This window comes from Simochromis diagramma, unplaced genomic scaffold, assembly GCF_900408965.1.
Source record: "Simochromis diagramma unplaced genomic scaffold, fSimDia1.1 OVJJ01000751.1, whole genome shotgun sequence".
Taxonomy (NCBI): domain Eukaryota; kingdom Metazoa; phylum Chordata; class Actinopteri; order Cichliformes; family Cichlidae; genus Simochromis; species Simochromis diagramma.
The window spans coordinates 1-64,913 of NW_024387521.1; the positions used below are offsets into that span (position 1 = coordinate 1).

Sequence of the window (64,913 nt, forward strand, 5' to 3'; positions counted from 1 at the left end):
AAAGAAAATAATTTTTTCCACAAAAAAAAAAACCAAGGCTCTGAGCCTGGCCTTTTAACGGCTTCACCTGCTTTGGAGTTTTTTAAAAACTTCAATACTAGCGTTTTATCTTTCCTGACTTTGTTTAACTTTACTTTTAAATAACCCTTTAATCTCTGGGAAATAATAAAATCATCTTCAGTTTTAGTTTTTTCTTGAGCAAAATAATAGAAGACAGCAGATGCATCCAATAAATTCTCCCGAGTAGGCTGACTCAGTCAAAAGGCTCACTGTCTGGTGATACATCTTAATCTCGTGTGGTTTTACATTGCTGTAAAAACTTTATTACTACAGATATCTAATAAAAAAAACAAAACTGCTGTCACAGCCACTACAAACACAGACCTCCACCATGTCGGCCTTCCATCGCTGGCCACCCCACCTGGGCAGGGCTGGCCCCACCTACTGGTCAATTTTAGGAAAGAGTCAGAGGTGGAAGATCATTGGAGCTGGAAGCGAGGCTGGTGCTGGTGATGTGGAGTCACTGTGTGGAGGTTAAAAGCATCACTGCATCTGTAGAAAAGAAGATGAAGAAGGTAAAGAAATGGCAATCTCCTCTCAGGGAGTAAACCTCAGCGATTTTCTAAAGCATCTAAGTCTTTGTAGACATAATAAAAATTCTGACAATCGTCTGCGTCTTTTTTTGAACAACATAGTAAAGCAGAATAAGCTCCATCAGGCTGTGGATTTAGATTGTTGAGTTAGATTTTATAACGATTTGTTCATAATACAAAGCTTTTAGAGATCTTTGGGCTTTGCAGTGCTAAGAGTGTTTATGTTTCTGGTTTCTGAGAGCAGAGCTAAAAACAAAACAAAACACAAAACAAACAAAAAAACAAGCACAACACAAAACCCCCAAAATCTAATTCAAACCACTAGTCATGCACAAAACCAACCATATATGTGCAAAGTTGTTGATGCTCTCTGTATGGTTGCCACTCAAACTCCTCACCGTATCTCAAAGACTGAACCCTTCAGGAGAAACTCATTTCTGCTGCTTGCATCTGTGATTTCTTCACTACTCAATGTTTCTGAGATGCAGATCGACTAGTAAATCAAAACGTTCACCTTCTGGCTCAGTTCTCCCGTCACCACCACAGTCTAGTGCAACACCTGAGGTGTTGGATGTCATCCCAGCCTGTTCACATCCAGCAGTAAACTCTCTACTACATGGTGATTGTTCGGATGAAGCCAACAGAAACACAATGTCTGAAAAAAACGTTGTATTACATCTTTTTCTTCATGTAAACGAACGAAACTTCTCTCAAATCCATCAGTCTTTTCACTTACTCGTGAGTTAATTAATCAATGTTTGCATTTCTTACCATTTCCTGCATGAAGAGATTACAACAGCTGCAACTCATTATTTTACAGTACTGAAGTGAGCAGCTTCAAATTGCTCTTTCTCTTATAACTGAGCTTAAATTGGACTTTTCTACTAAAAAAAACCCTGTAAAAATCACTGTCACATGACCCAGAAAAAGATTTCCGTTATCATCTAGCTTCAATGACTTTTGGACCTCATACCATTAAACACTGTTTACACTGTCTTTGTTTTAAGGAACTGAAACCAGTTGTGCTTTTGCTTTAACTGTCAGCTGCTCTGATACACAGAAAGAAAAATGCAGGATGGAAACGTGATTTGTACAGTCTGGTCCCAGGAGGTTTTCTCTGGTGATGTGGTTTCACAGTCTTGTGACTTTCATGTTTTACATGAATTAGTCTTTTTGGTTCACAAAATGCATCTATTTTAGGGCTTTAGTCAGGTTTAAATGACTGTTAATTACCTGAAAAATAAATCTGTTAAAAGAACCATTCAGTCACTTTGTAATGGGACGTATCTTCAGCACAATCGTATGTACTGTGCACCTGAAACTAATATCGTTCACCATTTGGCGCTTCCTTCTCACATGCCAGAGAGCTATTACAGTTACACCGCAGATTGTGTCTAAAACGATTTAACCCTCAACTTCCTCGCAGTTGCATCATTACATTATTTCAGCATTTGCAGTTATTCCAACTGTTTTATTAATCCTTAACATACTTTTCATTTACTTGTTCAACTTTACAAACTTTACCCAGTATTTTCCACATAAATCAGCTAGCACCAACATTAAAACCAATTACATTTGCCACGCTGCAATGGATCCTGGTTTTTATGTGGGTGTTGTTTTCACACAGACTGCCCCACTTAAACATTATTACAGCCAAATTACACCTCCCATATGGCAATGGCACTCCCTGACGGCTGCAGCTTCCCTTGGAAGTCTAATGCGTCAGACCGGAGCTTAATTACTCAGGAACAACAACAACAAAAAAAGATAAATCCACATATATATTAGCGTCTGAGTTGCAAGGGCCAGCAGTCAAAGCAATCACTTTATAAGCACACTGTACCCATCTTTTGATGGCTACTTCCAGCTCAAATCATCTCAAACTGGTTTCTTGAACATGAAGATGAGTTCACTGTACTCCACTAGAGCATCTTTGGGATGAGGTGGAACGGCAGATTCAAGTCAACAATTAATGAACATGACTTCATGACGCAGTTCTGTCAGCAACAGGGGTCATACCTGCTGTAAACAAGGTGTTCCTAACAAAGTGACCAGTAATTGCATATATGCTGTTATGATGGATGTTTATAATAAATATTAACTGAGAGAGAAAAGATACACCAACGCTACTCTAGGGTAATAACAAAACGAGGGAAATTAACAAACTACATCTAACTGTTTTGGATTCAGAACAATTATTTTCAGCCTTTTATAAGGATTAAAATTTAATTCTGGATTTATTTTGGCAGCTTGAACTAGTTAAAGAAGATGCTGCCTATCCTGACATTTTCATGAAAAGTCAAAACTACTATTTAAGCACAATGACGACAGACTCCAGGCAGACAATCCTGTAAAACATGGAAATATGAAGCATCTCTGATGGCTCAACACAGTAAGAAGAAGGGATGGAAATGATGTATAACTAGTTGAATACTGGAATCAGTGTTTTAAGCTGTGATGTAATAAACTAGTGCTGGGAAAATGAAAAAGGAAGAAGACAAATGTTTCCCTTTTGTGTTTTCCCGATTATGTGTCCGATATTTAAAAAAACAACAACTATCTATCATGTACAAACTCTTAACAGGAATAAACCTGAAACCAATTGTTCTGCTGGGGAAGTTTTGTAAGCGGTACAAAGTTTAAAAAACAACATTCACCTGAGGGAGGCCCCCAGGAGCTCAGGTCTGACTGGTTTCAGCGACCAGAAACTGGAATGTACGGTGAGCAAACTGTGTTAAAATGCAGTGACTGATAAAAGACGGATGAGCACCATCACCATCACAATTAGTTGATCAATATTCTCAATAATATAACAAAAGGCTTTCTTACAGACTGTATTATAATACAAATACAAACCACACATGGATTATTGCATGGTCCTGAAGCCAGCAGCGCCCTTGGTCATGAGATTTGTTTTAAATGTTTGCTGTATTATTGTTTTTAAATCATTGGAGTATACAGACTTTAAAAGTGTTTTATGATTACAATAGTTCGTAAAGTAGCAGAAGTATTCACACATCACAGTGACGCAGGTTAAAGGTTAATTATCAACCTTCTGTGGAGGAAATAAGGTGCTTGTTGTGCATTACGTTCAACATTTTCCTAATGTACCTTCAAACAGCTAATACCGCTTGAGCGTTCCTGTCTGTGCCTAATGTCGAGTCATAGTCATGTAGTTTCTCTTTTCAAGTTCTTCTTGATGAAAATCACACTTTAACCTTTGACTTTCATAAACGATGTGACAGACTTAACACCATGTTAAGTCTATTTGGCAAATTCTGATCATTATGAAGGATTATCCAGAATATTCTGACCGGCTACCTTTGATAACGCAGAAACAGAAATCTTGAGTTGTGGTATCAGGGTGCTCAGCCCACAGATATTGAACTTCACATACCCCATCTGCCTCCATTTGGGACTGCAATGGCCTTAAAAACCCTACACATATCTTCCCTACTTAAGTGCAGCCTTTTTTCTAATGGAATTACAATATCAGCATCTGGTCTCTGACTTCTCATCAACTGTGTGGGCGTCCTTTAGAGGACATTTCATCGGAATAAAGGCAAATACGGTGGTGCCTTTATCTGCAGAAATATGTGGCCTGTAGCCAGTGGGTGGGGCACCACATGCTCGCTCTCACTGTTAGATTGGATAGAAAAGTCTGCAGCAGGACGAGCGAATATTAATGACGTTTCTGAGTGTTTCGATTCCATCAAGAACAAAAACAAATCTTAGCTAACCAACACTCACTGGGTTTTAGTGGATTACTATATTTCACAGAAATATTACAGAAACAGTTTCTTTGGTACAATAATCCAGCTGTGCAGAAATCAGGGAGTCGGGAAGAAGCAGCTCATTAAATTCTGTGCTTGTTTAAGACTGAAGCACATATTATATTATCATAATACCAGAGCTGAACTGGATGACTCATTCCTCGCTAAATTACTTCAGATGTTATTTAAAAAATATATATATTTTATGCAAGTGAAGCTGCTTGTGCTGCCACCTAAACCAATCATAACGTGGCCTCAAATGTTAAAGTAACCTTATGAGCAGAATCTGATATAAGAGACTATCAGTTATGGAGACAAAGACAAAGGCAAAAAAAACTGTATTAAATTAAATAAGCAAACTGATATGAATGAACCTTACATTTAGATAATACAAATCATCAGCAAGAATAATAAAAAACAAGCAAAAACAAATAATAAAACAAACCTCAGCTAACGTGGAAGCTACACTGCAAGGTGGTCTGTTTGATAAATAAAATGTGACAGGTCACATACAGGACCATTAACATCTCTGTAAACAGAACTCAGCTCCCACAAAGCTCCAAATGAAGAAAAACTGCATCTGCATGCAGAGAACTGTTTGTGGAGACATCCAGCATATCGACGCACAGTGAGTGAATGATGAAGAACAAACCATAACGAGGGGCAGGGCTACTACACTGCATTGTGTCCATCAGGTAAAAAAAGAAAAGAAATCTGTTGGCTAATCTACACCATATCAATAACAGCTTCCTTAAGGTTTTAAAATGCACTGCAGCTGCATTTTAAAACATATCTACAAGCAATGCCAAAGAAACACACAGGTATGAGTACAGAGGTACTATGAAGGTAGCTCACTTCTTACTGGAGTATATCACCATAGTGACTTAAACTGTAGAGCAAACCTGCTTCAGAGCAGGTTGTGTTTGAGATTACGGATCAACAAGTATGAAATCAGCACTTAGCTACCAATCAGTTCTCTGGAAAACTGCTTTACAACAAGTACCTGAAAGATCCCTTTGGACTGCTGTGCCATGGATAGTGGGAGGATCTTTCCATTGATGAGCATCAGTAGTCTAATCAGTTCAGATTCTTAAATTCAACTTCATTCTTTGACTTTTCCCATTTGTCTGCAGAACAATTTCACAACATTTTGAATTCCTCTATAAACATTAATCTCGTTTTTTCTTTTGTCCGCAACGCTTGTCCCTAGCATGTCCTCGTCCATGAAAGCATTTAATCTTATCTGAGCAATTCCTCTTGGTCTCCTGTATCACTGCTCATCATTCGACATGCTTTTCCCAGTATATCCACGCCCATTTTTGTATTTATGCTTGTATTTTCTCCCAGACTGGTAAACATCAACAGAGCTCAGCAAAAGAACTTTTAGTTCCTATTTCAACTTTATTAATACGAGTGTTTAACCTGTTCATGTTTATAGTTGTATCTTTCTTTGTAAAGTCAGCTGTTCTGCTGCTCTGTATGTGATTGGTCAGATGCCCCCAACGCCACCCCTTTCATGTAAACAGGCTAGTAGCTAAAATGGGAAACCCTGGTTTACCTTATAGAGTTGATAACTAGCGTCATGTGATCACTTAGTCTGATTGACAGTGTTGGGATAAGTTAATCAAGATAACAGAAAGATTTCTTGAGTATGATGAACAATGAATTTAACTCCTAAATGTGACTTCCTAACACAGAATGTAATGACGTCATACGCTTTGTACTTTGATGTGTGGTGATTGGAAGTGTCTGTGTGGTGCAGCCTGGACAGACCAGACCAGCTGCACCACACAGACACTTCAAGAGAATGATTGTTATGAAACTTCCACACAAATTGAGGGAAAAATGGAGAGTTGTTGCCTATGAACTGCAGGAACAAAATGGTCACAGAGCAGTGTTCACTGATCTGGTTGCCTTCATAATAAAACAGGTGAAAGTAGCATAAGATCCAGTGTTTGGCAACATCCAAGACTCACAATCTGGAAGCAGTTTTAAAGTTTCAAGTTCCACCAAGCAAAGAAAAAAGGGAAGTAGTTTTGCCACTAATGTCAGTACGGTTCCAGGAGTCAAAACTCAATCAACTGGAAGCAGAACAAATTCCACTGTTCTGCATAGTTGTTTGTTTTGTTCACACAGCAATCATTTACTAGAGAATTGTAAGCAGTTTAAAGCTAAAATGCATCGAGATAAGTTGACTTTTATCAAGGAAAGGGGAATTTGTTTTGGTTGTTTAAAAGTTGGTCACATAAGCAAAGACTGTAGGAGTCGTTTGAGACACAGCAGCTGAGCAAATGATCATTTCATGCTGAAGACATCCTCAGACAGAATTAAACACATACATAAACACAGCCTGGTGCCAATAACACAGCTAATGACACTGCTGTATCACTGGCTTTACTGATTAAAGACCATATCTGAAGGAAATCTTTCAACACAACAGAAAGTGACCTTTTAAACCTGCGACACTGATGCTGCATTCAAGGACCATTACAAACATTTGAAAGGACTTAAGAACATGAAGAAAATGTGACTTGTTTCTCTGTAATGAAGCTGTTTTAGTGAAGAAAGTTGAAAGGTCACAGAGCGACTGCTGAATCTTCTGCTCTAAACATGAACTCTGAACTTTGTGATGCTTCAGGAGGAAAACTGCTTCAGTTATTCTCTCAGATTAGTTTCATATTTTCTGCATCAGATTTGAGTGAGATCCTGGAATGAAGACAGAAGAAAAGACTTTGTTCAAAGTTTGATTTATAGTCAAACCTTCCAGTTTATTCACACAATAAAACATCAACACAATATATGAATTCATTCATTAAAATCACAGTTTTTCCTCATTTGTTTGATGATTTTGACAAAAACAAACACAAACACACACACATGGTCTGCCATACTCATGAAGAGAAATGTCGACATTGTTCAATACAAATATTCCAGAAACATTTAGAGGATAGAGAAGTTTACATTTTCATGTGGAGAAATATTTTAGTAAATCAAAATGATGATGAGCAGTGATAGCCTCCATAAACAGTCACAGGAAAGATCTCCTTTAAAAACTCAGAAACATCAAGAGAACAACTAGAAGATGTGGAGGTACCACCCATAATGTTTGACTGACAGCTGATCTCTGTGCAGAAATGATGGAGAGGAAATAAAATGAAACTAAAACACAGATTTAAACCCACAATATGAAAGACTTCAATCTATTTGAGCTTAATCAACTCAGCTGTGTCTCCATAATAGTGAACCCAAAGTCCAGCATAGAGCGGCTGAGTGAATGTGGTCTGGACTCTGTGGAGGAGAGTCATGGTTTCAGAGACGCTGTAGAAGGACAAAATACCTGCTGTTGTTGTTACAATTTAATACCCAAGATTTGTCATTATGTCCAAATTTACATTTAATCCCTTTTCTGCTGATATTCTTGTATGCGACTGCTACAAAAACTTCTTTCCCTTTCCTCTCCACTTCAAAGTAACACCGTGCAGTCAGACTCTCTCTACTCAGAACCTGAAACCACCAATTGAATCTGTCTGGATGATCAGAATAAGACTGTTGTTCTTCCATTACTGTTGCTTTTCTGTTCCCCTCTGATAATAACAGCTCTTTGTTTGCTGTGTTTGGATCCAGTGTGATTTCACATGAATATTTTAAGAATCCAGCTCTGGTCTTTGGCTCTGGTGGATCTGACAGTAAAACATCCACTTCAGTTTCCTGCTGGGATCTGATCTGCTGCTTCACATCAGAGCTTCTTTTCTGGATGAGATGGATCAGCTCAGTGAAGATCTTCTCACTGTGCTCCACTGTTTGATCAGCAGACTGATTGATGGCCTCCACCTCCTGTTGAAGCAGCTTCACATCTTTCTCTCTGTCCTGGATTCTCTGCTGGATGTTTTGTCGACTCACCTCCAGCTCTCTCTGCCTCTCAGTCCTTTCTGCTGCAGCTGAGACTGTGTCGTGGCCTTTATGTTCATCCACAGAGCAGAGATAACAGATACTCTGCTGATCAGTACGGCAGAACATCTTCATCACCTCATCATGACGAGAGCAGATCTTCTCCTGGAGCTTCTTGGAGGGCTCCACCAGCTTGTGTTTCTTTAACTGAGCTGCTACATAATGAGGCTGAAGGTGTTTCTCACAGTAAGATGTCAAACAGAATAAACAGGACTTGAAGGCTTTCATTTTTCTTCCAGTGCAGACATCACAGGCCACATCTTCAGGTCCAGCATAGCAGTGATCAGCAGGAGCAGCTTGGAGTCCAGTCTTCTTCAGCTCCTCCACTAAATCTGCTAACATGGTGTTTTTCATCAGGACAGGCCTCGCTGTGAAAGTCTGTCTGCACTGAGGGCAGCTGTAGATTTTCTTCTTTTCCTCTTCATCCCAGAAGCTTTTAATACAGTTCATGCAGTAGCTGTGTCCACAGGGAATAGTCACCGGATCCTTCAGTAGATCCAAACAGACTGAACAGCAGATTTTTGTTTGATCCATTTGATTCATGTGCTGTGCCATTTCACCGTCTCTCAGTGACTGTCAGACAGTTTGACTTCCTCTGAACAGAAACTACCTCTGTGCTCTGAAGGGAAACAGATCTCTGCTCTTGTTCACCTTTAGACCCATCCTGATACAGACACATCTGTGAAGGGAGATATATTCTTACAGAGCGACCAAGAGCCAATCACATGATGCAGGGTGTGGTATGTGTGATTACATCATGCAGTAACAAGTCTGACCCAGTTAAAGTTTAATAGTTTATCTTTACTTGGTGCTTTGAAATGTGACAGTCAACACTCAGTGATTTCATTCTATTTTTCAAAAAGTTCAGCAAAGTTTAGGATGCTGTGATGAATAAAAATAAATCAAACTTTATATTTTGACATTTTCTAATCTTAGTTCATTCTCACACTTACAGAATGATGCATGGGAACAACTGACTCCACTAAATCAAACCTATGTTCAAATGAGATTATGATCATTAAATAGTAACAAATATTTAAATTTAGCAACAACAAATGCAGATCGGTCCACAGTGTTTACAAAAACAAACAAACAAACAAACAAACAAACATTATTTTGTAGTTTTTCCTGTGTACACAGTCACAGTGGAGTTTAAATGCAAACTTTCCAGTTTAATTCAAGGTTTTAGTAAAATTTTGCCTGAACTGTTTAGTAATTTTTCACAAAGTGTCCATGTCAGTAATTCATTCAAATGTATTTTGGTCTTAAACTGATCCAGTAAATGTAACTTTTTCTCACCTACTTAATCGAGTATTTTAGTTGTTTAACTGTCATTATAACTAAACTGAACATCCAAAGCTTTTCTCACTGCAGTTTTGTTGTGCAGTTATAGCAGCACTTTGAATCATCCACAGTTTTATAGAACTGTCTGTTGAATTGTTGTTTTGTTTGGTGCGATGGTTCATTTATTTAAATATTGATGATAATTTGATATATTTGATTATTTATTACTGGTGCAAACAATTCATTTCTTCATGGTGCAAATATATAGTAGACTCAGGAGTTTAACTCAGTTTTCTTGGCCTTTGTTTATCGTTTCATTTAAAATCTTAATGGGTAAATCAGAATCAGAATACTTCATTAATCCCAAAGGAAATTAGGGTTACAGCAGGCAGCACGCTAATGGCGCATGCGCACTTACAAAGAAACCTTCTGACCAACTTTACACAAACATCACATTGGGGAGACATGTCAGAAAGGTAGGCTGATAGGAAAAAAACAACAAAAATACATAACATGAGGTGAGAGGAGGAGAAAAAAAAACTCCACTCAGACTGAGCTCCTAGTGGGAGAACAGTTTGATAACAGAAAAAACACCTCAGCACAAAAAGCACATGACTATCAATACACCATAGAAACACAAGATAAGCAACAGGGGCGGGTAAAGGGTAAGAGAGAGCCGGTGTAGACAGCGCATCCGATCCTGCAGCATGTCTGCGCTGGTCCAGTCGACTGCCATCTGCCCCGGTAGGGCACAAGCATCGAAGGCGTTTGGAAACGGAGGGGGGATCAGTGTGTGCATATCAGTGTAAGTGTGTGTGTGTGTGTGTGTGTGTGTGTGTGTGTGTGTGTGTGTGTGTGTGTGTGTGTGTGTCCAGAGTTCAGCTGAGACAGTGTCCTTCGCCCTGCTAGGCTAAGTAAACAGTCTTCCAGCCAACCCAAGTGGCCTTGCATGGAATGGGGGGAAAAGTCTTTTTTTGTTTCACACAGCAGTAATGCATTCCCACACACAACCTTCCTTTCAATTAAAGTAACACTGTTTCCATGCATGAAAAGGAGCAGGAAGAAGAATAAATTCTTATTGATACCTGCCCCCTATCTGTGGTAATACAAGTAGGCAACCAAAATTACACTATGACAATTTTCTGCACATAACAAAACAAAGCAAACAGAACAATATACTCAACAATGAGCAATACCACTAAATATCAAACTAAAAGATCATTTTTCTACAATTAAATTCTATTCTTTCAACTTCTTCATATTGGTTTATCATTTTATTCTTATAGCAGATTTTAAATTGAGAAACATTTATACAACACTTAAGATGATCACTGAGAGAATTCCAGTTTCTTATGCCTATGACTGTTGGACACATTTGCCTTTGTGTGGTTCGAGCAAACCGGTGCTTAAAATAAAACTTCCTTCTGCCGTCCCCATTTTCTGAACACAATACAAATAAACTTTGTAACTTAAGAGGTAGTGTTTTATTTTTCGCCCTAAACATAATAGTTAAAGTCTGTAATTTCACTATGTCTTCTAGTTTTAACAATTTCGATTTTATAAACAAATTATTAGTGTGTTCTCTATATTTAACATTATGCATAATTCGAAGTGCTCTCTTCTGTAATAAATATAATGGTTTCATATTAGTCACGTATGTATTCCCCCATACTTCAACACAATAGCTCAGATAGGGTAGAAACAATGAAAAATATAATATTGTCATTGTCTTGTAATCTAATATATATCTAACATTACCCAGGATATAAATACTTTTAGCCAACTTTTTTTTAACATGTTCAATATGTGATTTCCATGTTAACTTGTCATCCACTATTACACCCAGAAAACAGAATTATGTCACTCTTTCAATTAATACTCCGTCTATAGATAATACTATCTCTTCCTCCTTTACACGGTTTCCGAATATCATAAACTTTGTTTTTTCCAAATTCAGTGATAACTCATTTACATCAAACCATTTTTTCATTTTTTTCATTTCAATAACCATAATTTTAGCCAATTCTTTCAAGTTCTCTCCGGAACAATAAAAATTTGTATAGTCTGCAAACAAAACAAAATTCAACATTTTTGACACATCACAAATGTCATTTATATATAAATTAAAAAGTTTTGGTCCTAAAACAGAACCTTGAGGGACCCCACATTCTATTTTCATTCTATCAGATGAATTGCCTAAACACTGCACATACTGAAACCTATTATGTAAATAGCTGCTTAACCAGTTCAATACTATTCCTCTCACACCATAAGTTCTTAACTTAGAAATCAAGATGGAGTGTTGCAGAGTGTCAAAAGCTTTTCTTAAATCAATGAATAGTATATTTATTATGATGTGTTGCTGATGAAATGTCTTCAATAGTATTCATTAATGCTATTGCTGTTGATCTGTTCCGTCGAAATCCGTACTGACTTTCGCTTAACAGTTGATGTTTTTCAATGAAACTATCAAATCTTTGTGCAAAGAGTTTTTCAAGCACTTTAGAAAACTGTGATAGCAATGATATTGGTCTATAATTATTAAAACTATGTCTGTCTCCCGATTTATAAAGTGGGATAACTTTTACCACTTTCATTCGGTCAGGAAATACAGCCGAATAAAATGAGAGATTAAAAATATAACATAGAGGTTTGATTATACAATCCAAGGTCTTTTTTACGATGACCATGTCTAACCCATCATGGATGTCTTGTTTTTAGATTCTGCTACAATGATTTCTTTTTCAGTGATTTCCCCTAAAAACATAGACTTTACCACTCCATCTCAAAATCATCTCAAATCATCTCAAACTGGTTTCTTGAACATGAAGATGAGTTCACTGTACTCCAATAGAGCATCTTTGGGATGAGGTGGAACGGCAGATTCAAGTCAACAATTAATGAACATGACTTCATGACGCAGTTCTGTCAGCAACAGGGGTCATACCTGCTATAAACAAGGTGTACCTAACAAAGTGACCAGTAATTGCATATATGCTGTTATGATGGATGTTTATAATAAATATTAACTGAGAGAGAAAAGATACACCAAAGCTACTCTAGGGTAATAACAAAACGAGGGAAATTAACAAACTACATCTAACTGTTTTGGATTCAGAACAATTATTTTCAACCTTTTATAAGGATTAAAATTTAATTCTGGATTTATTTTGGCAGCTTGAACTAGTTAAAGAAGATGCTGCCTATCCTGACATTTACATGAAAAGTCAAAACTACTATTTAAAGACAATGACGACAGACTCCAGGCAGACAATCCTGTAAAATATGGAAATATGAAGCATCTCTGACGGCTCAACACAGTAAGAAGAAGGGATGGAAATGATGTATAACTAGTTGAATACTGGAATCAGTGTTTTAAGCTGTGATGTAATAAACTAGTGCTGGGAAAATGAAAAAGAAAGAAGACAAATGTTTCCCTTTTGTGTTTTCCCGATTATGTGTCCGATATTTAAAAAAACAACAACTATCTATCATGTACAAACTCTTAACAGGAATAAACCTGAAACCAACTGTTCTGCTGGGGAAGTTTTGTAAGCGGTACGAAGTTTAAAAACCACCATTCACCTGAGGGAGGCCCCCAGGAGCTCAGGTCTGACTGGTTTCAGCGACCAGAAACTGGAATGTACGGTGAGCAAACTGTGTTAAAATGCAGTGACTGATAAAAGACGGATGAGCACCATCACAATTAGTTGATCAATATTCTCAATAATATAACAAAAGGCTTTCTTACAGACTGCATTATAATACAAATACAAACCACACATGGATTATTGCATGGTCCTGAAGCCAGCAGCGCCCTTGGTCATGAGATTGTTTTAAATGTTTGCTGTATTATTGTTTTTAAATCATTGGAGTATACAGACTTTAAAAGTGTTTTAATGATTACAATAGTTCGTAAAGTAGCAGAAGTATTCACACATCACAGTGACGGAGGTTTAAAGGTTAATTATCAACCTTCTGTGGAGGAAATAAGGTGCTTGTTGTGCATTACGTTCAACATTTTCCTAATGTACCTTCAAACAGCTAATACCGCTTGAGCGTTCCTGTCTGTGCCTAATGTCGAGTCATAGTCATGTAGTTTCTCTTTTCAAGTTCTTCTTGATGAAAATCACACTTTAACCTTTGACTTTCATAAATGATGTGACAGACTTAACACCATGTTAAGTCTATTTGGCAAATTCTGATCAATTATGAAGGATTATCCAGAATATTCTGACCGGCTACCTTTGATAACGCAGAAACAGAAATCTTGAGTTGTGGTATCAGGGTGCTCAGCCCACAGATATTGAACTTCACATACCCCATCTGCCTCCATTTGGGACTGCAATGGCCTTAAAAACCCTACACATATCTTCCCTACTTAAGTGCAGCCTTTTTTCTAATGGAATTACAATATCGGCATCTGGTCTCTGACTTCTCATCAATTGTGTGGGCGTCCTTTAGAGGACATTTCATCGGAATAAAGGCAAATACGGTGGTGCCTTTATCTGCAGAAATATGTGGCCTGTAGCCAGTGGGTGGGGCACCACATGCTCGCTCTCACTGTTAGATTGGATAGAAAAGTCTGCAGCAGGACGAGCGAATATTGATGACGTTTCTGAGTGTTTCGATTCCATCAAGAACAAAAACAAATCTTAGCTAACCAACACTCACTGGGTTTTAGTGGATTACTTTATTTCACAGAAATATTACAGAAACAGTTTCTTTGGTACAATAATCCAGCTGTGCAGAAATCAGGGAGTCGGGAAGAAGCAGCTCATTAAATTCTGTGCTTGTTTAAGACTGAAGCACATATTATATTATCATAATACCAGAGCTGAACTGGATGACTCATTCCTCATTAAATTACTGCAGATGTTATTTAAAAAAAAAAAATATTTTATGCAAGTGAAGCTGCTTGTGCTGCCACCTAAACCAATCATAACGTGGCCTCAAATGTTAAAGTAACCTTATGAGCAGAATCTGATATAAGAGACTATCAGTTATGGAGACAAAGACAAAGGCAAAAAAAAAACTGTATTTAAATTAAATAAGCAAACTGATATGAATGAACCTTACATTTAGATAATACAAATCCTCAGCAAGAATAATAAAAAACAAGCAAAAACAAATAATAAAACAAACCTCAGCTAACGTGGAAGCTACACTGCAAGGTGGTCTGTTTAATAAATAAAATGTGACAGGTCACATACAGGACCATTAACATCTCTGTAAACAGAACTCAGCTCCCACAAAGCTCCAAATGAAGAAAAACTGCATCTGCATGCAGAGAACTGTTTGTGGAGACATCCAGCATATCGACGCACAGTGAGTGAATGATGAAGAACAAACCATAACGAGGGGCAGGGCTACTACACTGCATTGTGTCCATCAGGTAAAAAAAAAAGAAATCTGTTGGCTAATCTACACCATATCAATAACAGCTTCCTTAAGGTTTAAAATGCACTGCAGCTGCATTTTAAAACACATCTACAAGCAATGCCAAAGAAACACACAGGTATGAGTACAGAGGTACTATGAAGGTAGCTCACTTCTTACTGGAGTATATCACCATAGTGACTTAAACTGTAGAGCAAAGCTGCTTCAGAGCAGGTTGTGTTTGAGATTACGGATCAACAAGTATGAAATCACCACTTAGCTACCAATCAGTTCTCTGGAAAACTGCTTTACAACAAGTACCTGAAAGATCCCTTTGGACTGCTGTGCCATGGATAGTGGGAGGATCTTTCCATTGATGAGCATCAGTAGTCTAATCAGTTTAGATTCTTAAATTCAACTTCATTCTTTGACTTTTTCCCATTTGTCTGCAGAACAATTTCACAACATTTTGAATTCCTCTATAAACATTAATCTTGTTTTTTTCCTTTGTCTGCAACGCTTGTCCCTAGCATGTCCTCGTCCATGAAAGCATTTAATCTTATCTGAGCAATTCCTCTTGGTCTCCTGTATCACTGCTCATCATTCGACATGCTTTTCCCAGTATATCCACGCCCATTTTTGTATTTATGCTTGTATTTTCTCCCAGACTGGTAAACATCAACAGAGCTCAGCAAAAGAACTTTTAGTTCCTATTTCAACTTTATTAATACAAGTGTTTAACCTTTTCATGTTTATAGTTTTATCTTTCTTTGTAAAGTCAGCTGTTCTGCTGCTCTGTATGTGATTGGTCAGATGCCCCCAACGCCACCCCTTTCATGTAAACAGGCTAGTAGCTAAAATGGGAAACCCTGGTTTACCTTATAGATTGATAACTAGCGTCATGTGATCACTTAGTCTGATTGACAATGTTGGGATAAGTTAATCAAGATAACAGAAAGATTTCTTGAGTATGATGAACAATGAATTTAACTCCTAAATGTGACTTCCTAACACAGACTGTGATGACGTCATACGCTTTGTACTTTGATGTGTGGTGATTGGAAGTGTCTGTGTGGTGCAGCCTGGACAGACCAGACCAGCTGCACCACACAGACACTTCAAACCTCACCTGAGGACAAAAAGCACAAGAACAACAAGAAAAAAAAGAAAGAAAACAAACCTTAGAAACATGCAGGGTTACAGGAGAAGCCAGTGGTGCAGAGGTCAGCCTGAATTTAACTCCTATTTATGACTTCCTACCAAAGAATGATGATGGAAGAAGTTTGATTTATTTATTACGCATTAGTTTTATGGGTCTGTTCCACTTAAGGTCAGATTGGCGTCTATGAACCAAAATGAGTTTCACACCAAGACTAAACTCGTGTCATGGTTTGCATTATGCAGTGGTTACAGTGGTGACACTTATTAGACTCTGAAGTCTGTGCACCAGTTTTTCAGGGTCCTATAGGTGCAAATGTTGCGACCACTGTAAATGTGACACCATCACAGAAAAATTGTATCAAATCAGAAGAAGAAAGAGAACTCTAATATGATGGCTGCACACCAGCTGGATCATTATAACAACATCACATCACATGAGTAACTTCAACATGACGAGACTTCAAGGACTCCAACAATGTTCATACAGTGAGGATAAATAATGTTTTTTATTATAAAAAGGACACAATATAGATATATAAAATGCAGCCAGAACTCCAATAACTAACATGTCCATTAATTTGACACGTTGGTTTATATATAATTTCTTTTTCTCTCTTAGCTTTTCAGCGCCACATTTTTGCCATTTCTTCCACACTCAACTCTTTTCTACAAGCTGAGCACACAGTGAAGGTAGGGGAGGGCTGGTGGCATTAAGAGATTTGATTGGGCAATCTAGGGGCCAGTTAGTTATTTCCTTTGGTGAAAGTTGGGCTCTTCAATTCAGCATGGTACAACTCCAAAGATTCTGCAACATCAAACCCTCTGTCTGCTAATATTACATCCAGTTACAAGATGAGCTTCCCGACCCCCTGAACTACGGATGCCCTACATGACTGTTAGGACAACTTATGTATTGCAAGTATGCAGTACTAAGAATAACTTGATGTTTCTGACTTTGCATTATGAATTGTTTACCCACTGACAAACATTTCAAGTTCTACTAAATTAAAAAACAATTTGTGGTAACCTGATTAGGATTCAAAAAGAATAATTAACAACACTTCTTGTAATGGTGTTAAAATCAGCCCAGCTTTTATTTTCATATGCAAAAAGTAAAAGAAAATCAGCTAACATACTGGACACATAATTGTCAATTATACTGTCACCATTGTTACTGGTATTGAAAGCTTATTGATAATTTGTCCAAGTAAGGAATGCCCTCTCACAAATGTCATGTGACAACCTCATTGGCTTACGGAACTGTGATGTCACACACATTTAGAATCTTACCACCACTGTGATCCTTCGATCCTTTGATCCTAAAACCTATAAATAGGGGTGAGACGCAAGAACTTTTAGTCCGTTATTCGCAGCATTTATGTTTGCAGCATTCAAACGAACGTTCGCCAGAGAAGCCCTTTTTGGATCCTTTTCAGAGTCACTGTTAACAGATTCCAACATGTCTCCAAGAAAGCAGAAAAAAAGAGAAAACGTAAAGCCCAGCGCTCCTCTTTGCAATCGAGAAGACGATACTCAACTGCAGAAGATGTGCTCGGAAGAAATGCATGAGGAAAATCTCATGAACAATCACAATACGCGACACCCGCCCCAGCCAGAGTACACCAATTACATCTGGGAAAGCTTTTTTAAACAACGATCGGAGATTATCTCACTGAGAGAGCACTGTGAGAGAAGGACCGCTGAAGCAGATAAACTGTTCAGACAGCTTCTCGATAAGGAAGATATTATAAAGGAGAAAGAAATGGAACTCCTAGACATGCGGGGAAGGATCTTTGAGCTCCAAGCAAAGCTCAATAAAGTACAAGAAAAACCAACAGAAGAAATCCTCCAACAGAAGAAAAACGAGAAAGAGAGGGAAAAAAAGATCAGGAGCTGCAAGTAAAGCTGGATGAAGCTCTGCAAAAAAATCAAGAACTCCTCCAAGAGAAGAAACAACTGGTCATAAAACTCCAAGGCACTGAGATAAATGAAAAAGTGCTGAAAGGAAGGGTTGAGTTTCTTCGAAAGAAAGCGCAACAGACCATGAAAAAGGAAGATATGGATTGCAAGCTTCAGGACAGCGAGAAACACAAGGAAGCCTTGCAAATAAAGCTTGATGAAGCTCTGCAAAAAAATCAAGAACTCCTCCAAGAAAAAGAACAAATGGACATAAAGCAGCGCAAACTGCAAGGCATGGAGGGAAAGTACAAAGCACTGCAGGCGAAGCTTGATAAAACACTGAACAAAAATAAAGAGTTGCTTCAAGAAAACAAGCAACTAGAAATTAAACAGAAAGAAACGGACTCCAAGCTTGAAGGCGTGGAGGAAAAATACACCGCGCTGAAAATAAAGCTTGATAAAACAGTGCAAAGAAATAAGGATTTCCTACAAGACAAAGAACAATGGGAAATAAAGCAGAAAGAAGATAAACAAATTCTCCAGGACTTTGAGAGGAAAAACCAACAACTGCAAGACCGTTATAACAAACTGAACTCCAAAACAACTGAGCTGGAGGGGGAAAAGAAAAAAGTGCAAAAACAATGCTCAGAGATGCAGAGTAAGCTCAGTGACATGCTGAGAAAAAACACAGAACTGGAGAAACTTTCCAACAACTTGAAGTGCAAAAACACTGAGGTGCAGATGTTAAAGCAGCAAGTAGAGAAAACAAACAAAGACCTGCAGTGTACACTTCAAGAACTGGAGAGAAGTCAGCAGCTACAAGACGCACACAACAAATTACAACACAGTTATACAGAGATGCACGAGGCAAAGCTTATGCAGGAGGCCAAATGTAAAGAACTGAAAGAAAGGCTGGAAGAAAAACAAGCCAAATTAGAAGAAGTGGAGACAACATGCAGGAAACTTGAGAAGGAAAACACACAAACAATTGATGAGTTACGAACCCTCATCCTAGAGAAAAGAGTGCTCGTGGAAAAGATCACGGAGAAGAAGAAAAAACGCTTCCGCTTCTTCTGGAGAAAGAGCACTCCTGCTTTTTCTACGTTTTCTACTTTTCCTTCTGCTGATGTCACCCTGTCTTTCTCCTCCACCGTTGCATCGTAATTTTCACCTTAACTCCTAACACCTGCCCCATCCCCCCCTCTCTCTCTTTCACCCTCACCCCCCAACCAGTCCCGACAGTTGACTGGCCCCTCTAGAGCCTGGTTCTGTCATAGGTTTCTTCCTTTAAAGGGAGTTGTTCCTATCCACTGTCGCACCCAGTGCTTGCTCAGAGGGCATAGTTGGGGTTCTCTCTCCTCTCTTTCCTCCTTTCTATCCCTTTCCTTTACCCTCTTCTTTACCCCCCACCCCTCCCCCCTTTTCTATTCCCCCGCTTTTCTATTTCCTTAATAATTTAATAATAAACACAATTGGCTACATTTTAAATGTGTCTGATCAACGTCTTGATTCAAGAATGAATTGTCTTTCTCACGGAGTCATGTGTATTTTGTGTTTTCCTCGGGCTGGTGATCCCCGCGGTCGTTCAGCCCCGGAGTCCAGAGTTTTAGTGTTTTAATCACATTTAGTGTTACATTTTAGATCACCACAATAGGATATCCATAATTTAGGATTCAGGCATTTGTTTTAGTTCAATATCGTAATCATTCTATGACTGAGTAGTTTACAGAACCTTCAGTCTGCAGCAATAACTTCTGTTGGAGCTATTTGTTCTTATTTTTTATTATTTTGAAATTAGTTAAAGTTTGTTGTTAGTTTACTTATATTTTGGGGTTTATTTACAAGTTTATTTGTAGGTTAATATTTGTTTCAATGTTTTGTTTGTTTGATGTTACCTTGTTAAATTAGTCAGTAAAAGCTGTAGGGCCATTTTGTTTCTATAAATAAAGAGACTGGTATAGGACCAGCATGCACTGGGGTGAGCCTATGGTTTTTTACTAGAGCAGGAGAAGCAGCAGGACGTAGCTAAAAATGGATCTTGTTATTGCTTGCCAAACTGGATAAAATAAACCATAAAAACGCAACTTTAAAGTTTGGACAGTGGACTTCTGTTGCCTGCGTACGAAATATTATCTCAGTGTAGCAGTGGCTTGTGGACTTTTAATTGTGGGATGTTTGGTTTGTCAAACAAAATGAATTGCCACTACAAAAAGTAAAAAACCTGCCCGTGGACAAAGGAATAATCCTTCATTAATGGATATGTTGGATATATGGATTTCAAGGATCACCGTCAAACTCAAATAAAAGTTACTGGATCGTCTGTAAGTACTCCAGACGGATTTGATGTTGAAGCCTGGATCAACATGTCACTCGTTCATCAAAGCTGGTGAGTGACAATATTGTTTAAGCCGTAAAGGAAAACGGTGAAGCTATTGGAGTTTAAAGACATTATTTCACTACAAAGACTGATGAACTGAGTTTTGATGTACTAAATTTGTGCATAATAGCATCACTAATTGAAACATGCCAACGCCCTCTGTGGAAATGTTTGTTCAGTGCAATCATGTTTGCGCTTTATGCTATGGATTCTCAGTGTGCTGTGCATCTTTATAATGTTTGAAATAATCCAAGAGGACAATAAAAATGTCGGATATTAAGAGTAAACAAGAGAGTAAACAAGAGGATGACACTCAGATGCAAGCAGAGAAAAGAAGCATCAAATTTACGCCAAAAGGTTTGGATTTGTATATAAAGACATGCCAAGAAAAGCGGACTTCAATGTGTAAGCAAGCATCTAAGTACATGGGGAAAACTTCAGCTTTAATGACCTCACATGAGAACGTTAAGGAAGTGTCTTCGGAATTTGGGAAGTTTATTAAATGCTATCAAGATGCAAACGCTTTGCAAGAATCCTTTTTAAGTTTGCCACTGCCAGAAGATGAAGTGAAAGGCAAAGCGCACATTTTCAGTCTAAGGTGACAGCATTCTCTCTTTTTATGGACAAAGTAAAGGTTTGGTTGCAGGAAGCAGGCGAGCCGTATACTGAACAAAGCAATACTGCTCTTAATGATCAAGCTGTTGAAAGTTTGGATGAAATAAATCCTGAGTGTCTCTAATATCTCAAGTGTAAAGCCACCTTCGAAAACATTGTCACAGCAAAGTCGAATTTCATCAACATCTTCCGCACGCATTAAAGCTGCGGCTGACAAGGCAGCGCTCATGGAGCGACTCGCTGCATTAAAGAAAAACATTCTATTGAAGCGCAAGAGGAAAAACTGAGAAAAGAAAAGGAGAAATTATCCTTGGAAACAGAGTTGGCAGCAACTAAGGCAAAGCTTCGTGTCTTAAAAATAAACTCAGCTTGTAGCTCTGAGCGTTCTGATGGAATGAACTCTTATTTTGAAAGAGGGCACGTACAAGAAGCGCCTTGTGCTGATACATTTGTTCCGGCAGAAAGAGATTACTCTGGTACAAATTCTGCATCTGAATCACAAGTAATCATACCTCAAAACTCAATCAACTGGAAGCAGAACAAATTCCACTGTTCTGCATAGTTGTTTGTTTTGTTCACACAGCAATCATTTACTAGAGAATTGTAAGAAGTTTAAAGCTAAAATGCATCGAGATAAGTTGACTTTTATCAAGGAAAGGGGAATTTCTTTTGGTTGTTTAAAAGTTGGTCACATAAGCAAAGACTGTAGGAGTCGTTTGAGACACAGCAGCTGAGCAAATGATCATTTCATGCTGAAGACATCCTCAGACAGAATTAAACACATACATAAACACAGCCTGGTGCCAATAACACAGCTAATGACACTGCTGTATCACTGGCTTTACTGATTAAAGACCATATCTGAAGGAAATCTTTGAACACAACAGAAAGTGACCTGTTAAACCTGCGACACTGATGCTGCATTCAAGGACCATTAAAAACATCTGAAAGGACTTAAGAACATCAAGAAAATGTGACTTGTTTCTCTGTAATGAAGCTGTTTTAGTGAAGAAAGTTGAAAGGTCACAGAGCGACTGCTGAATCTTCTGCTCTAAACATGAACTCTGAACTTTGTGATGCTTCAGGAGGAAAACTGCTTCAGTTATTCTCTCAGATTAGTTTCATATTTTCTGCATCAGATTTGAGTGAGATCCTGGAATGAAGACAGAAGAAAAGACTTTGTTCAAAGTTTGATTTATAGTCAAACCTTCCAGTTTATTCACACAATAAAACATCAACACAATATATGAATTCATTCATTCAAATCACAGTTTTTCCTCATTTCTTTGATGATTTTGACAAAAACAAACACACACACATGGTCTGCCATACTCATAAAGAGAAATGTCGACATTTTTCAATACAAATATTCCAGAAACATTTAGAGGATAGAGAAGTTGACATTTTCATGTGGAGAAATATTTTAGTAAATCAAAATGATGATGAGCAGTGATAGCCTCCATAAACAGTCACAGGAAAGATCTCCTTTAAAAACTCAGAAACATCAAGAGAACAACTAGAAGATGTGGAGGTACCACCCATAATGTTTGACTGACAGCTGATCTCTGTGCAGAAATGATGGAGAGAAAATAAAATGAAACTAAAATACAGATTTAAACCCACAATATGAAAGACTTCAGTCTATTTGAGCTTAATCAACTCAGCGGTGTCTCCATAATTATAGTAAACCAACAGTCCAGCATAGAGCGGCTGAGTGAATGTGGTCTGGACTCTGTGGAGGAGAGTCATGGTTTCAGAGACGCTGTAGAAGGACAAAATACCTGCTCTGTGATCCAGGTACACTCCTACTCTGGAGGAACGAGGACCTGAGACACGAGTTTGGATGTTGTTGCAACGAAATGTATAAATGTTGTTGTCACAATATAATGCCCAGGATTTGTCATTACATCCAAATCCACATTCATGTCCTTTTCTGCTGATATTCTTGTATGCGACTGCTACAGAAACTCCACCTCCCAACTCCACCTCCCAGTAACAACGTCCAGTCAGACTCTCTCTACTCAGGACCTGTTCATATTCAGTGAATCTGTCTGGATGATCAGAATAAGACTGTTGTTGATTCATTAATGTTGCTTTTCTGTTCCCCTCTGATAATAACAGCTGTTTGTGTGCTGTGTTTGGATCCAGTGTGATTTCACATGAATATTTTAAGAATCCAGCTCTGGTCTTTGGCTCTGGTGGATCTGACAGTAAAACATCCACTTCAGTGACTGTCAGTGAGATGTTTGTCCATTCCTCTCTCAGAATGTCCTGTAGTTTATCTCTGACCTCTGACACAGCTGCTGTCACATCCTCAAAGTAGCTCAGAGGACGGATATTGATGCTGGATGAGTCTGTAGACTCACTGAGTGCTGACAGTGAGGGGTAGTTGTGTAGAAACTGGATGTGATCCTCTGTGTGTGAGAGCTGCTTCAGCTCAGCATCTTTCCTCTTCAGCTCAGTGATCTCCTGCTCCAGCTTCTCCTGAAGCTCTTTGACTCGACTCACTTCAGTTTCCTGCTGGGATCTGATCTGCTGCTTCACATCAGAGCTTCTTTTCTGGATGAGATGGATCAGCTCAGTGAAGATCTTCTCACTGTGCTCCACTGTTTGATCAGCAGACTGATTGATGGCCTCCACCTCCTGTTGAAGCAGCTTCACATCTTTCTCTCTGTCCTGGATTCTCTGCTGGATGTTTTGTCGACTCACCTCCAGCTCTCTCTGCCTCTCAGTCCTTTCTGCTGCAGCTGAGACTGTGTCGTGGCCTTTATGTTCATCCACAGAGCAGAGATAACAGATACTCTGCTGATCAGTACGGCAGAACATCTTCATCACCTCATCATGACGAGAGCAGATCTTCTCCTGGAGCTTCTTGGAGGGCTCCACCAGCTTGTGTTTCTTGAATGAAGCTGCAACAATATTATGAGTCTGAAGGTGTTTCTCACAGTAAGATGCCAGACAGAATAAACAGGACTTGAAGGCTTTGATTTTTCTTCCAGTGCAGACATCACAGGCCACATCTTCAGGTCCAGCATAGCAGTGATCAGCAGGAGCAGCTTGGAGTCCAGTCTTCTTCAGCTCCTCCACTAAATCTGCTAACATGGTGTTTTTCACCAGGACAGGCCTCGCTGTGAAAGTCTGTCTGCACTGAGGGCAGCTGTAGATTTTCTTCTTTTCCTCTTCATCCCAGAAGCTTTTAATACAGTTCATGCAGTAGCTGTGTCCACAGGGAATAGTCACCGGATCCTTCAGTAGATCCAAACAGACTGAACAGCAGAATTTTATTTGATCCATTTGATTCATGTGCTGTGCCGTTTCACCGTCTCTCAGTGACTGTCAGACAGTTTCACTTCCTCTGAACAGAAACAACCTCTGTGCTCTGAAGGGAAACAGATCTCTGCTCTTGTTCACCTCCTACAGGAAATGAGGCTCACCAGCAACTGCATTTACACCATGTTGTTTAGACCCATCCTGATACAGACACATCTGTGAAGGGAGGCACTAAAGAAATATCCTGGCAGTGACAAGAGACAGGGTGTGGTCTGTTTATTACAAATTATTAGAGCCTCCTTAAGATAAAACTACTTATTTTGAGGTTAAAGTTCACATTTTTTTCTTCCAGGAAATAGTTGAAATATATGGAGATTACAGTTGTTGTTTCAAGATAAACTACCACAGCTTCTGTACCCTCAACAACATGCTTTATATAGATGAGTCAATGAAAGCGTACTTCTCAATCTATTTTAGTTATAAGAAAATCATTTTTCTTTCACCAGATGAACATGTGAAGAGTTTAAAATAGCTTCTTTCAAAATATAATATTGAAAATAATCAGAGAAAAACAGTCACCTTCAAGAAATTTTTCATTATGTTTGTATTTGTTAACCTGTCATTTAAACATTCTTGTTGAATTATGGCAGTTTGAGGTAATGCTATTACACATGCGAACACTAGAGGGCGTACAGCGCACTGGTGGTATCGAGCAGTGTTTTGGGACACAGAGGAAGAATAAACCTTCCTGTTGTGAAGATAACAGCAGCTCTATCTGTGTGCCTTCTCTATTCTTTACCACAGCACCACACGTTGTTGGCACAGGGAACCAGTTGCATCTGGTCAAAAGAAAAAAAAAAAAAACAATCTTGGCTGACAATGCACAGATTGAAGGATAACCATGGTTACACCCTTGTGGATTACAGAGGATGTATTTTGTATCACAACACAGGATAAGACGGCTGATCACTTTGTTTCACTAACTTATCTAAACATGGCATTTTGTAGAGGGTCACAGTGTCACAGTGCCGTCACCCTGCAACTTCCTCGTTCCCCAAGTCTGTTTGTTTTGTCCTGTCTGGAACTGTAGCAATCAGAATTATTGTCTGAAGGCCGAGAAAAATGCCCAACAGATTTACTTTCCCAAGTGGGCCTATTGCTATACTGGTCCACTTGATTGTCATAGTTTGTTTGATCTTTATTAGTTTTTTTTATTCTAAAGTATTGTAATCAGGCCAGACTGGACTCAGGGACGGGAAAGAAAACAAGAATAAAAGTTAGAAAGAAAGTTAACAGAAGGAGAGGGAAAGAAAAACACCTGGAGCTAAGGGGTAAAACAATCACATGAGTGCTGCTGTTTGACTGAGGAAGAATAAAGTAGTTGTGGTAAGCCAATCACATGACCACTTTAAGACAAAGCAACAAGGTGATATATACCAGTTTTTAAATTGTGTTGATAGGCCGCGTAACACCAGAATCATGATAAACAATATATACGCCTGTTTTTTCCTGAATAGTTTTGTCACGTTTACTGTCTAAGGACAGCGCAGCGAGACCTCTCTGCTTATGAGCAAACAAAAAACAGCCTGGTCATGTTGGTGTAAAAATGCACCGTGTCGACCAATCAAAAATGATATGGCAACATGACGTTTGGTTGTTTAGGAAGACGGGGAAGATTTAAGAGTAACAGCGAGAGAGAGAGAGAGACAGCAGAAAAAGAGAGAGAGCGAGTTTTGAGATGTGAGAGATTTGTGACGTGTAGCGTGTTTGGAGTGTGTAGTTAATGTGTTGTCTTGTGTAAGTGTGTAGTGTTGTGGATAGTTTTGTGTTGTGTGTCAGAACAATGAGGCGACTGCTGTCTCCAGGTAGAAACAGGAGTGATACACCTGCTGCTGTCAGACCTGCAGGTATCAGGCTGTGATGTTTCCTTTATAGTGGACAGAAATTATTTTTTTGGAGCGACACAAATAATTTGTGTGGCATCTTACTGAATGCAGAACAGCTGATTGTTCTGTAAATAGTCTGAAATGGTTATTTTAAAAAAAGGTAAATGGCTGCAAATAACTTTGTCGTTTGCAAAACTTGTGCATAAGATTTTAAAATTGACAATTGCATTTAATTGCATTTAATGTCATGAAAGTTATGAATTATGAAATATGATTCAATAAACATGTTGTTACAGTAAAAAAATAAAACCTTTTCTACTCAGATTTTATGTTTTCTGTCTGATTTTAGATCAATTGTGCTCATACGGTTTGTCAAAATGAAAACATAACTGTAAATTCAGACATGTGAGGTTGTGCTGAAAAGAATGAAACCAAACAAGGCAAAGCAAATAGTTTTTAAAGGTAAAATGTGGAGGGAAAATCAAAAGTAGTAAAAAATGGCCAATTAAACCCTGGACCCCAGAGGGTTAAACTTTTTTTTAAGTAACACAATAGTTACTTTTCAAGTAATTAATTATTTTTAGAATATTGTAACTCAGTTACTAACTCAGTTACTTTTTTGAAGAAGTAACTAGTAACTATAATTAATTACTTTTTCAAACTTGCCCAACACTGCGTAACAGTAAATAATAAATGCTGAATCTTTTTAAGCAGTACACAGAATCGATAATGCTCGATATGTTGAGGCTGCAGCCACCCAAGATAGTGTGAGTCAGTAAGTAGCTGCGTGCACACGTGAGTGTGTGAGCGCTGGTATTCATAAGGTTTCTCCATGCAAGTGTCTGATAGTACGTATTCTGTCTCACGGGTATTTCTGAGGCATGTTTTTTTATAAGTTTGTTATATGACAGGTCAGAGTCGTTTGTTCTGTAAGTAATGGGATCAACGTTTCAATGAATGGGTCTATTCCTGATCTTCTAATGGCAAACCTGCCATCTAGTGGGTTAACGGGGAAGCGCCAAGTGAGGGGATGAGCAGGAGTTTCTCTCCCAGCGCTCGACAGGGAAGGTCCATTTCTCTGCGTCTCATCTCCTACAGGAAATGAGGCTCACCAGCAACTGCATTTACACCATGTTGTTTAGACCCATCCTGATACAGACACATCTGTGAAGGGAGGCACTAACAGGGTTTGTTATGTTTGATTTACAACGTTCAGTAAAAACTGCAACCTACTTAAAGTTTGATAGCTGCACTTGGTGTTTGGACATTCTCAGAAAGGTTATTTATAGTCTTATTTATTTATATTTTTTAAAATTTTGAGTAGGTCAAAAGTTCATTGTAAATATTGTAAATTTAGTTGTTTTTAACATGAAACAAATCCATCCTGGTGCTGTTGGTGTTTCATCAACAACCATAGATCCTTTGGTCTGTTTATTGTGTTACTTCTGACATGTCTCACACCTTCTTATCATATTCTTTATCTCTCTGTTCATTCCAGGCCAAAAGACTGTCTCTCTTGCCCTTCTTTTGCATTTCTCAATTCCGAGACGGCCTTCATGTAATCTGGTCAGCATCTCTTGCCTCATTGTCTGTGGAATGACGATTTTGTCCTGCTTCAATAGCAGTCCATTGACTACACTCAGTTCTCCTCTAATATGGTAGAAGAGTGGACACGAGCCAACAAACATCCATTTGACATGCTTTCCATAACATGTTGCAGTTCTGTCTTGTGCAGTCTCATCAGTTATTTGCTTAGATTTCATGTCTGGCACAGGAAGTTTGGCAGAGACCATGTTTATGTGAGTCTGAATGTCTTCTTCTGTTGTACTCACCATGCCCCCTGTGGGTGCTCGTAAGAGTGCATCTGCAATTATCAGGTGCTTTCCTGGCGTGTAAACTAGCTGAAAGTCACATCTCTGCATTCTCATTATCAGACGCTAAATTCTTGGCGTCATTTCATTCAAGTTCTTGATGATAGATACTAGTGGGCAATGATCTGTTTCTGCAGTGAAAGAGGGTAAGCCACATACAAAGCTGTGGAACCTCTCTAACCCAAAATAAATAATTTATGTAGCATCTTTCATGGCAGAATCACAAAGTGCTGCACATAAGATTACAAGTCATAAAAAGATTTAAAAACGACTAAATAAAACAGACAAAAAATTAACCAAAAGCAGTTTTAAAAAGGTGAGTTTTGAGTTGTTTTTTAAAAACAGCTACTGAGTCCACAGTTCTTAATGTTTGGGGGAGAGTTCCACAGTCTCGGGGCCACAGTGGCAAAAGCTCTGTCACCCTTAGTTCTCATCTTAGTCTGTTTTATAGCAAGTAAGCCCTGATCAGATGACCTCAGGGACCTGCTGGGGACATCGGGCTGTAGCAGATCAGAGATGTAGGCTGGTGCCAGTCCGTGCACAGCTCTGTAAGTCAAGACCAGGATCTTAAAATGGACTCTAAACTCAACAGGAAGCTGAGATAACAACGGTGTCACATGTGAGTACTTGGAGGATTTTGTCAAAAGCCTAGCTGCAGCGTTTTGCATGCATGTATAGCAATCTCCAGTTCAGAGCGAGATAAAATCGGGCTTAGCTTAGCCACATTTCTTAAGTGATAAAAACAAGACCGAACCAGAGATTTCACACGCCCATCCAATGTGAGAGTCGAGTCAAAAGTGACACCTAAATTCCTGATAGAGGATTTAGCATAGAGTGAGAGAGGACCGAGGGCTTTCAGTATCTGCCATAAAAATCTATCAGGGGCGCATACGAGGACTTCGGTTTTCCCCTCGTTGAGTTGGAGGAAATTTGCAGCCATCCAACGTTTGATCGAATCTAAGCAATTATTCAGACGCTGAAGCTTAGATAAATCCTGGGGCTTAAAAGAAACGTACAACTGAGTATCAAATTCATTCTCACGTTATGAACTTTTGCAAGCAGAAAAGAAAGAAAATTTCACTAATTTCACTAAACAATGTCACTAATGGTGTTGAATAGCACCTTAGGATTGCCTCTGCTCTTTGTAACCAAGTGTGAGAAATGGGCAGCGCTCGCATCTCTGATCGCATTATTAAAAGAAGCTAAAAGGTCCTTTAGATACAGGAGGTGAACATTTAGATGAGTTTTCCTCCACCTGTGCTCCGCTTTACAACAATCACGTTTTAGACAATGAATACTGTCATTTGGCCAAGGAGGAGATTTGGAGGCAGAAACACTCGTCTTAAACCGGACAAATTTCATCTAAAATAGAAAGACAATAATTATTAAAAAGACTGGTTGAGAAATCAAAACCATTGTGAGGAGATAGCTGTAAGTTAAAAGCATCCACAAATTTCTCCGCTGTGGAGGAGTTTAAGATGCAAGAGCTAACCATCCGTCTGACGGGGGACAAAGGCTCATTAAAAGAAAAGTTAAAAACAATAATGATCAGAAATAAAAATGTTCTCAGAGCAAATGAAATCAATATTAAACCCAAAGTAAAAACAAGGTCCAGTGTGTGACCTTTGCTGTGTGTAGGACCGGACACATGCTGAGTAAAATGAAAAGAATCCATAATGTTCATAAAGTCTCTGGCGAATGTGTCGGAGTCATCATCAACGTATATGTTAAAGTCCCCAACTATGAGCAGACAGTTTCATAGTAGCGGATAAGAAGTCGCTGAGCTCTGATAAAAATAACCTATTAGATCTATTAGAACCTATTAGGTGGATGATACACCACAGCACAGTAGAAAGGATCCTTGTTACCAATTTTAAGCAGCTGCAGCTCAAACGAAAGAAAATGTCCAATTTTAACGGAGCGGCAGGAGAAACGGTCCTGGAAAGCCACGGCAAGCCCACCACCCCGACCAGATAACCGAGGCCGGGTAATAAAAGTATAGCCATCCGGGCAGAGTTCAACAAGTGACGAGTAGTCTTCTTTTTTTTTTTTTTTTTTTTTTTTTGCCTGTCCCGTTTGGCTCTTTTGCCATCAGAATTGTTGTCTAAAGGCAAAGAAAGATGCCCAACGGATTTACTTTACCAAATTGACCATCCCAGCCTTGCCATAATGGTCCATTTGATTCACCTTTTATTGTTTATTTTATTTTCACTTACTGAATACGGGACAGACTTGACTGGGGGAAAGAAGGGGAGAAAGAAAGAGGGAAAGAGAAACAGCTGAGAAGAGGGACGGGGGAGAAGGGCAAAAGACAAAAACCAACAGAATGAGCAGAAAAAAAAATAAAAAGAAAAAAAAATGCATATATCAATCACCTGGATCACCTGCTGAGAAAGAAAAAAGAAAACAAGCAGAAGAGAACAAGAGTAGTAGAATAAACAACATCACAATGATATATGGGAATATGACAGTAAATACTAAATATTAAACATTATTGTGCAGCACATAAGATCAACAGAACACAGTGTGCTTTGAGGTAGGAGCCAAAAAGGGTGTAGTTTGTGGGTGTGATCAACCGTGTGTACACCTGTGAGCATGGACGCGCTTGTTTTTTTTAAAAGGTTCCTTCATGTAATGATCTGCTAGAGGGTGTGGGGGGGCCACTGCCCCGTCCTCCAGGGCATGAAGCAGGTATGGAGGAGATCAAAACTCCAGACATCCAGAGGCCCCCAGAACACAAGAGACCAAGGAAGACCAACAGAGGGGCAGCCGCGCCACTGTCCCGGAAAGAGCTGAGGAGAGTCCCAGATGAGGGCTCACTCAGCAGCCGCGGAGCAGAAGCCAGGGGGAGTTGCAGTGACGCGCCCGTGAGCTCCACCGGCAGCCAGCTGCGCCTGAGTGACCGAGCCCCAGGCCGAGAGGCCGGGGGCACCCCACCTCCGAAGTGGCCCGAGCGAGCCCCAGGCTCCAGGCCCCGATAAGCGGCCGCCAAGGAGTGAGCCGGTGTGTACCTGGACGCCCATCCCCGGACACAAAGAACCACCAACGCACCGATGTCTGAGGGAGTCCGCCACTGGCAGGGGAAGTGGTGGTAGGGGGAGATAGGCCTCCATACCTTGGAGGGCCTGAGGTGTCCCCAGAGAGGTGGCGTCTGATACCCAACCTGACATATAGACACAGACATACAGGCACACACAGATACAAACATCCATTCCGACCCTCATGCTCTCATATGCACTTACTCCACACTCAACCAACGTGGAGACAGACATAAAGAGACGCTGTACGCACGATCACACTCCCCAAGCATACTCTACGAACCGGGTCTACGTACCCTTGCCCCTGGAGGGGGGAACTGCACCCAGACCCAGGTGGTGTTACCCTTTTCCCTGCGGTGGGGGGAGGCAGACCGCCCCGACTCCGCAGCAGCAGGGAGGCCCCACACTCCAGACCGCAGTCGGACGGCCAACTCCTCCTCCTAGCCCCCCCGCTCCAGCAGGTCGCAGAGAATGGGGGTGAGAGAAGACTCCAAACCTCCATCCACCCGCTCATTGTAGTGTTGATGCATGTGTGTTCTAAGGTGCAATTAAAACTCAGGAGGGCTTGGAGCTACCTGCCAGAGAGCAGCAGGTAAGCGCATGGTCCCTCCTGCTAGCCCTCAATGTCTACGTGTATTTAACATTGAGAGGTGGGCAACGACGCCAGGGGTGGGGTGTACACCCTGATGGTACTTTGGATTCCGTGTATCGTGCCCACCCCCAAGACCTTTTTGTTATTTCTTAGTGTGTGACGTATTTTATTGGCTTTATGATTGGTGCAAACAGTTTCCTGATTCATAATGGAAATAGATTTTAGACACAGGAGGAACACGCAGTGATCAGCAGGAGCAGCTTGGAGTCCAGTCTTCTTCACACTGAGGAGGGACATATATGCAGGAACAGTTGTCATAACTGTTACAACCACCAGATGGCGAAAGAGTCCCACTGCAACTTTAAGCCATGAAGGATGTGTCTTGATGTTTGCTTGTGATAAATCTGCTTTATGTGAGTCTTTTTCAGAAAGTAACAGTAATATGTCTGATTATATGTCTTTAATCAGTAAAGTCTCGCTTTGCTAGAAATCAATCAATAATAAAATTGTAAACATGCAGCTGTATGTTAGAAGTCAAAGGGTCCTTAAGTCTTCTGTAAATTGACGGGGATCAAATGAAGGACACAAGTATCTGTTCTTACTCTAATAAATGCTGCTTTAATATCCAACAGACTATTTTCCTTCCTCATCAGCAGTAAACAGCTCGACTGCGTCTGTGCATTTGTGTCCTCCATACTTGTTTCCACAGACATCTCAGGCTTGATGCCACGATGCAGTGTAGAAACCTGACAACCCTCTGACTCATGTTCAAATGTTCAAGGACATTTCTCAGGATCATGTATGACCCCTTTTTGACATTTGGACTTTCATTAATAATATTTGTGTTTCTGAGTCATTTTTGTGGAGACTTCTGTCCAACGTAGTGTCCAAATGAAGCCTGAAGCTTTTCTTCACCCACTTGTCAGATGGTCAGCAACAAAACTCTGTTCCAACCAATGTCTGATAAGAGATGAGACACAGCAGCTGAGCAAATGATCATTTCATGCTGAAGACATCCTCAGACAGAATTAAACACATACATAAACACAGCCTGGTGCCAATAACACAGCTAATGACACTGCTGTATCACTGGCTTTACTGATTAAAGACCATATCTGAAGGAAATCTTTGAACACAACAGAAAGTGACCTTTTAAACCTGCGACACTGATGCTGCATTCAAGGACCATTAAAAACATTTGAAAGGACTTAAGAACATGAAGAAAATGTGACTTGTTTCTCTGTAATGAAGCTGTTTTAGTGAAGAAAGTTGAAAGGTCACAGAGCGACTGCTGAATCTTCTGCTCTAAACATGAACTCTGAACTTTGTGATGCTTCAGGAGGAAAACTGCTTCAGTTATCCTCTCAGATTAGTTTCATATTTTCTGCATCAGATTTGAGTGAGATCCTGGAATGAAGACAGAAGAAAAGACTTTGTTCAAAGTTTGATTTATAGTCAAACCTTCCAGTTTATTCACACAATAAAACATCAACACAATATATGAATTCATTCATTAAAATCACAGTTTTTCCTCATTTGTTTGATGATTTTGACAAAAACAAACACAAACACACACACATGGTCTGCCATACTCATAAAGAGAAATGTCGACATATTTCAATACAAATATTCCAGAAACATTTAGAGGATAGAGAAGTTTACATTTTCATGTGGAGAAATATTTTAGTAAATCAAAATGATGATGAGCAGTGATAGCCTCCATAAACAGTCACAGGAAAGATCTCCTTTAAAAACTCAGAAACATCAAGAGAACAACTAGAAGATGTGGAGGTACCACCCATAATGTTTGACTGACAGCTGATCTCTGTGCAGAAATGATGGAGAGAAAATAAAATGAAACTAAAATACAGATTTAAACCCACAATATGAAAGACTTCAGTCTATTTGAGCTTAATCAACTCAGCTGTGGCTTCATAATAATAAGGCAAGGGTCCAGCATAGAGCGGCTGAGTGAATGTGGTCTGGACTCTGTGGAGGAGAGTCATGGTTTCAGAGACGCTGTAGAAGGACAAAATACCTGCTCTGTGATCCAGGTACACTCCTACTCTGGAGGAACGAGGACCTGAGACACGAGTTTTAATGTTGTTGTACCAAAATGTATAACTATTGTTGTTACAATTTAATGACCAAGATTTGTCATTACGTCCAAATATACACTCACTCCCTGTTCTGCTGATGTTCTTGTATGCGACTGCTACATCAACTCCTATCCCTCTCCACTCCACCTCCCAGTAACAACGTCCAGTCAGACTCTCTCTACTCAGGACCTGCCACATGTCAGTGAATCTGTCTGGATGATCAGAATAAGACTGTTGTTCATTCATAACTGTTACTTTTCTGTTCCCCTCTGATAATAACAGCTGTTTGTTTGCTGTGTTTGGATCCAGTGTGATTTCACATGAATATTTTAAGAATCCAGCTCTGGTCTTTGGCTCTGGTTGTGACAGTAAAACATCCACTTCAGTGACTGTCAGTGAGATGTTTGTCCATTCCTCTCTCAGAATGTCCTGTAGTTTATCTCTGACCTCTGACACAGCTGCTGTCACATCCTCAAAGTAGCTCAGAGGACGGATATTGATGCTGGATGAGTCTGTAGACTCACTGAGTGCTGACAGTGAGGGGTAGTTGTGTAGAAACTGGATGTGATCCTCTGTGTGTGAGAGCTGCTTCAGCTCAGCATCTTTCCTCTTCAGCTCAGTGATCTCCTGCTCCAGCTTCTCCTCAAGCTCTTTGACTCGACTCACTTCAGTTTCCTGCTGGGATCTGATCTGCTGCTTCACATCAGAGCTTCTTTTCTGGATGAGATGGATCAGCTCAGTGAAGATCTTCTCACTGTGCTCCACTGTTTGATCAGCAGACTGATTGATGGCCTCCACCTCCTGTTGAAGCAGCTTCACATCTTTCTCTCTGTCCTGGATTCTCTGCTGGATGTTTTGTCGACTCACCTCCAGCTCTCTCTGCCTCTCAGTCCTTTCTGCTGCAGCTGAGACTGTGTCGTGGCCTTTATGTTCATCCACAGAGCAGAGATAACAGATACTCTGCTGATCAGTACGGCAGAACATCTTCATCACCTCATCATGACGAGAGCAGATGTTCTCCTGGAGCTTCTTGGAGGGCTCCACCAGCTTGTGTTTCCTTAATTGAGCCACATCATAATGAGGCTGAATGTGTTTCTCACAGTAAGAGACCAAACACACCAGACAGGATTTGAAGGCTTTTAGCTTCATGCCAGAACACAAATCACAGGCCACATCTTCAGGTCCAGCATAGCAGTGATCAGCAGGAGCAGCTTGGAGTCCAGTCTTCTTCAGCTCCTCCACTAAATCTGCTAACATGGTGTTTTTCTCCAGGACAGGCCTCGCTGTGAAAGTCCTCCGGCACTGAGGGCAGCTGTAGATTTTCTTCTTTTCCTCTTCATCCCAGAAGCTTTTAATACAGTTCATGCAGTAGCTGTGTCCACAGGGAATAGTCACCGGATCCTTCAGTAGATCCAAACAGACTGAACAGCAGAATTTTGTTTGATCCATTTGATTCATGTGCTGTGCCGTTTCACCGTCTCTCAGTGACTGTCAGACAGTTTCACTTCCTCTGAACAGAAACAACCTCTGTGCTCTGAAGGGAAACAGATCTCTGCTCTTGTTCACCTCCTACAGGAAATGAGGCTCACCAGCAACTGCATTTACACCATGTTGTTTAGACCCATCCTGATACAGACACATCTGTGAAGGGAGGCACTAAAGAAATATCCTGGCAGTGACAAGAGCGAGGGTGTGGTCTGTTTATTACAAAGTATTAGAGCCTCCGATAAAACTACTTATTTTGAGGTTAAAGTTCACTTTTATTTTCCAGGAAATAGTTGAAATATATGGAGATTACAGTTGTTGTTTCATGATAAACTACCACGGCTGCTGTACCCTCAACAAAATGCTTTATATAGATGAGTTAATGAAAGCGTACTTCTCGATCTATTTTAGTTATAAGAAAATCATTTTTCTTTCGCCAGATGAACATGTAAAGAGTTTAAAATAGCTTCTTTCAAAATACATTATTGAAAATAATCAGAGAAAAACAGTCACCTTCAAGAGATTTTTCATTATGTTTGTATTTGTTAACCTGTCATTTAAACATTCTTGTTGAATTATAGCAGTTTGAGGTAATGCTATTACACATGCGAACACTAGAGGGCACACAGCGCACTGGTGGTATCGAGCAGTGTTTTGGGGCACAGAGGAAGAATAATCCTTCCTGTTGTGAAGCTAACTCTAGTTTAACGTTCGTGTCTTTTCTATTCTTTACCACAGGTTAGTAAATATGCATTAAAATAAATGTTTACTGTACTCCTTATAAATAGAAAAATGTTGTTTATTTGGAAAATTGTGAGTTAAAGCTGCAGTTGATGCTAATGCTAGCTTAGTGGCTAATGTGGAATAGGGTGTGTGTGTGTGTGTGTGTGTGTGTGTGTGTGTGGCAGTTAACCTAAACCACATGAGAGACTGTGTTTGTTTTATATCAAAACCATTGTTTTTGTAAGAAGTGAAACCATAAAAAAATAAGTTACATTGTCAGTACATTAGAAACACGTCACATAAATACAGTGGGGCAAAAAAGTATTTAGTCAGCCACCGATTGTGCAAGTTCCCCCACCTAAAATGATGACAGAGGTCAGTAATTTGCACCAGAGGTACACTTCAACTGTGAGAGACAGAATGTGAAAAAAAAATCCATGAATCCACATGGTAGGATTTGTAAAGAATTTATTCGTAAATCAGGGTGGAAAATAAGTAGTTGGTCAATAACAAAAATACAACTCAGTACTTTGTAACATAACCTTTGTTGGCAATAACAGAGGTCAAACGTTTACTATAGGTCTTTACCAGGTTTGCACACACAGTAGCTGGTATTTTGGCCCATTCCTCCATGCAGATCTTCTCGAGAGCAGTGATGTTTTGGGGCTGTCGCCGAGCAACACGGACTTTCAGCTCCCGCCACAGATTTTCTATGGGGTTGAGGTCTGGAGACTGGCTAGGCCACTCCAGGACTTTCAAATGCTTCTTACGGAGCCACTCCTTTGTTGCCCGGGCGGTGTGTTTTGGATCATTGTCATGTTGGAAGACCCAGCCTCGTTTCATCTTCAAAGTTCTCACTGATGGAAGGAGGTTTTGGCTCAAAATCTCACGATACATGGCCCCATTCATTCTGTCCTTAACACGGATCAGTCGTCCTGTCCCCTTGGCAGAAAAACAGCCCCATAGCATGATGTTTCCACCCCCATGCTTCACAGTAGGTATGGTGTTCTTGGGATGCAACTCAGTATTCTTCTTCCTCCAAACACGACGAGTTGAGTTTATACCAAAAAGTTCTACTTTGGTTTCATCTGACCACATGACATTCTCCCAATCCTCTGCTGTATCATCCATGTGCTCTCTGGCAAACTTCAGACGGGCCTGGACATGCACTGGCTTCAGCAGCGGAACACGTCTGGCACTGTGGGATTTGATTCCCTGCCGTTGTAGTGTGTTACTGATGGTGACCTTTGTTACTTTGGTCCCAGCTCTCTGCAGGTCATTCACCAGGTCCCCCCCGTGTGGTTCTGGGATCTTTGCTCACCGTTCTCATGATCATTTTGACCCCACGGGATGAGATCTTGCGTGGAGCCCCAGATCGAGGGAGATTATCAGTGGTCTTGTATGTCTTCCATTTTCTGATGATTGCTCCCACAGTTGATTTTTTTTCACACCAAGCTGCTTGCCTATTGTAGATTCACTCTTCCCAGTCTGGTGCAGGTCTACAATACTTTTCCTGGTGTCCTTCGAAAGCTCTTTGGTCTTGGCCATGGCGGCGTTTGGAGTCTGACTGTTTGAGGCTGTGGACAGGTGTCTTTTATACAGATGATGAGTTCAAACAGGTGCCATTCATACAGGTAACGAGTGGGGGACAGAAAAGCTTCTTACAGAAGACGTTACAGGTCTGTGAGAGCCAGAGATTTTCCTTGTTCGAGGTGACCAAATACTTATTTTCCACCCTAATTTACGAATAAATTCTTTACAAAGCCTACTATGTGAATTCATGGATTTTTTTTTTCACATTCTGTCTCTCACAGGTGAAGTGTACCTCTGGTGCAAATTACTGACCTCTGTCATCATTTTAGGTGGGGGAACTTGCACAATCGGTGGCTGACTAAATACTTTTTTGCCCCACTGTACATACATACAACTACACAGAAATAAGATAAACTAATAGTAAGTACAACAGTATTGTACTTGAATACAGAGAGAATAAGAATAGAAAACAATGAGAATGAGAGTAAATAAATACAATAGTACACAGAATAAATATATAATACACAGAGTCAAGCAGTGAAATACAGCATAGTGCAAGAATTGGGAGTTAGAGGAGAGTGTTATGTAGTCCAAGAAGCGTGTGGAGGAGAGAGCTCAGTGAGGAGAGGGCAGCATGGTGTTCAGGAGCCGGACTGCTTTGGGAGGAAAATGCTATTGCACAATCTTGCCAACCTGCTCCTGATGACGCAGTGTCGTCTTCTGGATGGAAGGGTGGTAAACAGTTGGTTGGAAGGGTGATGCAGGTCAGCCATGATGCTAGTGGCTTTCCCAATGCACCGTGAGGTGTAAATATCCTGTAGACTAGATAGAGAGCTGTCAATAACGCGCTCAGCGGTCCACACAATCTTCTGGAGGGCTCTGCGGTCGGACGCGTGGCAGCTTCCATACCAGACTGTGATGCAGCAGGTTAGGATGCTCTGCATGTTACCTCTGTAGTAGGTGTTAAAGATGGGTTTGGGGATGTGCACCTTCTTCAGTCGTCTCTTGAAATGCAGTCGCTGCTGAGCTCTTTTTGTCACTGATTTGGTGTTGCTGGTCCAGGACAGGTCCAGGGGCAGATCTAGAGAAAATTTCCTAGGGCGGCATGGAAATCAAAATCAAAGCCTTTTTTTAAACACATATGCAGGAGTTAAATATGGTTAAAATGATTAATATGCAGTAAGTATACATATAAATATTAAACAGCAACAGTCTAAATGTAAAGTGCATTCTAAACTCCACTTCAATAAATTATATGAATGTGCAAAGAGTCATTCAGGACTGTAAAACGTGAACTACAGAACCCAGAGTCTTCATCATTAAACCTCTGGTTGCTTCATTTTCTATTTTATATCAGATACTTTAAAGTTTTTAGTAAAGTTGCATTGTCATGGTGAGGCAAAGTGTTTTATGTGAGTGCGTGTCATGAACGGCTTTAAAATAAATGCATTTTCCTAAAGAACAAAGCGGGGGTTGAGTTCGAGTTACGGCAGACTGTCGCTACTTCTAAATGGAATGCAGCCTTCCTACGGCGGACAGCTAATAACAGGAATCGGACGCGCGGTCCACCCTAGTCCACAGCAACCACCATAGCAACCGCCTAGCATGACCTTAAAAACATATTCTGTCTTCATAACTATCAAAAACGTGAAATCGTTTGCAAAGCGTGAAAGTGTTACAGCTGCAGAGAGCTATGGCAGTAGGCTATCTTTGGAAGCTGTTTAGATAGCTAATAATATCCGATGTAACCATGGAGACAGAGTCAGTCACGTGAGGTAGCGGTGCATGTTTACTACAGTGAATGAGGTAATTGTGTGCACAGCGTCCACACGCTGCACGGGGTAAAGACATTACTTTAGCATGTTTTCATATTTATATATATTTACTTTCTGTTGACCATCACCTCAGGTTCACCATTACAGCTTCAGCCTACAAATGCACACTGTCTAAATATGAACGCATTCAAAAAAATAAAGTTGTTTACAAACATTCATGTCTCAGGACAAGAAGACCACAGCAGCTTCTGTTCCACTGCTATACATATACTGTACTTATTGATGAAAACTTCCCACAGGACCTTCAGTCATTTCTGACAGGAAGTTTATGTCTGATAGGTTTGTAGCTTGAACCCATCCGCTGGAACGTTGAAGGCAATATAATTACACTGCAAAGCAAGACACAAGTAGGCAAAGTTCTTCATGTTACTCGTGCACGGGAGAGAACCGGACAGGCGCCGTTCCTTCGCTTGACCCCAGTTGCTCTCGTCCGTTCTCCCGTACCACTGCCCTTTTATTGAGGTTACATGAATATGCATAGGTTCATTAACATATGACGTCTACATACAAACAAAGAGTACCTTGCCTGTGTGTGTGTTGGTGTATGTGGTGGATGTGCGTGTGTGGTGGATGTGTGTGTGTGTGTGTGTTGGATGTGTGTGTGTGTGTGTGTGTGTGTGTGTGTGTGGGTACTGCTGATCAAAGGGTCATAAAAGCACACAAGCAAACATCCTTGGTCAGGAAGAGGGTAGACCCCCCCTCATCCTAGATAACACCGTGAGGAAGTCCAGCAGTTCATTTATACACAAAAAGCACTTAGACTAGAACAAACGTAACTACGTTAATCCTACCATAAAACAATTAAACAAGGTACGAACTTTCCCATGCTCCCAGGATGTAGGTGTGCATTCTAGTGTGGAATACACACCAAGCCTCTGTAGCCTGTTAAAGATCACCCAACTTATCACTACACAATTAATTATACACCTCTAAGCATCCATGGTTAAATATTTGTAAGCATAAATGACAATCAACAATACAAACTCTAACAATGTCCATCCTTTAATACTTATGGATGAGGTAACATCAGGCAGCAGTCACATGCAGGTTTGTGTCCTACTTGCATAAGGTGATCTCTGCACATCCAGAATATGCTCACCTCATGGACCTGAAACTTTCCTGTCCATAATGCTCTCCAAGGCACATGATCTCACATGTGAGGTAAACCTAAGCAGCTCCTTAGACTACCATGAGCTGGATGACTGAGAACCTGCACAGACATCTGTCAGGTAAACATATTTTTCTGTGAGCATCATTAAGTCAACTCTAGGTTTCATGTGCTGATTCGGATGCTTTACATTTATTCTGTTTTAGAGCAGGTGGAGAGGGGGAACCAGATGGGAGCAGGTTCCACTTTGGGTGAGGAAGTGGAATAAGTGATTACCTTTTTGTCTCAGCTTGTCATCACAACTAAATTCATGTTCAAATGAAGCTTTTTACTGTGACACTGATATCTGTATTTGTAATTGTACCTGCCTTGCTTTGTCACTCCAGATTTCAGCACAGTTCTCTGCACTTGTTTATATGACGAAGTTTGACAGCAGCAGGGCTTTATGTTTGTGGGTTGTTTAATAATGTGAGGCCTTCCTCAAACCGCTGCCTCAGTTCATGCTGAAGCCATCTGCCATTATCTACTAGAAATGCTGTCAAACCTAAAGTGAGGATGTGGTCCCAGCTCGCATAATTAGAAAGACTAAACCAAAGTGGTCTTCTCTGCTGAATATGGTGCCATGGTAGAAGCAGCAGACAGATGGATGTCTTCACTGACAGTCATGTTTTCCTGTGGCAGTTACTCTTTGATGATATGCTTTACATTACCTTTGTTTTAGGGAAGTGTGTTATCATTAAGAATCATTAAAGATAATTTAAGGTATGGTTGGCATTGTCTCCAAAAATAAGTCTTTTGATGTGATGGCTGTATGAAGCCATAATCTTTATTAATATTAATCTTATTGATATATGAACCCTCTAGTTTCAGCAGCGTTCTTCAGGTTTTTAAAAGCTTCTCTGTGGCAGTGCTGCCATTTAAAAAGTAATTAGAAAGATTCCTGACTGACCTGCTCTGTTGTGTGTAACCTAAAGGGTCTGATTCAGGTCTGTGGTGTATATTGAGTCAGAAGCTAAACACACTGCAGAAACACCTGAGGGTGGTCTATGAGGAATACATCCCAGGAATCATGGAGATCGTGCTGACAGAGCTTGATAATTGAAGATGATGCAGGACGAGCGGTTCAGGAATCAGTTCTCATGATGACGATGTGCAGCTGCATCTCACCATTATTCTCTACAGAGTTGGTAACATTTCCCATATTTAACAGAATAGTAACTTTGATTTGAATTTTCTGTTAACAACAGTAGAGGCAACAGAAGATTCACACTGATGGATGAAGCCCATCAGTGTGAATCCCTTCATAGACGCCTTTGTGCAAAGCACCTCCTGCCCAGTTCCACCTCTCATCACTCAAGCTTCATTCAAGTCACCTTCATCTCCATCACCAGCATCTAGGCTCTGGGGGGTCCTGCTCTAATCTGTTTCACAGCTGGAGCTCCGTTCTGCAGAGAGACAGACCACCAAACACCATTGTACATTCTGTTCATCAATAAATCATCTTCATTCTTTCTGACGATCTCTCCTTATTGAAATGTACTTAAAGTAAAAAAGTAAAAAGTTGCTCCTTAAAGGAAAATTCTACCATCATTTTTATGTAAAGGAAACTGAACCTGGTGCTATATTAATATTATAATAATTCTTAATTCTTATCATTTTTATAACACAAAATGATCTGTGAAACAATGCACTTTATGATAAAGGCTTTATTCAGCCTAAAAACATGGCAGAATGTAAAACATGTGGACAAACTGAGCTGAGGTGCTTTAACCTCCTCTACATCCCTGTTAGCAGGATGAAGGCGCCCTCTTGTGTTGTGCATCACTTTCAGATTTCACTTGTTAACCTGCAGGAAGACAAAACTTCACTGAGCCTTCAGCAGCTTCAACATCATCAATAAAGACAGATTTAAATATGTGTAATATCACACTGTGTCAGTTTGTTCACAGGAGTCACAACCTGTAACACTGATGCTGCATTCAAGGACCATTACAAACATCTGAAAGGACTTAAGAACATGAAGAAAATGTGACTTGTTTCTCTGTAATGAAGCTGTTTTAGTGAAGAAAGTTGAAAGGTCACAGAGCGACTGCTGAATCTTCTGCTCTAAACATGAACTCTGAACTTTGTGATGCTTCAGGAGGAAAACTGCTTCAGTTATTCTCTCAGATTAGTTTCATATTTTCTGCATCAGATTTGAGTGAGATCCTGGAATGAAGACAGAAGAAAAGACTTTGTTCAAAGTTTGATTTATAGTCAAACCTTCCAGTTTATTCACACAATAAAACATCAACACAATATATGAATTCATTCATTAAAATCAGTTTTTCCTCATTTGTTTGATGATTTTGACAAACACAAACACAAACACACACACATGGTCTGCCATACTCATGAAGAGAAATGTCGACATTTTTCAAGACAAATATTCCAGAAACATTTAGAGGATAGAGAAGTTTACATTTTCATGTGGAGAAATATTTTAGTAAATCAAAATGATGATGAGCAGTGATAGCCTCCATAAACAGTCACAGGAAAGATCTCCTTTAAAAACTCAGAAACATCAAGAGAACAACTAGAAGATGTGGAGGTACCACCCATAATGTTTGACTGACAGCTGATCTCTGTGCAGAAATGATGGAGAGAAAATAAAATGAAACTAAAACACAGATTTAAACACACAATATGAAAGACTTCAGTCTATTTGAGCTTAATCAACTCAGCTGTGGCTCCAAATGCAGTGTAGTAAAATGTTAGTCCAGCATAGAGCGGCTGAGTGAATGTGGTCTGGACTCTGTGGAGGAGAGTCATGGTTTCAGAGACGCTGTAGAAGGACAAAATACCTGCTCTGTGATCCAGGTACACTCCTACTCTGGAGGAACGAGGACCTGAGACACGAGTTTTAATGTTGTTGTACCGAAATGTAAAACTGTTGTTGTTACAATCTAATGACCAAGATTTGTCATTATGTCCAAATCCACATTCACTCCCTGTTCTGCTGATATTCTTGTATGCGACTGCTACATAACCTCCTCTCCCTCTCCACTCCACCTCCCAGTAGAAACGTCCAGTCAGACTCTCTCTACTCAGGACCTGCCACCATTGACTGAATCTGTCTGGATGATCAGAATAAGACTGTTGTTGATTCATAAATGTTGCTTTTCTGTTCCCCTCTGATAATAACAGCAGTTTGTTTGCTGTGTTTGGATCCAGTGTGATTTCACATGAATATTTTAAGAATCCAGCTCTGGTCTTTGGCTCTGGTTGTGACAGTAAAACATCCACTTCAGTGACTGTCAGTGAGATGTTTGTCCATTCCTCTCTCAGAATGTCCTGTAGTTTATCTCTGACCTCTGACACAGCTGCTGTCACATCCTCAAAGTAGCTCAGAGGACGGATATTGATGCTGGATGAGTCTGTAGACTCACTGAGTGCTGACAGTGAGGGGTAGTTGTGTAGAAACTGGATGTGATCCTCTGTGTGTGAGAGCTGCTTCAGCTCAGCATCTTTCCTCTTCAGCTCAGTGATCTCCTGCTCCAGCTTCTCCTGAAGCTCTTTGACTCGACTCACTTCAGTTTCCTGCTGGGATCTGATCTGCTGCTTCACATCAGAGCTTCTTTTCTGGATGAGATGGATCAGCTCAGTGAAGATCTTCTCACTGTGCTCCACTGTTTGATCAGCAGACTGATTGATGGCCTCCACCTCCTGTTGAAGCAGCTTCACATCTTTCTCTCTGTCCTGGATTCTCTGCTGGATGTTTTGTCGACTCACCTCCAGCTCTCTCTGCCTCTCAGTCCTTTCTGCTGCAGCTGAGACTGTGTCGTGGCCTTTATGTTCATCCACAGAGCAGAGATAACAGATACTCTGCTGATCAGTACGGCAGAACATCTTCATCACCTCATCATGACGAGAGCAGATCTTCTCCTGGAGCTTCTTGGAGGGCTCCACCAGCTTGTGTTTCTTGAATGTAGGTGAATCATAATGAGTCCGAAGGTGTTTCTCACAGTAAGATGCCAGACAGAATAAACAGGACTTGAATGCTTTCATTTTTCTTCCAGTGCAGACATCACAGGCCACATCTTCAGGTCCAGCATAGCAGTGATCAGCAGGAGCAGCTTGGAGTCCAATCTTCTTCAGCTCCTCCACTAAATCTGCTAACATGGTGTTTTTCTCCAGGACAGGCCTCGCTGTGAAAGTCCTCCGGCACTGAGGGCAGCTGTAGATTTTCTTCTTTTCCTCTTCATCCCAGAAGCTTTTAATACAGTTCATGCAGTAGCTGTGTCCACAGGGAATAGTCACCGGATCCTTCAGTAGATCCAAACAGACTGAACAGCAGAATTTTGTTTGGTCCATTTGATTCATGTGCTGTGCCGTTTCACCGTCTCTCAGTGACTGTCAGACAGTTTCACTTCCTCTGAACAGAAACAACCTCTGTGCTCTGAAGGGAAACAGATCTCTGCTCTTGTTCACCTCCTACAGGAAATGAGGCTCACCAGCAACTGCATTTACACCATGTTGTTTAGACCCATCCTGATACAGACACATCTGTGAAGGGAGGCACTAAAGAAATATTCTTACAGAGCGACCAAGAGCCAATCAGTTGATACAGGGTGTGGTATGTTTGGTTACAGCATGCAGTAACAAGTCTGAGCCAGTTAAAGTTTAATAGTTTAACTTTACTTGGATGTTTGAAATTTGACAGTCAACACTCAGTGAGTTCATTTTATATTTCAAAAAGTTCAGCAAAGTTTAGGATGCTGTGATGAATAAAAATAAATGACACTTTATATTTTGACATTTTCTAATCTTAGTTCATTCTCACACTTACAGAATGATGCATGGGAACAACTGACTCCACTAAATCAAACCTATGTTCAAATGAAATTACTGTACAAGACAGGCAGCAAGCTTGATTTCTTGATTATTTTTTTAAATAGTAAAATATATGTAAAACTATTTAAAAAACAAATACAGATAGTGTTCTAATTCTACATTCTTTAGTAATGTTTCCTGTGTACCACCATGGATTTCGAAACAATACATTAATATTTGCTTTAAATGCAGACACTCAAATATAACTCAACATTCACACTGAAGATACACAGTAGACATAAGAATCAGTTTTCATGTCCCTTTAATTTATTCTTTCATTTAAAATCTTTTTGGTAAAGATCATCATAATTACCCATTAACTTTCATGTACAGCTTGAATGTTTCACTACACTGTTGGCAGCAAACTAGAAGCTAAATGACTCTTCAGTCCAAGGGCGTAGATTGGTCATTGACGGAAGGGACATGTCCCCACCAATATCCAGCGATTATTGAATTGTCCCCACCAATAATTTGAAAGAAAAACAAACCCGATAGAAAGAAAAAAAACGATCTGTCAACGTCTCATTCACCCAGCGGTGCAGAAAGAGTTAAATTACGTTCTCTACTGGAGTCCTACGTCATGTGACAAATATGGCGAATGTGATTGGAGCTCTGTTTAGTTTTAGCAGCGGCAAGCCTGCGCTGCAACTGGATGAGAGACTCACTGAAAAGGCAGCTGGTTTTATTACTCAATGATTTGTTGTTACAAAGATAAAAATTGTGAACAGGAAGAAGTAATGGTATTACTTCTCCCTTGTCACAAGAAGTCACCACAGCAGGTAGATGCCTTTCCTGAACCAAACCCAACGGGATAAGCGTCTCCTTCTGGGATCTTTCACCTGGTAGGCGAACCACTGTAAACCACGATACCAACTAAACCACTTGATAGTTTAGTTAAGAAAAAGTCTGTACAGATAAGGAACGTGCATTCTTCACCAGCTTTAAACCTTTGTTCACATGTAATGCCATATTCCACACTTTGCTATCAGTTGTGTACAAATCGGTGGCTACTCATGAGTTCCTCTGAACTTTCATACAACTGAGCTCAACAAACAATAACTGTCAGTCAGCAGAGGAAACTCATTTTTCTTCCAAAGTGATTTAGTGCATCAGAAATCTACGGTGTGTTTATTTTTGTTATTCAGTTCAGTTGTGCGTCAAGCTGACTGCTGTTAATCGTACCGATCAGGCACAAAAGTAAAAGCAGATAGGAATGATACTGTCAATCCGAAAGTCCACCACAAGCTGAAAGAAACAACTCTAAATGCTGTAAAAGAACAATAAATGTTTTTCCACAAAAGAGCAAAACCAAAGGCTCTGAGCCTGGCCTTTTAACGGCTTCACCTACTTTGGAGTTTTTTAAAAACTTCAATACTAGCGTTTTATCTTTCCTGACTTTGTTTAACTTTACTTTTAAATAACCCTTTAATCTCTGGGAAATAATAAAATCATCTTCAGTTTTAGTTTTTTCTTGAGCAAAATACATAGAAGACAGCAGATGCATCCAATAAATTTCTCCCGAGTAGGCTGACTCAGTCAAAAAGGCTCACTGTCTGGTGATACATCTTAATCTCGTGTGGTTTTACATTGCTGTAAAAACTTTATTACTACAGATATCTAATAAAAAAAACAAAACTGCTGTCACAGCCACTACAAAGACAGACTTACATTGAGTTCTATGATCCAGAGCATGGTGATGAACAAGAGGTCAAAGGTGACAAAGAGGCAGAAAGTCCTCCTCACATCCGAGATGCATTTCTTCTCTCCGATGTCGTACGCCTCCAATCTCACAGAAACGGCCGGGGAGTTGACAGACCCCATCCCTGTTCTGACAGGGATCTGTGAGTAGCTACCGCTGCTGCTGCCTCCACCAGGTCGGCCTTCCATCGCTGGCCACCCCACCTGGGCAGTGCTGGCCCCGCCTACTGGTCAATTTTAGGAAAGAGTCAGAGGTGGAAGATCATTGGAGCTGGAAGCGAGGCTGGTGTTGGTGATGTGGAGTCACTGTGTGGAGGTTAAAAGCATCACTGCATCTGTAGAAAAGAAGATGAAGAAGGTAAAGAAATGGCAATCTCCTCTCAGGGAGCAAACCTCAGCGATTTTCTAAAGCATCTAAGTCTTTGTAGACATAATAAAAATTCTGACAATCGTCTGCTTTTTTTTTTTGAACAACATAGTAAAGCAAAATAAGCTCCATCAGGCTGTGGATTTACATTGTTGAGTTAGATTTTATAACGATTTGTTCATAATACAAAGCTTTTAGAGATCTTTGGACTTTGCAGTGCTAAGAGTGTTTATGTTTCTGGTTTCTGAGAGCAGAGCTAAAAACAAAACAAAACACAAAACAAACAAAAAAAAACAAGCACAACACAAAACCCCCAAAATCTCATTCAAACCACTAGTCATGCACAAAACCAACCATATATATGCAAAGTTGTTGATGCTCTCTGTATGGTTGCCACTCAAACTCCTCACCGTATCTCAAAGACTGAACCCTTCAGGAGAAATTCATTTCTGCTGCTTGCATCTGTGATTTCTTCACTACTCAACGTTTCTGAGATCTGGAATGCAGATCGACTAGTAAATCAAAACGTTCACCTTCTGGCTCAGTTCTCCCGTCACCACCACAGTCTAGTGCAACACCTGAGGTGTCGGATGTCAACTTCAAATTGCTCTTTCTCTTATAACTGAGCTTAAATTGGACTTTTCTACTAAAAAAAAACCCTGTAAAAATCACTGTCACATGACCCAGAAAAAGATTTCCGTTATCATCTAGCTTCAATGACTTTTGGACCTCATACCATTAAACACTGTTTACACTGTCTTTGTTTTAAGGAACTGAAACCAGTTGTGCTTTTGCTTTAACTGTCAGCTGCTCTGATACACAGAAAGAAAAAGGCAGGATGGAAACGTGATTTGTACAGTCTGGTCCCAGCAGGTTTTCTCTGGTGATGTGGTTTCACAGTCTTGTGACTTTCATGTTTTACATGAATTAGTCTTTTTGGTTCACAAAATGCATCTATTTTAGGGCTTTAGTCAGGTTTAAATGACTGTTAATTACCTGAAAAATAAATCTGTTAAAAGAACCAGTCAGTCACTTTGTAATGGGACGTATCTTCAGCACAATCGTATGTACTGTGCACCTGAAACTAATATCGTTCACCATTTGGCGCTTCCTTCTCACATGCCAGAGAGCTATTACAGTTACACCGCAGATGGTGTCTAAAACGATTTAACCCTCAACTTCCTCGCAGTTGCATCATTACATTATTTCAGCATTTGCAGTCATTCCAGCTGTTTTATTAATCCTTAACATACTTTTCATTTACTTGTTCAACTTTACAAAATGCCAGTCAAAAAAAAAAAAAACCCCAGAAAGTATACAGGACATTGACTGTCATTCAAACCTGAACTTTACCCAGTATTTTCCACATAAATCAGCTAGCACCAACATTAAAACCAATTACATTTGCCACGCTGCAATGGATCCTGGTTTTTATGTGGGTGTTGTTTTCACACAGACTGCCCTACTTAATTATTACAGCCAAATTACACCTCCCATATGGCAATGGCACTCCCTGACGGCTGCAGCTTCCCTTGGAAGTCTAATGCGTCAGACTGGAGCTTAATTACTCAGGAACAACAACAACAAAAAAAGATAAATCCACATATATATTAGCGTCTGAGTTGCAAGGGCCAGCAGTCAAAGCAATCACTTTATAAGCACACTGTACCCATCTTTTGATGGCTGCTTCCAGCTCAAATCATCTCAAACTGGTTTCTTGAACATGAAGATGAGTTCACTGTACTCCACTAGAGCATCTTTGGGATGAGGTGGAACGGCAGATTCAAGTCAACAATTAATAAACATGACTTCATGACGCAGTTCTGTCAGCAACAGGGGTCATACCTGCTGTAAACAAGGTGTACCTAACAAAGTGACCAGTAATTGCATATATGCTGTTATGATGGATGTTTATAATAAATATTAACTGAGAGAGAAAAGATACACCAAAGCTACTCTAGGGTAATAACAAAACGAGGGAAATTAACAAACTACATCTAACTGTTTTGGATTCAGAACAAATATTTTCAGCCTTTTATGAGGATTAAAATTTAATTCTGGATTTATTTTGGCAGCTTGTGAGGAGAAAACTATTAGGAGGTAAAGAAACACAGACTCAAAGATTTTACATGTACATGCGCGATGCCCCGACACTGCACCAACGTGTGCACTGTGTGTGTGTCACAGAGGAATCGCTCCGGGGCTCCCAGTACATTCTTTATTTATACTCAAACAAGCTTTCACAGCAATAGGTGTGGCATGTATGGAACTGATAACAACTCCTTAAAAGGAGGGACCGTTAGCTTATCTGTTGAAACAGAAAAAAGGCGTTTAACCCTTTAAGACCTACCATAGAACCAAGTCCGCCAGAGCTTATATTATATTTTTACATGCTGTGGAGCCATTTTTGGGAGCATTTCAAGTTGCTATACATCAATACAACAATTATAGCCCAGATTTTAATAATATGTATTCATTAAGTGCATAGTAATTACATAAATTGCAAAACAGTGCAATAAACTACAAAAAAATCGTTTTTGCTTTTTTAACATATATTTCTAGTTAGAGAAATTTAAGAGGCTTATCCGTCAAAACTGTAAATACAAAAAAGTTGCACAAAATAGTTTCCTACCACAGGAAATTTATTTTGAGTGTCTTCATAGTTTTATTTTTTAAATACACCAATTTTTATACACTGCAGGAAAAACGAAAATAAATATTATACTGTATATTTGCAAAAAAGCAGCATATGCATCAAAATAAACTATTTCCAGCAGTGCAATATGAGTCCTAAGCATCCCAGAAACGACACAGAAAGTCATAAAGTCAAAGATAACTTTTAAAAACACCAGTATAGGCCCTGAGGCCCTGATGGTAAAAAAAAAACTACATTTCCGCGAAAATGACGTCACTTCCGGTTCCGGGCAGGTAATGGCGGATATGCAAAAGTTCGCGCTGACGTCTATTCCAACGTAGGAAGTGTTATGAACAGCTGATCGGATCGGCAAAGCGTGTTTCTGGAATATTATGTTTTTGTTGCTGCAAGTGCTTTTTATGCAGTTTTTGCAAATCTATATGTGGAAGGAAACCGTGACCGAGGACAAGCTGATGGCATAAGATGTAAGTACAACTCCTCCGGTTTCATATGCAAAAAAAATTATTGCGCTAGCTTACGTGGTTGCAGAGCTACCGGGATTTAAAAATAGTTACGCAAAACAGAGCGTGCCCGCTCCGACCGGCTCTAAAGGGTTAACGGTCATAGCACATATTTTCTGCACACAGTGTCTCACTTCCCTTTCCTGCAGTTGTACAACTCATAAGCTCTTCTTCCTTTAAATGAAGCTACAAAATAAACATAACACAAAACTCAAAATCTCCCAACACAGCTTGAACTAGTTAAAGAAGATGCTGCCTATCCTGACATTTACATGAAAAGTCAAAACTACTATTTAAAGACAATGACGACAGACTCCAGGCAGACAATCCTGTAAAACATGGAAATATGAAGCATCTCTGATGGCTCAACACAGTAAGAAGAAGGGATGGAAATGATGTATAACTAGTTGAATACTGGAATCAGTGTTTTAAGCTGTGATGTAATAAACTAGTGCTGGGAAAATGAAAAAGAAAGAAGACAAATGTTTCCCTTTTGTGTTTTCCCGATTATGTGTCCGATATTTAAAAAAAAAACAACTATCTATCATGTACAAACTCTTAACAGGAATAAACCTGAAACCAATTGTTCTGCTGGGGAAGTTTCGTAAGCGGTACGAAGTTTAAAAAACAACATTCACCTGAGGGAGGCCCCCAGGAGCTCAGGTCTGACTGGTTTCAGCGACCAGAAACTGGAATGTACGGTGAGCAAACTGTGTTAAAATGCAGTGACTGATAAAAGACGGATGAGCACCATCACCATCACAATTAGTTGATCAATATTCTCAATAATATAACAAAAGGCTTTCTTACAGACTGTATTATAATACAAATACAAACCACACATGGATTATTGCATGGTCCTGAAGCCAGCAGCGCCCTTGGTCATGAGATTTGTTTTAAATGTTTGCTGTATTATTGTTTTTAAATCATTGGAATATACAGATTTTAAAAGTGTTTTATGATTACAATAGTTCGTAAAGTAGCAGAAGTATTCACACATCACAGTGTCTGTGCCTAATGTCGAGTCATAGTCATGTAGTTTCTCTTTTCAAGTTCTTCTTGATGAAAATCACACTTTAACCTTTGACTTTCATAAATGATGTGACAGACTTAACACCATGTTAAGTCTATTTGGCAAATTCTGATCAATTATGAAGGATTATCCAGAATATTCTGACCGGCTACCTTTGATAACGCAGAAACAGAACTCTTGAGTTGTGGTATCAGGGTGCTCAGCCCACAGATATTGAACTTCACATACCCCATCTGCCTCCATTTGGGACTGCAATGGCCTTAAAAACCCTACACATATCTTCCCTACTTAAGTGCAGCCTTTTTTCTAATGGAATTACAATATCGGCATCTGGTCTCTGACTTCTCATCAATTGTGTGGGCGTCCTTTAGAGGACATTTCATCGGAATAAAGGCAAATACGGTGGTGCCTTTATCTGCAGAAATATTGTGGCCTGTAGCCAGTGGGTGGGGCACCACATGCTCGCTCTCACTGTTAGATTGGATAGAAAAGTCTGCAGCAGGACGAGCGAATATTAATGACGTTTCTGAGTGTTTCGATTCCATCAAGAACAAAAACAAATCTTAGCTAACCAACACTCACTGGGTTTTAGTGGATTACTATATTTCACAGAAATATTACAGAAAACAGTTTCTTTGGTACAATAATCCAGCTGTGCAGAAATCAGGGAGTCGGGAAGAAGCAGCTCATTAAATTCTGTGCTTGTTTAAGACTGAAGCACATATTATATTATCATAATACCAGAGCTGAACTGGATGACTCATTCCTCATTAAATTACTTCAGATGTTATTTAAAAAATATATATATTTTATGCAAGTGAAGCTGCTTGTGCTGCCACCTAAACCAATCATAACGTGGCCTCAAATGTTAAAGTAACCTTATGAGCAGAATCTGATATAAGAGACTATCAGTTATGGAGACAAAGATAAAGGCAAAAAAAAACTGTATTAAATTAAATAAGCAAACTGATATGAATGAACCTTACATTTAGATAATACAAATCATCAGCAAGAATAATAAAAAACAAGCAAAAACAAATAATAAAACAAACCTCAGCTAACGTGGAAGCTACACTGCAAGGTGGTCTGTTTAATAAATAAAATGTGACAGGTCACATACAGGACCACTAACATCTCTGTAAACAGAACTCAGCTCCCACAAAGCTCCAAATGAAGAAAAACTGCATCTGCATGCAGAGAACTGTTTGTGGAGACATCCAGCATATCGACGCACAGTGAGTGAATGATGAAGAACAAACCATAACGAGGGGCAGGGCTACTACACTGCATTGTGTCCATCAGGTAAAAAAAAAAAAGAAATCTGTTGGCTAATCTACACCATATCAATAACAGCTTCCTTAAGGTTTTAAAATGCACTGCAGCTGCATTTTAAAACACATCTACAAGCAATGCCAAAGAAACACACAGGTATGAGTACAGAGGTACTATGAAGGTAGCTCACTTCTTACTGGAGTATATCACCATAGTGACTTAAACTGTAGAGCAAACCTGCTTCAGAGCAGGTTGTGTTTGAGATTACGGATCAACAAGTATGAAATCACCACTTAGCTACCAATCAGTTCTCTGGAAAACTGCTTTACAACAAGTACCTGAAAGATCCCTTTGGACTGCTGTGCCATGGATAGTGGGAGGATCTTTCCATTGATGAGCATCAGTAGTCTAATCAGTTTAGATTCTTAAATTCAACTTCATTCTTTGACTTTTCCCATTTGTCTGCAGAACAATTTCACAACATTTAACAGAAAGATTTCTTGAGTATGATGAACAATGAATTTAACTCCTAAATATGACTTCCTAACACAGAATGTGATGACGTCATACACTTTGTACTTTGATGTGTGGTGATTGGAAGTGTCTGTGTGGTGCAGCCTGGACAGACCAGACCAGCTGCACCACACAGACACTTCAAACCTCACCCGAGGACAAAAAGCACAAGAACAACAACAAAAAAAGAAAGAAAACAAACATTAGAAACATGCAGGGTTACAGGAGAAGCCAGTCGTGCAGAGGTGAGCCTGTGCGAGTCTGAATTTAACTCCTATTTGGGACTTCCTACCAAAGAATGATGATGGGAGAATTTCGATTGATTTATTAACAGATTTATTACGCGTTAGTTTTATAAGTCTGTTCCACTTAAGGTCAGATTGGTGTCTATGAACCAAAATGAGTTTCACACCAAGACTAAACTCGTGTCATGGTTTGCATTATGCAGTGGTTACAGTGGTGACATTTATTAGACTCTGAAGTCTGTGCACCAGTTTTTCAGGGTCCTATAGGTGCAATTGTTGCGACCACTGTAAATGTGACACCATCACAGAAAAATTGTATAAAATCAGAAGAAGAAAGAGAACTCTAATATGATGGCTGCACACCAGCTGGATCATTATAACAACATCACATCACATGAGTAACTTCAACATGACGAGACTTCAAGGACTCCAACAATGTTCATACAGTGAGGATAAATAATGTTTTTTATTATTTATTATAAAAAGGACACAATATAGATATATAAAATGCAGCCAGAACTCCAATAACTAACATGTCCGTTATTTTGACACGTTGGTTTATATATAATTTCTTTTTCTCTCTTAGCTTTTCAGCGCCACATTTTTGCCATTTCTTCCACACTCAACTCTTTTCTACAAGCTGAGCACACAGTGAAGGTAGGGGAGGGCTGGTGGCATTAAGAGATTTGATTGGGCAATCTAGGGGCCAGTTAGTTCTTTCCTTTGGTGAAAGTTGGGCTCTTCAATTCAGCATGGTACAACTCCATAGATTCTGCAACATCAAACCCTCTGTCTGCTAATATTACATCCAGTTACAAGATGAGCTTCCCGACCCCCTGAACTACGGATGCCCTACATGACTGTTAGGACAACTTATGTATTGCAAGTATGCAGTACTAAGAATAACTTGATGTTTCTGACGTTGCATTATGAATTGTTTACCCACTGACAAACATTTCAAGTTCTACTAAATTAAAAAACAATTTGTGGTAACCTGATTAGGATTCAAAAAGAATAATTAACAACACTTCTTGTAATGGTGTTAAAATCAGCCCAGCTTTTATTTTCATATGCAAAAAGTAAAAGAAAATCAGCCAACATACTGGACACATATAATTGTCAATTATACTGTCACCATTGTTACTGGTATTGAAAGCTTATTGATAATTTGTCCAAGTAAAGAATGCCCTCCCACAAATGTCATGTGACAACCTCATTGGCTTACGGAACTGTGATGTCACACACATTTAGAATCTTACCACCACTGTGATCCTTCGATCCTTTGATCCTAAAACCTATAAATAGGGGTGAGACGCAAGAACTTTTAGTCCGTTATTCGCAGCATTTATGTTTGCAGCATTCAAACGAACGTTCGCCAGAGAAGCCCTTTTTGGATCCTTTTCAGAGTCACTGTTAACAGATTCCAACATGTCTCCAAGAAAGCAGAAAAAAAGAGAAAACGTAAAGCCCAGCGCTCCTCTTTGCAATCGAGAAGACGATACTCAACTGCAGAAGATGTGCTTGGAAGAAATGCATGAGGAAAATCTCATGAACAATCACAATACGCGACACCCGCCCCAGCCAGAGTACACCAATTACATCTGGGAAAGTTTTTTTAAACAACGAACGGAGATTATCTTACTGAGAGAGCACTGTGAGAGAAGGACCGCTGAAGCAGATAAACTGTTCAGACAGCTTCTCGATAAGGAAGATATTATAAAGGAGAAAGAAATGGAACTCCTAGACATGCGGGGAAGGATCTTTGAGCTCCAAGCAAAGCTCAATAAAGTACAAGAAAAACCAACAGAAGAAATCCTCCAACAGAAGAAAAACGAGAAAGAGAGGGAAAAAAAGATTCAGGAGCTGCAAGTAAAGCTGGATGAAGCTCTGCAAAAAAATCAAGAACTCCTCCAAGAGAAGAAACAACTGGTCATAAAACTCCAAGGCACTGAGATAAATGAAAAAGTGCTGAAAGGAAGGGTTGAGTTTCTTCGAAAGAAAGCGCAACAGACCATGAAAAAGGAAGATATGGATTGCAAGCTTCAGGACAGCGAGAAACACAAGGAAGCCTTGCAAATAAAGCTTGAAGAAGCTCTGCGAAGAAATCAAGAACTCCTCCAAGAAAAAGAACAAATGGACATAAAGCAGCGCAAACTGCAAGGCATGGAGGGAAAGTACAAAGCACTGCAGGCGAAGCTTGATAAAACACTGAACAAAAATAAAGAGTTGCTTCAAGAAAAAAAGCAACTAGAAATTAAACAGAAAGAAACGGACTCCAAGCTTGAAGGCGTGGAGGAAAACTACACCGCGCTGAAAATAAAGCTTGATAAAACAGTGCAAAGAAATAAGGATTTCCTACAAGACAAAGAACAATGGGAAATAAAGCAGAAAGAAGATAAACAAATTCTCCAGGACTTTGAGAGGAAAAACCAACAACTGCAAGACCGTTATAACAAACTGAACTCCAAAACAACTGAGCTGGAGGGGGAAAAGAAAAAAGTGCAAAAACAATGCTCAGAGATGCAGAGTAAGCTCAGTGACATGCTGAGAAAAAACACAGAACTGGAGAAACTTTCCAACAACTTGAAGTGCAAAAACACTGAGGTGCAGATGTTAAAGCAGCAAGTAGAGAAAACAACCAAAGACCTGCAGTGTACACTTCAAGAACTCGAGAGAAGTCAGCAGCTACAAGACGCACACAACAAATTACAACACAGTTATACAGAGATGCACGAGGCAAAGCTTATGCAGGAGGCCAAATGTAAAGAACTGAAAGAAAGGCTCGAAGGAAAAACAAGCCAAATTAGAAGAAGTGGAGACAACATGCAGGAAACTTGAGAAGGAAAACACACAAACAATTGATGAGTTACGAACCCTCATCCTAGAGAAAAGAGTGCTCGTGGAAAAGATCACGGAGAAGAAGAAAAAACGCTTCCGCTTCTTCTGGAGAAAGAGCACTCCTGCTTTTTCTACGTTTTCTACTTTTCCTTCTGCTGATGTCACCCCATCTTCCTCCTCCACCGTTGCATCGTAATTTTCACCTTAACTCCTAACACCTGCCCCATCTCCCCCTCTCTCTCTCCTTCACCCTCACCCCCCAACCAGTCCCGACAGTTGACTGGCCCCTCTAGAGCCTGGTTCTGTCATAGGTTTCTTCCTTTAAAGGGAGTTGTTCCTATCCACTGTCGCACCCAGTGCTTGCTCAGAGGGCATAGTTGGGGTTCTCTCTCCTCTCTTTCCTCCTTTCTATCCATTTCCTTTACCCTCTTCTTTACCCCCCACCCCTCCCCCCTTTTCTATTCCCCCGCTTTTCTATTTCCTTAATAATTTAATAATAAACACAATTGGCTACATTTTAAATGTGTCTGATCAATGTCTTCATTCAAGAATGAATTGTCTTCCTCACGGAGTCATGTGTATTTTGTGTTTTCCTCGGGCTGGTGATCCCCGCGGTCGTTCAGCCCCGGAGTCCAGAGTTTTAGTGTTTTAATCACATTTAGTGTTACGTTTTAGATCACCACAATAGGATATCCATAATTTAGGATTCAGGCATTTGTTTTAGTTCAATATCGTAATCATTCTATGACTGAGTAGTTTACAGAACCTTCAGTCTGCACCAATAACTTCTGTTGGAGCTATTTGTTCTTATTTTTTATTATTTTGAAATTAGTTAAAGTTTGTTGTTAGTTTACTTATATTTTGGGGTTTATTTACAAGTTTATTTGTAGGTTAATATTTGTTTCAATGTTTTGTTTGTTTGATGTTACCTTGTTAAATTAGTCAGTAAAAGCTGTAGGGCCATTTTGTTTCTATAAATAAAGAGACTGGTATAGGACCAGCATGCACTGGGGTGAGCCTATGGTTTTTGACTAGAGCAGGAGAAGCAGCAGGACGTAACTAAAAATGGATCTTGTTATTGCCAAACTGGATAAAATAAACCATAAAAACGCAACTTTAAAGTTTGGACAGTGGACTTCAGCTGCCTGCATACGAAATATTATCTCAGTGCAGCAGTGGCTTGTGGACTTTTAATTGTGGGATGTTTGGTTTGTCAAACAAAAGGAATTGCCACTACAAAAAGTAAAAAACCTGCCCGTGGACAAAGGAATAATCCTTCATTAATGGATATGTTGGATATATGGATTTCAAGGATCACCGTCGAACTCGAATAAAAGTTACTGGATCGTCTGTAAGTACTCCAGACGGATTTGATGTTGAAGCCTGGATCAGCATGTCACTCGTTCATCAAAGCTGGTGAGTGACAATATTGTTTAAGCCGTAAAGGAAAACGGTGAAGCTATTGGAGTTTAAAGACATTATTTCACTACAAAGACTGATGAACTGAGTTTTGATGTACTAAATTTGTGCATAATAGGATCACTAATTGAAACATGCCAACGCCCTCTGTGGAAATGTTTGTTCACTGCAATCATGTTTGCGCTTTATGCTATGGATTCTCAGTGTGCTGTGCATCTTTATAATGTTTGAAATAATCCAAGAGGACAATAAAAATGTCGATATAGTAAAGAGTAAACAAGAGGATGACACTCAGATGCAAGCAGAGAAAAGAAGCATCAAATTTACGCCAAAAGGTTTGGATTTGTATATAAAGACATGCCAAGAAAAGCGGAGTTCAATGTGTAAGCAAGCATCTAAGTACATGGGGAAAACTTCTGCTTTAATGACCTCACATGAGAAGGTTAAGGAAGTGTCTTCTGAATTTGGGAAGTTTATTAAATGCTATCAAGATGCAAACGCTTTGCAAGAATCCTTTTAAGTTTGCCACTGCCAGAAGATGAAGTGAAAAGGCAAAGCGCACATTTTCACTCTAAGGTGACAGCATTCTCTGTTTTTATGGACAAAGTAAAGGTTTGGTTGCAGGAAGCAGGCGAGCCGTATACTGAACAAAGCAATACTGCTCTTAATGATCAAGCTGTTGAAAGTTTGGATGAAATAAATCCTGAAGACAGTGTCTCTAATATCTCAAGTGTAAAGCCACCTTCGAAAACATTGTCACAGGAAAGTCGAATTTCATCAACATCTTCCGCACGCATTAAAGCTGCGGCTGACAAGGCAGCGCTCATGGAGCGACTCGCTGCATTAAAGAAAAACATTCTATTGAAGCGCAAGAGGAAAAACTGAGAAAAGAAAAGGAGAAATTATCCTTGGAAACAGAGTTGGCAGCAACTAAGGCAAAGCTTCGTGTCTTAAAAATAAACTCAGCTTGTAGCTCTGAGCGTTCTGATGGAATGAACTCTTATTTTGAAAGAGGGCACGTACAAGAAGCGCCTTGTGCTGATACATTTGTTCCGGCAGAAAGAGATTACTCTGGTACAAATTCTGCATCTGAATCACAAGTAATCGTACCTAGACAAAGTCAAAACCAACATCAGGTGGATGAGGTGATGGTAAAAGTTGATGATTCAGCTCAAGTGACGCAGCAAACACAGCCTCAGTCTCCTACTTTGACTGAGAATTGCACGAAGGAGATTGTCAATGTTATGCAAAAACAAAATGACATCACTACTTTGCTTGAAAAACAAAACTTATCTTCTGTCCTTCCAGCTAGAAACATCCCTATGTTTGATGGAGACCCTTTACAGTACAGATCATTTATGAATGCCTTTAAAAATGGAGTGGAAGCTAAAACTGATAACTGGAGCGACTGCTTGCATTTTTTAGAGCAGTTCACTGGGGGGCAGCCTAAAGACTTGGTGCATAGTTGTCAGCATTTACCTCCTGAGCAGGGCTATTCCACAGCCAAATATCTTCTTGAAGAACATTTTGGGAACGGAAATAAAATTGCCTCTGCATATATGGAGAGGATTGTGAGTTGGGCACCTATTAAAAGTGAGGATGTGAAAGGTCTACAGTCATTCTCTCTTTTTCTTCAAGGATGTTTGAATCTAACACAGCAAGTTGTTTATATGAAGGAGTTGGATTTGCCCTCAAAAATGAGAATGATTGTTATGAAACTTCCATACAAATTGAGGGAAAAATGGAGAGTTGTTGCCTATGAACTGCAGGAACAAAATGGTCACAGAGCAGTGTTCACTGATCTGGTTGCCTTCATAATAAAACAGGTGAAAGTAGCATAAGATCCAGTGTTTGGCAACATCCAAGACTCACAATCTGGAAGCAGCTTTAAAGTTTCAAGTTCCACCAAGCAAAGAAAAAAGGGAAGTAGTTTTGCCACTAATGTCAGTACGGTTCCAGGAGTCAAAACTCAATCAACTGGAAGCAGAACAAATTCCACTGTTCTGCATAGTTGTTTGTTTTGTTCACACAGCAATCATTTACTAGGGAATTGTAAGCAGTTTAAAGCTAAAATGCATCGGATAAGTTGACTTTTATCAAGGAAAGGGGAATTTGTTTTGGTTGTTTAAAAGTTGGTCACATAAGCAAAGACTGTAGGAGTCGTTTGAGACACAGCAGCTGAGCAAATGATCATTTCATGCTGAAGACATCCTCAGACAGAATTAAACACATACATAAACACAGCCTGGTGCCAATAACACAGCTAATGACACTGCTGTATCACTGGCTTTACTGATTAAAGACCATATCTGAAGGAAATCTTTGAACACAACAGAAAGTGACCTTTTAAACCTGCGACACTGATGCTGCATTCAAGGACCATTACAAACATCTGAAAGGACTTAAGAACATGAAGAAAATGTGACTTGTTTCTCTGTAATGAAGCTGTTTTAGTGAAGAAAGTTGAAAGGTCACAGAGCGACTGCTGAATCTTCTGCTCTAAACATGAACTCTGAACTTTGTGATGCTTCAGGAGGAAACTGCTTCAGTTATTCTCTCAGATTAGTTTCATATTTTCTGCATCAGATTTGAGTGAGATCCTGGAATGAAGACAGAAGAAAAGACTTTGTTCAAAGTTTGATTTATAGTCAAACCTTCCAGTTTATTCACACAATAAAACATCAACACAATATATGAATTCATTCATTAAAATCACAGTTTTTCCTCATTTGTTTGATGATTTTGACAAAAACAAACACAAACACACACACATGGTCTGCCATACTCATGAAGAGAAATGTCGACATTTTTCAATACAAATATTCCAGAAACATTTAGAGGATAGAGAAGTTTACATTTTCATGTGGAGAAATATTTTAGTAAATCAAAATGATGATGAGCAGTGATAGCCTCCATAAACAGTCACAGGAAAGATCTCCTTTAAAAACTCAGAAACATCAAGAGAACAACTAGAAGATGTGGAGGTACCACCCATAATGTTTGACTGACAGCTGATCTCTGTGCAGAAATGATGGAGAGAAAATAAAATGAAACTAAAATACAGATTTAAACCCACAATATGAAAGACTTCAGTCTATTTGAGCTTAATCAACTCAGCAGTGTCTCCAATAATTAGTAAAGCCAAAGTCCAGCATAGAGCGGCTGAGTGAATGTGGTCTGGACTCTGTGGAGGAGAGTCATGGTTTCAGAGACGCTGTAGAAGGACAAAATACCTGCTCTGTGATCCAGGTACACTCCTACTCTGGAGGAACGAGGACCTGAGACACGGAGTTTGGATGTTGTTGTACCGAAAATGTATAACTGTTGTTGTACAATATAATACCAGAGATTTGTCAGTACGTCCAAATCCACATTCATCCCTGCTCTGCTGATACTCTTGTATTGCGACTGCTACAGATAAACTCCCCCTCTCCACTCCACCTCCCAGTAACAACGTCCAGTCAGACTCTCTCCTACTCAGGACCTGACACAATCCAGTGAATCTGTCTGGATGATCAGAATAAGACTGTTGTTGATCCATTAATGTTGCTTTTCTGTATTCCCTCTGATAATAACAGATGTTTGTGTGCTGTGTTTGGATCCAGTGTGATTTCACATGAATATTTTAAGAATCCAGCTCTGGTCTTTGGCTCTGGTTGTGACAGTAAAACATCCACTTCAGTGACTGTCAGTGAGATGTTTGTCCATTCCTCTCTCAGAATGTTCCTGTAGTTTATCTCTGACCTCTGACACAGCTGCTGTCACATCCTCAAAGTAGCTCAGAGGACAGATATTGATGCTGGATGAGTTCTGTAGACTCACTGAGTGCTGACAGTGAGGGGTAGTTGTGTAGAAACTGGATGTGATCCTCTGTGTGGTGAGAGCTGCTTCAGCTCAGCATCTTTCCTCTTCAGCTCAGTGATCTCCTGCTCCAGCTTCTCCTCAAGCTCTTTGACTCGACTCACTTCAGTTTCCTGCTGGGATCTGATCTGCTGCTTCACTCAGAGCTTCTTTTCTGGATGAGATGGATCAGCTCAGTGAAGATCTTCTCACTGTGCTCCCACTGTATTGATCAGCAGACTGATTGATGGCCTCCACCTCCTGTTGAAGCAGCTTCACATCTTTCTCTCTGTCCTGGATTCTCTGCTGGATGTTTTGTCGACTCACCTCCAGCTCTCTCTGCCTCTCAGTCCTTTCTGCTGCAGCTGAGACTGTGTCGTGGCCTTTATGTTCATCCACAGAGCAGAGATAAAAGATACTCTGCTGATATTACGGCAGAACATCTTCATCACCTCATCATGACGAGAGCAGATGTTCTCCTGGAGCTTCTTGAAGGGCTCCACCAGCTTGTGTTTCTCTTTAATGGAGCCGATCATAATGAGGCTGAAGGTGTTTCTCACAGTAAGATGCCAGACAGAATAAACAGGACTTGAAGGCTTTCATTTTTCTCCAGTGCAGGACATCACAGGCCACATCTTCAGGTCCAGCATAGCAGTGATCAGCAGGAGCAGCTTGGAGTCCAGTCTTCTTCAGCTCCTCCACTAAATCTGCTAACATGGTGTTTTTCTCCAGGACAGGCCTCGCTGTGAAAGTCTGTCTGCACTGAGGGCAGCTGTAGATTTTCTTTATTTCCTCTTCATCCCAGAAGCTTTTAATACAGTTCATGCAGTAGCTGTGTCCACAGGGAATAGTCACCGGATCCTCAGTAGATCCAAAACAGACTGAACAGCAGGAATTTTTGTTTGATCCATTTGATTTCATGTTGCTGTTGCCGTTTCACCGTCTCTCAGTGACTGTCAGACAGTTTGACTTTCCTCTGAACAGAAACAACCTCTGTGCTCTGAAGGGAAAACAGATCTCTGGCTCTTGTTCACCTCCTACAGGAAATGAGGCTCACCAGCAACTGCATTTACACCATGTTGTTTAGACCCATCCTGATACAGACACATCTGTGAAGGGAGGCACTAAAGAAATATCCTGGCACTGACAAGAGACAGGGTGTGGTCTGTTTATTACAAAGTATTAGAGCCTCCTTAAGATAAAAACTACTTATTTTGAGGTTAAAGTTTCACATTTCTTCTCCAGGAAATAGTTGAAATATATGGAGATTACAGTTGTTGTTTCAAGATAAACTACCACGGCTTCCTTACCCTCAACAAAATGCTTTATATAGATGAGTTAATGAAAGTGTGTGTGTGTGTGTGTGTGTGTGTGTGTGTGTGTGTGTGTGTGTGCAGTGTTGGGGAGTAACGGAATACAGTTACTCATATTTTGTATTTTAAATACGTAACAGCGGTACATGTATTCCGTTACAGTTACAGTTTAAAAGGTGGTATTCAGAATACAGTTACTTTGTTGAAATAAATGGATTACACTGCGGTACTTTCCTGTTTCATTTTGTCAGGACTGTTTGGGTTTTGTTTGACAGCTACGTTCTGTTGTTCCAGGCGGCAGCGTTACGGTTGCCGTGGTTACAGGGCGACGCTCTATCTCTCGCGCGGCTGTGTGTTTCCTGGGTGAGAGAGCGCCTTTTTGTTGTTGTTGTTGTTGTTTTTGTTGTGCTAAGCTAACAGGCAGAATGCTACAAGAATACCTCGAAAGAATGTAGCCTCATGGGCAGTGTAGTCCGTGTTGCAGGGAGAATGGACTGCCATACCCGTTATGTGTCTGTGAGCGCTAGGAGGGAGAAAAAAGGATAATGGAAAGGTACGAGCAGTCATCGAGAAAAAACGGGAGCTGGAAGCATGTAAATATAATAATAACCACTGCAGCCAAGAAGAGTGCCTGAGGAGCCCAGTTGTAAGCAAGCTATTAAGACTCGACTGTACACCGTGTTCGTGTTTTCCTCCGAAAACAATAAGTTCCGTTGGAGCAGTCTTTCAACGCCTTTCTCTGTCTCTCGCAAGAAAAGTTGACCCACACAACAAAGTAAAGCTATTTTTCGGCTACGAGCCGACAGGGACCCCGCCGTATTAGTCAGAGGTCCCTTTACTACAGTTCGGAGCCGCGGACCTCCAGTAATGGTAATAAATCACACAGCAATAGTACATTCACGTTGTTGTAAAAAGCATGATATATATTAAGTAATCCAAAGTATTCAGAATAGGTTACTGTCATTGAGTAACGTAACGGAATACGTTACAGAATACATTTTGGGGCATGTATTCTGTATTCTGTAATGGAATATATTTTAAAAGTAACCTTCCCAACACTGTGTGTGTGTGTGTGTGGCAGTTAACCTAAACCACAGGAGAGATTGTGTTTGTTTTATACCAAAACCATTGTTTTTGTAAGAAGTGAAACCATTAAAAAAGAAGTTACATTGTCAGTACATTAGAAACACGTCACATAAATAATTTAGTGCTGTAACAAGTATTAAAATGATTAAAAACAGATTCATTTAATATGCTTTATAAATGTATTTAAAAAGGAAGTACAGGGAGCACAAGTGTGTTTTGTGTGTCTTTATAAAGAATGCTATTTTTATATATGATAAAGTTTAATGTTAGATATTGTAGTTGTAATATTTTCAATGGACTCAAGCAGCATGTTTTGTCAGAGTTGTGCTGAGAGATTTATATAGACTCTAGCAAAGGAAACTGTGGCCATGTATTGTAAATGGGACTGAAGCAGAAGGTCTTTCCTTTGCATTGAATGTAATGATTCCTGAAGCTGTTCAAAGACACTATTGTGAAGAACAAACCTTCCTGTGAAGATAACAGCAGCTCAATCTGTGTGCCTTCTCTATTCTTTACCACAGCACCACACGTTGTTGGCACAGGAAACCAGTTGCATCTGGTCAAAAGGAAAAAAAAACAAACAATCTTGGCTGACAATGTACAGATTCAAGGATAACCATGGTTACACCCTTGTGGATTACAGAGGATGTATTTTGTATCACAAGACAGGATAAGACGGCTGATCAGTTTGTTTCACTAACTTATCTAAACCTGGCATTTTGTAGAGGGTCACAGTGTCACAGTGCCTTCGCCCTGCAACTCCCTCGTTCCCCAAGTCTGTCTCATTGTTGA

At 39.9% G+C, this 64,913-nt stretch overlaps 7 protein-coding genes across 7 annotated transcripts; 2 read left to right on the forward strand and 5 right to left on the reverse strand.

Annotated features, from left to right (window-relative positions):
* Positions 1–8,191: 8,191 nt before the first annotated feature.
* On the reverse strand, positions 8,192–24,671 carry LOC120726345 (E3 ubiquitin/ISG15 ligase TRIM25-like; the record flags this gene model as incomplete). The annotated part of the gene is made up of 2 exons (XM_040019842.1): positions 24,441–24,671; positions 8,192–8,965 (listed from the first exon to the last, which is right to left on the reverse strand). A coding segment is annotated over exon 2 (678 nt), but the record flags the coding sequence as incomplete, so codon positions are not given.
* Positions 18,028–19,453, forward strand: LOC120726344 (peroxisomal and mitochondrial division factor 1-like). The gene has a single exon (XM_040019841.1). The coding sequence runs from the start codon at positions 18,182–18,184 to the stop codon at positions 19,199–19,201; it is 1,020 nt and encodes a 339-aa protein (XP_039875775.1). The 5' UTR covers positions 18,028–18,181; the 3' UTR covers positions 19,202–19,453.
* On the reverse strand, positions 22,545–24,323 carry LOC120726343 (tripartite motif-containing protein 16-like). The gene has a single exon (XM_040019840.1). It carries the CDS (start codon positions 24,321–24,323, stop codon positions 22,671–22,673), a length of 1,653 nt encoding a protein of 550 aa, XP_039875774.1. The 3' UTR covers positions 22,545–22,670.
* An 8,790-nt stretch (positions 24,672–33,461) lies between the features above and the next one.
* LOC120726341 (tripartite motif-containing protein 16-like) lies at positions 33,462–35,246 on the reverse strand. Its single transcript, XM_040019838.1, has one exon. It carries the CDS (start codon positions 35,241–35,243, stop codon positions 33,588–33,590), a length of 1,656 nt encoding a protein of 551 aa, XP_039875772.1. The 5' UTR covers positions 35,244–35,246; the 3' UTR covers positions 33,462–33,587.
* A 6,549-nt stretch (positions 35,247–41,795) lies between these two features.
* On the reverse strand, positions 41,796–47,501 carry LOC120726342 (STARD3 N-terminal-like protein). Its single transcript, XM_040019839.1, has 2 exons — positions 47,010–47,501; positions 41,796–41,914 (listed from the first exon to the last, which is right to left on the reverse strand). Exons 1-2 carry the CDS (start codon positions 47,226–47,228, stop codon positions 41,864–41,866), a joined length of 270 nt encoding a protein of 89 aa, XP_039875773.1. The 5' UTR covers positions 47,229–47,501; the 3' UTR covers positions 41,796–41,863.
* Positions 43,045–44,822, reverse strand: LOC120726340 (tripartite motif-containing protein 16-like). Its single transcript, XM_040019837.1, has one exon. The coding sequence runs from the start codon at positions 44,820–44,822 to the stop codon at positions 43,170–43,172; it is 1,653 nt and encodes a 550-aa protein (XP_039875771.1). The 3' UTR covers positions 43,045–43,169.
* Positions 47,502–49,572: 2,071 nt separating the features above from the next.
* On the forward strand, positions 49,573–56,463 carry LOC120726346 (trichohyalin-like). The gene is made up of 2 exons (XM_040019843.1): positions 49,573–49,578; positions 54,954–56,463. Exon 2 carries the CDS (start codon positions 54,973–54,975, stop codon positions 56,461–56,463), a length of 1,491 nt encoding a protein of 496 aa, XP_039875777.1. The 5' UTR covers positions 49,573–49,578; positions 54,954–54,972.
* The last annotated feature ends 8,450 nt before the right edge of the window (positions 56,464–64,913 follow it).

Bases quoted from the DNA above. Each gene is read 5' to 3' on its own strand.
- LOC120726340 (XM_040019837.1), bottom strand. From the start codon at position 44,822: ATGGACCAAACAAAATTCTGCTGTTCAGTCTGTTTGGATCTACTGAAG.
- LOC120726342 (XM_040019839.1), bottom strand. From the start codon at position 47,228: ATGGAAGGCCGACCTGGTGGAGGCAGCAGCAGCGGTAGCTACTCACAG. The intron at 41,915-47,009 runs GTAAGTCTGTCT...GTCTCTCTGCAG, and splicing joins TCTGGATCATAGAACTCAAT to AACGGAGCTCCAGCTGTGAA.
- LOC120726343 (XM_040019840.1), bottom strand. From the start codon at position 24,323: ATGGATCAAATAAAATTCTGCTGTTCAGTCTGTTTGGATCTACTGAAG.
- LOC120726346 (XM_040019843.1), top strand. From the start codon at position 54,973: ATGTTTGCAGCATTCAAACGAACGTTCGCCAGAGAAGCCCTTTTTGGA.
- LOC120726341 (XM_040019838.1), bottom strand. From the start codon at position 35,243: ATGAATCAAATGGATCAAACAAAATTCTGCTGTTCAGTCTGTTTGGAT.
- LOC120726344 (XM_040019841.1), top strand. From the start codon at position 18,182: ATGAAAAAGGAAGATATGGATTGCAAGCTTCAGGACAGCGAGAAACAC.